The following is a 71,590-nucleotide window of genomic DNA, read 5'->3' as shown; positions in this document are numbered from 1 at the left end:
CAACCGGTGCTAAGCGAAGTCTGCACGACAGTGTTCTTTCTTTGGAGAAGCGGCGTCTCAGAGAGAATGATGTGCCATACCCGGTTTTCGTGGCCAAGGTGCCAGAGGGCAAGGGCTTTGTGGATGGCGACATCGGGGGTACGATCGTCCTGCGGTTTGATGACATCTTTGCTATGTTTAACCTTCATCCGCTGCACTACACCTTCGTTCGGCTGTTTTCGCTGAGTATGGAGATGCGGATCATTAGAGACAAGACCCCGGACATCGTGATCGTCGACCCCTTCTACATGCGTGCCAAGCTCTTGAGCAGCGCTGGGGACCGCAAAGTCGCGAGTTCACACCTCGAAGACGTCATTCTGGCAAACCCAGACAAGGATAACTTCCTTGTGGCTTACTTTCCCGAGTAAGTCATCCCTTAACCGCCCCGTAACATATGATTTCTTAGATTTCGATCGTTCTTTTTTTTATAACATTCCGTGTTCTGTGCAGTGACACACATTGCACACTCATCCTCTTAAGCCCAAAATATTCCATGGCCACGTATTTCGACCTGAACCGTAACTCCAAGATAGACTACGTAAATATTAAGAAAGTTCTTGATGATGTTCTCCCCGGCTACGCCAAATCTGGAGGCACCTTCACCAGGGCAGTTCGTAAGTACGGCAAGCACGTGTTCGCCCACAATACGACGTTCTGCTACGTCAAGCAGCCGCCTGGCGGTCAGAAGGATGCCTACTACGCCCTCCATCACATGCGGGCGATCGTAAGGGACCATCATCACCTTCTGCTACCAAATAATCTCAAAGATTGGGTCGCGAGCTTGTCAGCAATCCAGGACGCGGACATCAGACAAGAATTCTTTCGCATCCAGTCGGAGTTTGCGGACATCATCCATCAAGATGTCCTTCATACCTCGGGGCAGTTCTTCCTCAGATATCAACCGTCCAACATTGAGATAGACAGAATGCTACAAATGCAGGCTGACAACGCCCGCGATTTCATGACCATCACGATAGACGGCGGCTTCATCCACGCTCCTGTCCATGATTCGAGTCGAAAGTAGTGATGTGTAGTTCTGAAACATTGATTGGCTCATGTTGTAATTAAACTTTAATGAATTGTATGTCTCTTTGGTTTGGATAGTCGTTCAACTTAGATGTAATCGATGCTATTTATTAGTAGGACCATGAATCGTGCTATTAATGTCTTGCTTTTCTCTTCCGATCCTTTTGTTGCATACTTATATATTGCTTATGTATGTATTGTCTGTTGTTTGGCTTGTGCATAGAGGTGCCGTCGTATGTCGTGTACAAGGGTAAGGTTCCCGGTGTCTACGACGACTGGGAGGAGTGTCGGAGACAGGTTCATCGTTTCAGCGGTAACAGTTATAAAGGGTACACCACTAGGGCGGAGGCGGAATCTAGATACACCCGCTATCTAGCGGGAGAGAGGAGGGAGCGTTGGAGGAACCGGATGAAGACCAGTTTCATCGCGATGATGCTCATCGTGATGACCGCAGCTCTCTTCTATGTGATGGTAGTTTATATGATCGATATCGACTTGTAATGTGAAGACAAACTCGATACTCGCGGTCTCGAGGCTTGAAATATTTTATCTTTGTTCGGTCTTTTGAATTCGGAGACTAATATGATGAATTGTATTCGGAGACTAATCTTCTATTGTATTCGATGAATCTGCTGTTGCTGTGTGCTACTATCTATATTCTGTCAAATAATATATTTTGTAACCTGTGCAAAAATCAGAAAAGTAAAAAAAACCTAATATTCATACTAATGGCGCATCACTACAGAGTGCGCCATTAGTATGCCAAAGTATACTAATGGCGCATCACCAAACAGTGCGCCATTAGTATGCCAAGTATACTAATGGCGCATTCATCCGCAGTGCGCCATTAGTGTGCCAAAGCACATGATTAAATATGGCCCCTGGGAAGCATACTAGCGGTGCGCCATTAGTAATAAATACTAGTAGCGTGATACTAATGGCACACCAGTGATGCGCCATTATTAGGCAAAACTGGTGCGCCATTAGTAGGCCTTTTCCTAGTAGTGGCTTGCAAATTTTTGTCGAGAAATAGCATCCGATGAGCCCTAAAATGAGAAAAAATGTTAATTTTAATTGGTATGGGCGATTCACTATCTCAAAAACCAATCGACATTGATTCGATATCAAAGATTTGATTATGTTTTCCAGGTGAATACAATATAATGTATTATACTAGTAATGATTATTTGATTGACTAGGACAATGCATATGCGTTGCAACGGGATAAAAATATTCTAGTGATTTACATGACCATATTAATGCAATGGCGTAAAGAAATGTTTATCAAATCATGTCCGTGATTCTTTAAGTACTTTATAGTTAAATACGAAGTTTGGTAAGTAAATTAAAATGAAATTGGTTCAGAAGATAAATAAATTAGGACAACGCTAACGCCCACACGTGTGATGGGAGCGAAACCGGCCCACACACCCTATAGTACATAAACTGTGCCACGTCATCGCATGCATGCATGTGGAAATCTTTTTGGATTTTCTGTTTTTAAAATGTTTTATCTCTTAAATAAAAAAACCGATTGAAGATCCGTTTTCACCATTAAATCTCTTGTGATGAGATCTTCGAAAATAGATCTCATATCAATATATTTCGACGATTTTTTTCGGTTAAAAGTTGCCATGTCTATTGCACATGAATTGCCATGGTGTTTACACTGAAGTTGCCATGATATATTTCAACTATTTTCTTCTACATTTAAAAGTAAATTTTGACATATATAAAACAGAAAATTAAGAAACTAGACTTGCCATGAACCATAAACTAATATTGCCATGATACATGCACTTAAAATTGCCATGGTTTATACAAAGAATATTTTTCATGGTCAAAGTACTGCAGTTGCCATCATCAAATACTAAAATTGACATGCTCTACAAACTGAAATTGCCACATTGCAACTTTAGTTTAAGCATTATGGCAACTACCGTGTAAACATCATGGCAACTTCTGGGAAAAAAATTTATCAAAACATATCAACATGGGGTCTAGTTTTGAAGATCTCATCGAGACAGATTTAATGGTGAAAACGGATTTTTAATTCGATTTTTTAATTAGAAGATAAAACATTTTTAAGCCCAAAACTAAAAAGATTCCTGCTGATGTCATCTTTTCACATGTGGTAAAATGGATGGTAAAGGAGACGTTTGGGCGATGTGCAATATGCCACACGTGTGGGCGTTAGTTTTTTCGATAAATTAAGGTGATTGATTATGATACGGATAAGGTTGGACAAAGAGGTGATGGGAATAAAAGTGAAACATGAAACCTTACATTATTTTTAAAGTAATATAATATATATATAATAGAGATAAAGATATATGGATATAGATATATAGATATAATATAGATATAGAGATATGCTAGAAGTGGAAATAATGTGCTCAAAATGCATGGACCAAATAGCTACTCCGATTATGGATATGGGTTGACGTGGGAGGCACCGAAACGGACCACAACGTACGGCACGTGTGGCATGCATGCTACAGTACAAAAGGAAAGTGACGCATAACATTAACACTCCCGGCTCACCCATAAAACCAAACTTGATATAAACCTCTGCCGCTGCCTGGCCAGTGGTCTGGTCACTCTCTTACGGCGGCGCTTGGGTCAAGCATAGGACGGGAGGCCTGCCAGCGACGAAGCCATGGCCATGTTCGCGATGGAGAGCGTCATGCTGCCGGCGAGCATGGTGCTGGTGCAGCTCTTCTCGATCTTGCTAGTGCTTCTCTCCAAGCTCGCCCTCAACACCGGCATGCGGCCCTTCGTCCTCCTCGCCTACCGGAACCTCATCGGCGCCGCCGTCATCGCGCCCCTCACCTTCGTCTTCGAGAGGTTTGTTCCTGCACATCATCGACATCCCCTCTTTGGTTCTCTAGCTAATTCTTAGAGGTAACAAATGGTTCTGTCACGCACAAAAGCAATAACATAACTTGTTTATTCTCCTCATTATTTTCTGCTTCGGTCGGCTAGTTTTGTTTTGTAGAATAATTATTAGTTTCCTTTCTCAAAAAGAAAAGAAAAATTAATTTCCAATCGTGCAATTAATGGATGAACATTATAAGACATAAGAGAGGCTGGCCATCGGAGAGAGCACCACTAAAAATTTCTGATAATAAGACCTGCTTTTTTTTTGCGGGAATGATAATAAGACCTGCTACAATGCTTGCATAGTTCGCTAGCTGCATGGTCGCCATGACACAACAATGTGTATGTAAGACGGTGTGATCCACTTATCTATCCTTCAACATCGAAAGCCAGACAGTAGCTTTGTGGCCGAGGGATTGTAGCCTATGTCCTGAAAAAGAAAGAGGGAAAGTAAAATAAGAACAAATTACTCCAAGTTACTACTACTTCAGTTCTTTAAAGTTTGACTTTGGACTGCAAAAACGAAAAGAAAAAAAAACACAATCCCACGAGAGAGGATTTGCTACCATCCACGGGACCTCCCGTGCATGCATTCACCGCCTTGTTTATTACTATATGGGACCACTGACATCACCTATAAGATTTTCTCTCTCATCTAGCATACATTCACATGTTATTACTCACCAAGTTTCATCCAAAAAAATAGATGCATACTGTATGTTGAAATAAAAGTTTGATTTACATTCTGTTTGCATAATTGTGTTTTTTCTAACAAGATCTTTCAAGCAAGACCAATATTGAATATATTTTTAGGAAATATTTTTTACAAGTAAACTACCATGCTCCAAACTTGTTTCATACAAATTTATTAATTTGATGCAAAAATTCAACAATGAGTTATTCAAACAAATCTTTGAACTTTGATAGTGTTTGACAAAGTATCTCATAGTTTTGTGTACTTTTAATAGTGTTTCAATGTGTTTAAAATTTGATTATTTTTAGAACATGCTGAAACACATTCAAAAGTGGTATAGTTTTGAAGTTCTCCTCGTCATAAACATAAATATGTAAACGGGTCATAAATTGTACTTTTGGTTTAAAAGATAAAATAGTTTTAAACATGGAAATAAAATAACAAAGCATGGGATGGTGAAGCATAGGCTTGCATGTGGTCAGAGGAAGATCTGACAAACTACAAAGAGCATTAATGCGCAACATCGAATCTCCGAGAAAAATGAACGGCCCTCCCATGCACAGAACCTCCCGTGCATGGGAGAAATGCTTTTCTCCACAATCCCACATGTATATAACTTATTTTTATATGAGAGCCAGCTAAGATGTTCTAGCTAGTTTGCACCAATGCTTCACGCCTTGTCATTTCAATACACCATTTTTCACTCAACGTTCCCGGTGATTACTTGCTGGCACAGTGGCAGTGCTGTTGCTAATTTGTCATTTCCTGACTGACATCACCTTATCTCACAGGAAAAAAGCGAAAATCCCAAACCTCATAGAGTGGGGCTGGATTTCCATGAATGCCACATCCGGGTTAGTACAATCTGCCAACTTACTCACTACGCTACTTTTTTTAGTAAGATCGGTGTGAGCAGATACGTTGAGGATACGAGGCATGCAGATGGCGCCGTTGTACACTCAAATGTGCCACTCGTGCGTACTGTCCACCCAAGATACACTTTGGACTCTATTCCCTTGACCATTTTTCTGCTGACATACACAGGGTTATCCTGGCAATGGGGCTGTACTACTATGGACTGCGCGGCACCAACGCCACCTACTCCGTCGTCTTCCTCAACCTCATCCCCATCGTCACCTCCGTGGTTGCCATCCTACTCCGGTACTCGTCCCGACATGCATGAACAAATCTTCACGTGCGCAACGTAACAGTAATTAGCTACGTTGCATCGTTGACGAGCTCCCCGGGCCTCTCTGGTTCTCCAGGGCAGAGAAGTTGGTATTCAGGAAGTGGCATGGAAAGATGAAGTTCTTGGGCATCGTGACCTGTGTCGGGGGAACAATGGTGGTCAGCCTCTACAAGGGCAAGATGTTGCACCATCCTTGGCCGACCCACCTGCTGAGGTCCCATACTCAGGCGGCCGCAGCTCCGGCAGCTCACCACAACATGGTCATCGGCACATTGTTCCTTTGCGGTAGCTGCCTCGGATATGCCTTCTGGTTCATCATACAGGTGCTACTGACCTTGGAATAATCTGGCAATAGTACATTTTGGCAATTGCTTCACTTCAACATTTGCAATTGCTTCACTTCAACATTTTTGCAATTGCATCTACAGGTTAAGCTTGCCAAGGTATTCCCATCTAGGTACTGGGTGGCGACGCTGACGTGTCTGTCGGGAAGCCTGCAAGCATTCGTCATCGGCATCCTCATCGACCCTCACACGTCCGCATGGAGGCTCAAGTGGGACCTGCAGCTCCTAACCATTGTCTACTCGGTAAGACATTGGCTTCCTGTCTGTCATCTCTCGCACGTCTCACCAGCAAAACATGAAATCATGTCGATGCTTAATTTGCGTTTCACTTCCAAGGGGGTATTCAACACCGGTGTTGCATTGGTCCTCATGTCGTGGGCGGTGAAGCGCCGTGGGCCCATCTACCCCTCCATGTTTAATTCCCTCGCGATGGTAGCGACGGTGATCATGGACTCGACACTGCTTGGCACCAGCATCTTCTTAGGCAGGTGAGCTAGTTTCTCGACCAGGAGGATAAACCTTATCAGTTTAGTCAGTCCAGATATGTATGTCAAATCTCAGTTTCCATGATATCATCAACAGCATGATAGGGACGGTGTTGGTCATTGTGGGGCTATACGCATTTCTGTGGGGGAAAGGGAAGGAGTTGCAGGAAGCTATATCGCTAACGAAGAACGCCGGTGAGAATGAAGACCCTGGAGACGGTGGTGAGCATGGTGAGCCAGTGTTGGAGGTGCGTCATCGCGGCGATGAAATAGCATAGGGTGTGTTCATCATCCTGACCAAAGATGGTGTAAATGTGCGGTCATTTACATTAGAACTATCGAGGCTATGGATTAAGATTTGGACATCTTCAGAATTCAACATCCTGTATTTGTTCAATGAGCATTTAATCCATTATTATGTTTCCATTTTATTTGTTTTTGTTTTTTCGCGGAGAATTTCAGCCCCCGTCAGTCTATATTGTCTAAGTGTGTGATTTTCTTTTACATAGTCCCTCCATTCCACAATGTAGTCCATATTAGGTTTTTAGAAAGTCAAGCATGTCTATGTCTGACCATGTTTATTGAAGAAAATATTGACATCCAAATTTCAAATTTAGTATCACTACACTCATCATGAAGTGTACTTCTATATTTGATTTGTTTAGTATTTTATAGGTCGGTGGTTTATTCTATAATCTTGGTCAAACATAGAAATGTTTGAATTTTGCAAAATCAAATACACACTACATTATGGAATGAAGGGAGTATGTGGTTTGTCGACATTAATATTATACAATCAAATGTAATATGATCATATACGCACTTCAAACATTATGAATTTATGATACATAGAAATATCACTGGAATGAAAACATCTTAAATAATAGACTAGTGACCAGTGGGCCATTACCTAACAACAACCCCCCCCCCCCCACACACACACACACCAATGCTGCACCCCGGGTGACCGCCACCACCGCTGCCACCCAAACACCTCGTCTCTCATGCTTCTTGAATGTCATTGCCGCCGGTTCCTATCACCGTGTAGTGGTGGCAGCCCCCTACCACCAAACGGTGCTGACGGAGGCTCCTCTTGGTGGCATCGTCAGTTTTCTGGGTCGGCTAGAGGCAAGTATGGCGCTCGCTGATAACCCACAAGTATAGGGGATCGTTTGTAGCCTTCTTTGATAAATAAGAGTGTCGAACCCAACGAGGAGCTAAAGGTAGAACAAATATTCTCTCAAGTTCTATCGACCACCTATATAACTCTACGCACAGTTAACGTTTGCTTTACCTAAAACGAGTATGAAACTAGAGGTACTTTGCGAGAATAAAACTACGAATAAATTGCAAGGTAATAAAAGTGGATAGCTTTTGTCAACAAGAAAGTCATTTGTCTCTAGGCAATCGATAACAAGTACCGGTAATCATTCTTGCAATTTATATGAGGGAGAGGCATGAGCTAACATACTTTCTCTACTTGAATCATATCACTACTAGAAAAAGGCGTATCCCCAATATCTCTACTAGTGGCGCACCATGATGGTGGTGCGTCACTGTTATATAGCAGTGGCGCACCTGATACAGGTACGCCATTATTGGCCACATTACTAATGGCGCACCTGGTGTGTGGTGCGTCATTACTAGTTTTGAAAAAAAGATAACAACTTTTTTTATCTTTTTTTCAAAACTAGTAATGGCGCACCACACACCAGGTGCGCCATTAGTAACCCTGGTTACTAATGGCGCATTCTTAGGTGGTGCGCCATTGGTAACCTGGGAGCAGCTAGATATTTTGGACAGCCACCTACCACACTCACTTTTCCCACTTCATTCTCTCCACCTCTACCAAGCTTGGTCTCGACTGCCTCCTCCTCACCTCATTTGCACCATAGATTCACCCAAATTAAATGGTTAAATTTCCTTTTTTGATATGTAAGTAAAGGAAAAGCTTTCTTTATGTTCTAGATCTACTTTTTTCCCTCCAACAACGTACACACTTTTTATGGCCTAGATCTATGTATGTTTGTGGTGTTGCATATGTTTGTGTTTGCAGGTACCGGTATTTGAAATGCGATAGTTGCCAATATTTTGCTGGAATGTTGATTCATTTCCGTTTCGGCAAGAATTTGGCACTATGCATTCTTTTTTGTCCTATTTTTAGGCAAAGTCATGCCAATTTTTTTTTTGGTTCTAAAATACCATTTTGCTCTACCCCGCAGGCGACCATGGTCCGCACGATGCCTTCGGTTTTTGAGCTCCGCGAAGGCCGAGATGCTTCAAAAGAACGAGACGGTGATAAGATGTTTGTGTCGAAGATGCAAGCTGAAGAGCCTTATGGACCTGGATTCCGTACAGGTGCGGGACCACCTGCTCTTGCGTGGTTTCATGGATGGCTATCGGTGGCAAGGTGATGAAGATGATTGTGAAGTCGTCCATGGGGGACGGTCAAGAAATGAGGAAGGGCAGCAAGACAATCGCGGCGAGGGCGGGCGAGAAGACGAAGAATCTCCAGGACATGATCACGAAGTAGATGCAGTACACAGTCATCATGTAGAAGATGCCGAACATGATGATGAGGAAGATCAAGACGAAGGGCATGATCATGAAGATGAAGATGCCGGAGCAGACGATGATGGACCATCGATGGGCTGGGTGCATGACCCTCATATTCAAGAGTTGCTTCTCAAGCAGACGGATAACGCAAGAGCTGCCGCCCGAGAGAAAGCCAAGCTGGATCAACTGGAGATAGACGCGGTTACTCTATTGTATGAAGGATGCAGGCCCGAGGATACCCGCCTGAAAGTAACGCTCATGGCTCTGGAGATGAAGGTAAAACACAAAATGACCGACGCATGCTTCGACGAGAACATGTCATTCTGGCACGAACGTCTTCCCAAGGGGAACAAGTGCCCGACCAGTTTCGAGGAGGCGAAGAAAATCATGTGTCCTCTGGATTTACCGCACGTGAAATACCATGTGTGCATGAACAATTGCATCATTTATCGGGACGAGCACGCGGAGTCTACCATATGTCCGGTGTGCGGCGTCACTCGATACAAGAAGAGGAAAAAAGCTCCTCGAAAAGTGATGTGGTACTTTCCGATCACTCCTCGTCTGCAGCGGTATTTCGCGGACCCTAAGGTAGCAAAGCTCCTGCGTTGGCACGTGGATAGGGAGGAGAAGAAGCGAGAAGATGACGGAAATGATCCAGAGATAAATAAAAAAGACAAGATGCTAAGTCACCCTAAGGATGCGAGCCAGTGGCAAGCGTTGAATTTCGAACACCCAGAATTTGGGGACGATCCAAGGAACATCATGTTGGGCGCGAGCACCGATGAAGTCAATCCATTTGGCAGCCAGAGAAGCACACACAGCACCTGACTTGTGTTTGTGTGGATATACAACCTTCCCCCTGGTTGTGCATGAAGAGGAAGTACATTCACATGAGTATGCTAATTAAAGGGCCGAAACAACCAGGGAACGACATCAATCTGTATCCGGTGCTGCTAAAAGAGGAGCTAAACACGCTGTGGAAAATGCCAGCCAATACGTGGGACGCCACAGAGAAAGAATATTTCCCTATGAGAGCCGCACTGCTCACGACGGTCCACGACTATCTCGGTTACGGATATGTCGCGGGGCAGGTGGTCCACGGATTTTGTGCATGCGTCAGGTGCATGGATGACACAACGTATCGCCAGCTAGATAGAGATCCCGGGTCTTCGAAAACCGTGTTCATGGGACACCGAAGGTGGCTTCGCGACGATGACTCATGGAGAAAACGCAAAGGATCTGTTCGATGGTGAACCCGAATCCCGAAGACGCTGAGCTACGCTGGAGAGAAGGCCCCGATGTTCCGTGTCAGATGGGCCAAGAGCGTCCTAAAATAAGACCGGTATTTCACCATCATGGTTATACCCGAAGCCAAATCCAAGACCACGGGCGCAAACGTCACTGCGAAAAATGAGCCATGGGTACTGGCTTCCCAAGTGGACCAATGCTTTCTTCATTACCGACCCGTCAAAGCCCAGTCGTGTTGTCGTGAGGAGAGGCAAAAGGAAGATCATCGGAATGGATGGAGTCGCCAATGAGCAAGACTTCGACAAGTACGGCGACCCGAAGATGGAACATGACGACGACTATGAAGTATCATACACCACAAGAAGAAGCAGGACCACCCTACCTAAAGGACGTCCGTTCAAGAGAAGAACTCCATTTGCGAAAAACAAGGGCAAGAATATTGTGAAAAGATAGCTAAGATCGAATCACGACGTGTCGACCGCGCGTGTGTGTGTGTGTCAATGGCAAGCTCAATTATTGCATGCAACTAAATTATTACATGTATCACTTGATTTCAACCATGTCATCAATCTAATTCTAAATCTTTGCACAATGATTTAAATTGTAGTCTTCATTTCTCGATTGTATTTTGACATATTGAAATGGCATTTCTTCTGTTCTAGTCCTATATCCAGTAACCTCTTTTGTTCAAAACAGTGGGGATTAATGTTTTCTTCTGGTATTTTAATTGTTTTTATTTATGTTTATTCTGGTAAAATAAAAAAAATAGTAATGGCGCACCAGGAGAAGGTGCGCCATTGATATACAAATTTTTGTTTATGTTTATTCTGGTATTTTATTTTTCAGTGTTCCTTTTCCTGCTTAAATTTGCAAACATTTTTTGAAAATGCAAACATTTTTCTAACTCACAAAAAGTATTGAATTTGTTAATATTCTTTAAACTCATGAATATTTTTAAATTTCATGGGCACTTTTTGAATTCATGAATATTTTTTCAAATTTGATGATATTTTTTCATATTCATAAATGTTTTACCAACTCACAAATGTTTTGCAACGCAAGTATTTGAAAATTAGTAATAACTACTTATATCGTAACATTTTAAAATTTATGGTCATTTTCTAAAAAATTATTACATGCAACTAAAAATCCAAAAAAAGTTAGTAATGACGCACTAGGGGAAGGTGTGCCATTGCTATCACGGTGCTTATGGCGCACCCCTAGAAGGTGCGCCATTGGTATACGTATGTTTATGGCGCACCCCTAAAAGGTGTGCCATTGCTAACCCTCCCCCCACTCCACTTGCTCCCCTCTCCCTCTGGCCTCTCTCCCTTCCTCGCCAGATCCACCTCGCCCCACACCTAACCCGACAACCCTCGCCGCCGTTCGCCCGCGCCCGCTCCACCGCCGCCGCCCTACCTCCTCGGGCCCCCCTCCCCACTTGCCCCCTCGCGCTTCCCCTCGCCCTCTCTGCCCTCTCCTCTCCCCCAGAGCCCAGAAAGCCTCGTCGTCGTCGCCCCGTCCCGGACAACCACCTCTGCACATCGGTTGCTGGCCGCGGGGAGACACCAGCGCTGTATGAGCCGGGCAGCCACACGTGCCCAGCCTCCGCGGCCCCGCCTCCGGCACCGCAGCGCCTCCCTCCCCGTCCCCGGAGCAGCCGCCCCCGCCCAGCAACGCCGCCGCCCGGAGCTACGCCGGCGACCGGTCCATAGGCAGGTAGCCACCACCCTTCCTTCTTCCTCCCTCCCCCCTCCCTCCTTCCTATTGCATCCTCTGGCCGCTCAAAATTCCCCCCTGATTTCTGCACTGGATGAGCTCCTGCCGTAGATGTTTGAGTCCACTACATGTGAAAGGATTTTTGCTTGGTAGGTGTTTGTGATAATGCTTGCAAGGGGCAAATGTTTACGAATTGTATGTAGTTTGAATCTTCTTTGGATGCCTAGATGCTTTTGTTTCAACATGTTAGTCTTTCCAGTTCCTCTTTCTTCTGTAGTTCATGTTGTGGGCACTCAACTAGGGTTAGATATAGCCATCTATTTTGAGTTTTGTTTGTTGATTTTGAGATCTTTTGTAGGGATTTTGATTTTGAGGTGGTGTGAGTGTTAGGGTTTTCTCTGCTTTCTTGGAGGTGCACTCGGTGAGGCTTCAGGTATGTGTTATTAATCACTTATTCTCTTTTGTTTTTTTTATTTATTTCCCCCCTGTTATTTATAGATCTTGGTTAGGTATACCTTATGCCTTGTGTAGTATAGTTAATTTTCTACTTGATTTTAGTTATCAGCATGCTTGTAGTTAGGGATCCCCTCCTGTTATTTTTTTTGATGAATCACTAGGGGGCAAGCCGCCCCACCTGATTTTTTTAATTTTGCCCCACCTGAATTATATTTTCAATTGCAATTAAGCAAACATGTTCAAGCTGGTTATCAGCATGTCTTGTATTTTGATCATGAGAAGCAGTAGCATTGAAACTTACAATGGTTTTTGAACACCCACTATTAAGTAATAATAAGTCTATATTCAGATAAGCCTGAGCAGTACAGTAGCTAAACCCACTAGCAACACTGCAGCGGCTAACTAAGCTATATGCACACAGAGAAGAAAATTACTTTGACAGAACACCCACAAACACAACGGAACAGATACACAACAAGTTTGGTGGAATTATGTTTCAAGAGACTGAAACTCAGTGTTGATTTGCCATGACACAAACAAAATGTTTGCTTGCATCAGAATTTTGACTGAATAGCTAGTTCATGCTGACCCGAGATATGGTTGGTTGCTGTCAACTTTAGAGGAATAACAGGGGTAAAGATTTTTACTCATTTTAACATGAAAATGCATCTGTATTAGTGCAGGCTCATTGTCAGGTCATGAGCCATTCAGGATTATTACTATGCAAAATAATAATGAGAGACTCACTATCTTCCTTTGTTAACATTCTGGTTGTAGTACCGCCTCTTATTCTTTCTACTGCTGTTGTTGTTATTCTGCTGTTGTTGTGTTGTTATCTGCTGCTGCTGGTTAAAGTTCTTTGGAGGGTATGAGAAGAAGCATAGCATTCAGTTTTGGCAATTTCATTTGTTGCTGTGTTGTTATCTGCTTTCAGATGTTGCAGTTCATACGCACCTGCAAGAACTCTCTGGAGTAAAATCTGCTTGTTCATACCCCTTTCTCCTGAAATGTTGATTAATTTCCATTTCAGTTGAGAATGGGGCACTCTTAGGTCAAGAAAATTAGCAAAGGTCATGCCCAATTTTCTTGACCTAGAGGTGCCCGATTCTCAACCAAAACAAAAATTAATCAGCATGTATCTTGACATCAACCAACTTTCTGGACACATCCCTCGACAACTAGGTTATCTTGAGAACTTAGAGGAGTTGTGGCTTTGCTACAACACACTAATAGGTTCCATCCCAAACTGCCTAGGAAATTTGACCAAACTCACAACCTTGGTTCTTGAAAGCAACCAACTTTTGGGACACATCCCTCGAGAACTAGGTTATCTTGAGAACTTAGAGAAGTTGTTTGTTTGCTACAACACACTAACAGGTTCCATCCCAAACAACATAGGCAATTTGACCAAACTCACAGCCTTGTATCTTTGCAGCAACCAACTTTTTGGACACATCCCTCAAGAACTAGGTTACCTTGAGAACGTGGACTTGGACCTTAGCAACAACACACTAACAGGTTCCATCCCAAAACAGCTAGGAAATATCACAAACATCTCTCAATTGTTCCTTGACAATAACCAACTTTTTGGCGACAGTCCTCGAGAATTAGGTTATTTGGTCAACTTAGAGATCTTGTTCCTTGACAATAACCAAATTTTTGACCAAACTTTTTTCCTATTTAGAGCGAACATGGCCAACAACGATGAGGCCGGCGGTCTGGGCAAGCAATTCTGGGAGCTGTCCCAGGAGATGGAGGAAGAACCTCACCGCTATGAGGACGCCGCGGAAGACACCAATCCCGACTACACAACTCCTAGTGGCGTCGGGGATGACACCACTGATAGTGCCGCCGAGGATGCCACCACTGATGATGGCAGCGCACGCACAGATGGCAGCCAACCGAAGAGGCAATGGAAGGACTGACGCCCGAACGTGCTCGGCACCGTCAAGGAGGAACTTACTGAAGTGTCCTCCAATGGGCATCCAACGGTGCCCAAAGAATTAGTCAGTGGGTACGCGGGACAACTCGGGTGCATTCTCTGGAGCACCGTCTCGATCAACACCGAGAACCTAAGGCATCATGGCCGAGGGAATTTGTGCAACCTCCTCTTCACGAAGCTGCACGAATGACACAAGTTTCCCGGTGACTTCACAAACACACGCCTCACAGGGAATAAATTGAACAGTGCCGCCCTCATGAAGATGGGCATGGCCCTGGCTACTTGGAGAGCCGCGGTGAAGAGAAGGATTCTAAGAGGTGATAGTTATGAGAAGATCAAGGAGACAAATCCTTCGATCAGCGAAGCTGACTACCTGGAGTTCAAGATCAAGTGAGAGAGCAACGCATCTGCGGAATAAAGTTAGTGGAGGAAAGATATGCGGGACTTGAACTTAGGGGTCCACAAACTCGGTCCCGGTGGTTACAGAGTGGCGGAACCTATATGGGACAAGGAGAACGTGGAGCGTGCCGAGCAAGGCCTACTGCCCCTCTTCGATAAATACCGTGACAAGAAGACCAGGAAATATGCCAGGGCCCGGTACAAGGTGGACCCGGTAACAAAGGAGCTTACCACGGATCCGAAGACCAAGGCGCTTGAGCTTGTTCTAGTAAGGAATACACCCCCGTGTAATTAGCTCCATATGGTTGCATTCTAATTAATGAAGCCAAATTTCTAAATGGTTCACGTTCCTTCCGCAGGAAACTGAAAGCAGTAGCGCGGGGTCGTCTCAGAGCTCCCCTTGGGACACAATTTTAAGTAGGGCGTTGAACGTAATGAAACACAAGGATAAGTTCAGTAAGCCGTCGTCATCTGGTCATGTGGCCGGCAAAGGCTTGTCCACGAAATGGTTGGAATACTATAACGTTGGGCGAAAGGAGAGAAAGACCAGCTCGGAAAGCCAGGAGCGCAAGGTTCAAGAACTCAAGGCACAAGTGGCGCGGATTCCGGAGATAGTCGAAGTTCAAGTGTGAGACCAACTGGGAGCGACGATCACCGCCATTATGCCTACCTTGCTTGAGAGGCTGCAGACGTGGATTGCGGGCGGCCAACGGGGGCCGCCCCCGATTCCCAGCTTCACGGGCAGCAACTCGCACAACGCGCCGGCGCCATTGGTGTCTCCGGCGGAGGCGGCATTGGTGTCTCCGGTGTCGGCGCCGGCATTGGAGCTTAATGCACCCGGGTGTGGGAAGAATACGCCGGCCGGCACCTCGGCAGCAAGTGGCCCATCCGTCACTTGCACGCCCGCCGTTGGCGGTGCCTCGACATTAGCCGAGCTCGACGCCATCACGGTAACTAAGCCTCTCGGCCGATGACTTCATCTCCATGCCTTTGACTGGGCATCCCTGACGCCCTACATGTTTTTGCAGGGCGCCGCCGATGTTCCATGCACTCTCCTGCACTTCATGGACGGCGAGTTGATCGATGGCGCCAAGGCCAAAATCGTTCAACCGGGCAACCGCGTGTTCCACGGTAATCCGATGCCACCCACCGTGTATAGGGTTGATAACCCACAAGTATAGGGGATCGCAACAGCTTTCGAGGGTAGAGTATTCAACCCAAATTTATTGATTCGACACAAGGGGAGCCAAAGAATATTCTCAAGTATTAGCAGCTGAGTTGTCAATTCAACCACACCTGGAAACTTAGTATCTGCAGCAAAGTGTTCAGTAGCAAAGTAATATGATAGTGGTGGTAGCGGCAACAAAAGTAAAGACAGCAAAAGTAATGTTTTTGGTATTTTTTAGTGATTGTAACAGTAGCAACGGAAAAGTAAATAAGCGTAAACCAGTATATGGAAAACTCGTAGGCACCGGATCAGTGATGGATAATTATGCCGGATGCGGTTCATCATGTAACAGTCATAACATAGGGTGACACAGAACTAGCTCCAGTTCGTCAATGTAATGTAGGCATGTATTCCGTATATAGTCATATGTGCTTATGGAAAAGAACTTGCATGACATCTTTTGTCCTACCCTCCCGTGGCAGCGGGGTCCTATTGGAAACTAAGGGATATTAAGGCCTCCTTTTAATAGAGAACCGGAACAAAGCATTAGCACATAGTGAATACATGAACTCCTCAAACTATGGTCATCACCGGGAGTGGTCCCAATTATTGTCACTTCGGGGTTGCCGGATCATAACACATAGTAGGTGACTATGGACTTGCAAGATAGGATCTAGAACTCTCATATATTGATGAAAACATAATAGGTTCAGATCTGAAATCATGGCACTCGGGCCCTAGTGACAAGCATTAAGCATAGCAAAGTCATAGCAACATCAATCTCAGAACATAATGGATACTAGGGATCAAACCCTAACAGAACTAACTCGATTACATGATAAATCTCATCCAACCTATCACCGTCCAACAAGCCTATGATGCAATTACTCACGCACGGCGGTGAGCATCATGAAATTGGTGATGGAGGATGGTTGATGATGACGACGGCGACGAATCCCCCTCTCCGGAGCCCCGAACGGACTCTAGATCAGCCCTCTCGAGAGGTTTTAGGGCTTGGCGGCGGCTCCATATCGTAAAACGCGATGATTTCTTCTCCCTGATTTTTTTTCTCTCTGAAAGCAAATATATAGAGTTGGAGTTGGCGTCGGAGGGTCAACAGGGGGCCCATGAGGTAGGGGGCGCGCCCCCACCCTCGTGGAAAGGGTGTGGGCCCCCTAGTCTTCATATTTGGCGAGGATTTTTTATTGTTTTTTCTAAGACCTCCCGTGGAGTTTCAGGTCATTCCGAGAATATTTGTTTTCTGCACATAAAACAGCATCATGGTAATTCTGCTGAAAACAGCGTCAGTCCGGGATAGTTCCATTCAAATCATACAAGATAGAGTCCAAAACAAGGGCAAAAGTGTTTGGAAAAGTAGATACGACGGAGACGTATCAAGGGTTCAACTGGTTCGGGTGCTGCTGGGCTGCGACGACTTGTTACCTCCGTATCGACCCCCTGGGGCCGACGAAGATGATGTGATGACCCTCAGCGCCTGCATAAGCTGGTCCATGCTTTGGCCGAAGAGCCAGATTCGTTTGGGGGCGGGGGACACCACCCCATAGACAACACCGCCAGTCGTGCCGGCGCCAAGCCATGGCAAGACCGCCGCAACGCTACCGCCGTCAGCTGATCCGGACATGCATATGGCACAGGATCCGGACGACGACAACGGTACATTTACCAGGGTCGATAAGTACTTCAACGAACATGGGTACGGTGACGAATTCTTGGGGCCTCCTTCTCAAGAACCCAACCCTGCAAAAGACGATCGCGATCTAGCTGGTACCTCAGAGAAACCCAATTGCAACAGGCGTCGTCTGGCGTTCAGTTCTCAGGAGACGCCTCCAGCTGCCGCCTTCACTGAGCCTCAGATAGCCGAGGTGCGAAATATTATCAGCCCCAACACACTCAAGAAGGTGGTCTCTGAGCAGAACTCGATCCCATTACACCAGAAGAAGCAGAAGGGACGAAAAAGAAAAAATAACAAGGGTGCGAGCCAGCTGGCACCGAGTACGATCTGTGCTCAGGACGGGCCACCTTTGCCTAAGGATATCTCGAGGAGGGTGCATGTGGCGGGTAGGCCGATGCTACCGACTAATTTGCCCAATGCTGCAACCGGTGCTATGCGGAGTCTGCATGACAGTGTTCTTTCTTTGGAGAAGCGGCGTCTCTCCGAGACTGATGTGGCATACCCGGTGTCGGTGTCAAAACCGGCGGATCTCGGGTAGGGGGTCCCGAACTGTGCATCTAGGCCGGATGGTAACATGAGGCAAGGGACACGAAGTTTTACCCAGGTTCGGGCCCTCTTGATGGAGGTAAAACCCTACGTCCTGCTTGATTAATATTGATGATATGGGTAGTACAAGAGTAGATCTACCACGAGATCGGAGAGGCTAAACCCTAGAAGCTAGCCTATGGTATGATTGTTGTTCTGTATGTTGTCCTACGGACTAAAACCCTCCGGTTTATATAGACACCGGAGAGGGTTAGGGTTACACAAAGTCAGTTACAATGGTAGGAGATCTACATATCCGTATCGCCAAGCTTGCCTTCCACGCCAAGGAAAGTCCCTTCCGGACACGGGACGAAGTCTTCAATCTTGTATCTTCATAGTCCAGGAGTTTGGCTGAAGGAATAGTTCGGCCATCCGGACACCCCCTAATCTAGGACTCCCTCAGTAGCCCCTGAACCAGGCTTCAATGACGACGAGTCCGGCGCGCAGATTGTCTTCGGCATTGCAAGGCGGGTTCCTCCTCCAAGTACTTCATAGAAGATTTTGAACACAAAGATAGTGTCCGGCTCTGCAAAATAAGTTTCCACATATTGCCATATAGAGAATAATATTTACACAAATCTAATCTGCTGACGTATTCCGTAGTGTGACGCACCACGGCCAAGCCTTTATTCGAATCGTTTTATTATCCCACCTCAGCGCGTCATGCGAGGCGGTTTCCTTGGCACGTATTGTTAAAGCAGAGATCGTGTCCCCTTATTTCGGGATTCTCATCAATACGGGCGTGGGTAACCCAACCGCTTCTAGGACTCCTAGACTATAGGCAAGTCCAAACGGCCACGGAGAGGACGCTTGATATTCACCCTCTTTATAAAGGGACAAGGCTTTTATTTTTTCCCTCCCATGCTCAATCGAATCCTTCCCCCACCTTAAGCTCAAACACCCAAAGTTCAGGTCAGGTGCTCCGAACCTTCAATCATGTCTGGATCTAGCCTTCAAGGCCGATGGGTGCCTTCCTCCGTCACGGAAGAAGACATCAAAAAGTTGAGAGAGGCCAGATATCTGACCGCCGAGGTTTTGCATTGGCTGCCTGCCCGCGGGCAGGCCGTCCCCTCCCCCGAACCCAACGAGAACGTCGTGTTCGTCTCCCACTTCCTTCGAGGTCTAGGCCTTGCTCTGGATCCTTTCGTCAGGGGTTTGATTTTTTATTATGGGCTAGATTTCCATGATCTAGCTCCGGACTCCTTTCTTCATATCACGACATTTATTGTCGTGTGTGAGGCCTTCCTCCGGGTTACCCCTCACTTTGGCATGTGGCTCAAGACCTTTGAAGTAAAGCCGAAGATGATCGAGGGGCAACATGTAGCGTGTGGAGGTGCCTCAATATGCAAGATGACGGGAGCTCCATGGCCCAAAGGTTCCATTCCAGAGGTGCCTGAATTGTGGCAACAGGAGTGGTTCTACATCACGGCTCCTAGAAGTGCCAAGTGGGCGGCCGCCCCTGTTTTCCGCTCGGGCCCTCCACCACAACTGATGTCATGGATCAGCAGAGGTCTGAGCTAGGGTCCAGCCAAGGACGTGCCTATACTACAAAGCCGCATTCGAGATCTCTTCAATGGAGATTTTAGTTTGGTTGCGGTAATACAAGTTATGCTGGTTCGTCAAGTCCAGCCTTGCAAACGCCGGCCCCTTCGCTTGTGGGAGTTCAATCCCGAGGGACCGCGTGTCATTCAAAATTTCCTCAGCCTGACGCACGAGGAGATGTACAAGTCATTCTTCGGACCTCAGGTAGAGTGTCCGGAAATCACCGAGGACGTGGGCCTGAGCAGTAACCGCGCCGCCGAACAGGTAAGGAATCTCCCGGCCGAACATACTATCTCTCATTTGTTACGAAGTTATTTCTGAGAGTTCGCTTTTTGACCAGGACTGGCTAACAAAGGCGAAGTTGATTCGGTGTTCGGCCCCCCTTCCTGAGGGTTTGGACAATCCAGTATTGGAAAAGATGCTCCAGGTCGCACCTTGCCCGGAGCCCTTGAAGGAAGATACTGGGGAGGATAATACGGGCGGACGCGGGCCCCCAACGCTGCCCATTCTAACCGAGGGAGCGAGCGTCTCCATGAAGGAAGACGACCGGAGGAGGAAAAGGACTGCGCCCGGGGATTCGGAAGCCGAACCTTCCAAATGGGAGAAGAAGTTTCCCACAGAGGGTCCTACCTTGGGGGGTGCTTTTGCCACACAAAGTCTGCGGGGGGATCAATTCTCCCGCGAGTCGTAAGTGACCCGAAATACTTTAATAGTACAGGTATGCCATCTTTTTCTTCCGAGAAAATAACCACCGCATATATCTCTGCAGTTCGGGCCTTAGCCCCTCTCAAATGAGCTCGTCTTCGGGGGATCTTCTTCCAGAGATGATGGAGAGCGAAACGCCTCCTCCGGACTACTCCGCTCCGGAAGCGGGCGACCCCGAAGTGTCGTCACGGAGGGCCTCTCCAAGTCCGGTGAGGCCAGAAGATAATCCCATTGACCCCCGAAGCTCCCAGTGTCCGGCTCCCGAAGAGAGCAGACAAAAGAGTCCGACACCGTCTGGTGTGCGATCGGATGTTCTGAGGTTGTTGGTGGGGCGAGCGGCCATCTCAGATGAACACCGTGTGTTGATGAATACGGTGATGGAGAGAATCTCGTCCGCTGAAAGCGGATTGCATGAAGCTTTTATGAGTCTACTGACAGGCTTTGAGGTACGTAAAATAATGTATGATAGTCCTGCACATGCTAGGTGTGCCCTGTGTAGATAGTAGCCCCTGAGACTCTGGTTGTCGTCAGAAACGACGACGAACAGAGGATCATATTCCCAGGTAATAACCATACTGCCTCTATGTGCAGGTGATGGAAGCTCCGGTGGCTAGCCGGACTAACGAGTTTGCCCATTTAAAACGGCAGTTGGATGCGGCAGACGCCGACATCGAGCTTGTTAACAAAAGGCTTGACGAGGCACAGGGTAAGTGTCATTATCTGGTAAACGCCACATAGTAAGAGCAGCATGATGCCAGTATCTTTAATACATTGTGACACCTACACCAATTAGTGAGGAAGCTAATGATAATGATCATGAAACTTCAGAACAAGATACTACTGAACCTCGTAGATCAACCAGAGTGAGATCCGCGCCAGAGTGGTACGGTAATCCAGTTCTGGAAGTCATGCTACTAGATCATGATGAACCTACGAACTATGAAGAAGCGATGGTGAGCCCAGATTCCGCAAAATGGCTTGAAGCCATGAAATCTGAGATGGGATCCATGTATGAGAACAAAGTGTGGAGTTTGGTTGACTTGCCCAATGATCGGCAAGCAATTGAGAATAAATGGATCTTCAAGAAGAAGACTGACGCCGACGGTAATATTACTGTCTACAAAGCTCGACTTGTCGCAAAATGGTTTCGGCAAGTTCAAGGGGTTGACTACGATGAGACCTTCTCACCCGTAGCGATGCTTAAGTCTGTCCGAATCATGTTAGCAATTGCCGCATTTTATGATTATGAAATTTGGCAGATGGATGTCAAAACTACATCCTTGAATGGATTTCTGGAAGAAGAGTTGTATATGATGCAACCGGAAGGTTTTGTCGATCCAAAGGAAGCTAACAAAGTGTGCAAGCTCCAGTGATCCATTTATGGACTGGTGCAAGCCTCTCGGAGTTGGAATAAACGCTTTGATATTGTGATCAAAGCATTTGGTTTTATACAGACTTTTGGAGAAGCCTATATTTACAAGAAAGTGAGTGGGAGCTCTGTAGCATTTCTGATATTATATGTGGATGACATATTACTGATCGGAAATGATATAGAATTTCTGGATAGCATAAAGGGATACTTGAATAAGAGTTTTTCAATGAAAGACCTCGGTGAAGCTGCTTACATATTAGGCATAAAGATCTATAGAGATAGATCAAGACGTTTAATTGGACTTTCACAAAGCACATACCTTGACAAGATTTTGAAGAAGTTCAAAATGGATCAAGCAAAGAAAGGGTTCTTGCCTGTGTTACAAGGTGTGAAGTTGAGTCAGACTCAATGCCCGACCACTGCAGAAGATAGAGATAAAATGAAAGATGTTCCCTATGCTTCAGCCATAGGCTCTATCATGTATGCAATGATGTGTACCAGACCTGATGTGTGCCTTGCTATAAGTCTAGCAGGGAGGTACCAAAGTAATCCAGGAGTGGATCACTGGACAGCGGTCAAGAACATCCTGAAGTACCTGAAAAGGACTAAGGATATGTTTCTCGTATATGGAGGTGACAAAGAGCTCATCGCAAACGGTTACGTTGATGCAAGCTTTGACACTGATCCGGACGATTCTAAATCGCAAACCGGATACGTGTTTACATTAAACGGTGGAGCTGTCAGTTGGTGCAGTTCTAAACAAAGCGTCGTGGCAGGATCTACGTGTGAAGCGGAATACATAGCTGCTTCGGAAGCAGCAAATGAAGGAGTCTGGATGAAGGAGTTCATATCCGATCTAGGTGTCATACCTGGTGCATCGGGTCCAATGAAAATCTTTTGTGACAATACTAGTGCAATTGCCTTGGCGAAGGAATCCAGATTTCACAAGAGAACCAAGCACATCAAGAGACGCTTCAATTCCATCCGGGATCTAGTCCAGGTGGGAGACATAGAGATTTGCAAGATACATACGGATCTGAATGTTGCAGACCCGTTGACTAAGCCTCTTCCATGAGCAAAACATGATCAGCACCAAGGCTCCATGGGTGTTAGAATCATTACTGTGTAATCTAGATTATTGACTCTAGTGCAAGTGGGAGACTGAAGGAAATATGCCCTAGAGGCAATAATAAAGTTATTATTTATTTCCTTATATCATGATAAAAGTTTATTATTCATGCTAGAATTGTATTAACCGGAAACATAATACATGTGTGAATACATAGACAAACAGAGTGTCACTAGTATGCCTCTACTTGACTAGCTCGTTAATCAAAGATGGTTATGTTTCCTAACCATGGGCAAAGAGTTGTTATTTGATTAACGGGATCACATCATTAGTTGAATGATCTGATTGACATGACCCATTCCATTAGCTTAGCACCCGATCGTTTAGTATGTTGCTATTGCTTTCTTCATGACTTATACATGTTCCTATGACTATGAGATTATGCAACTCCCGTTTGCCAGAGGAACACTTTGTGTGCTACCAAACGTCACAACGTAACTGGGTGATTATAAAGGAGCTCTACAGGTGTCTCCAAAGGTACATGTTGGGTTGGCGTATTTCGAGATTAGGATTTGTCACTCCGATTGTCGGAGAGGTATCTCTGGGCCCTCTCGGTAATGCACATCACTTAAGCCTTGCAAGCATTGCAACTAATGAGTTAGTTGAGGGATGATGTATTACAGAACGAGTAAAGAGACTTGCCGGTAACGAGATTGAACTAGGTATTGAGATACCGACGATCGAATCTCGGGCAAGTAACATACCGATGACAAAGGGAACGACGTATGTTGTTATGCGGTCTGACCGATAAAGATCTTCGTAGAATATGTAGGAGCCAATATGAGCATCCAGGTTCCGCTATTGGTTATTGACTGGAGACGTGTCTCGGTCATGTCTACATTGTTCTCGAACCCGTAGGGTCCGCACGCTTAAGGTTTCGATGACAGTTATATTATGAGTTTATGAGTTTTGATGTACCGAAGTTAGTTCGGAGTCCCGGATGTGATCACGGACATGACGAGGAGTCTCAAAATGGTCGAGACATAAAGGTTGATATATTGGACGGCTACATTCGGACACCGGAAGTGTTCCGGGTGATTTCGGAGAAAACCGGAGAGCCGGAGGGTTACCGGAACCCCCCCGGGAGAAGTAATGGGCCATATGGGCCTTAGTGGAGAGAGAGAGGGGCAGCCAAAGGTGGGTCACGCGCCTGCTCCCCCCCCCCTTGGTCCGAATTGGACTAGGAGAGGGGGCGGCGCCCCCCTTTCCCTCTCCCTCCCCACTTCCTTCCCCCTCCTAGTAGGAGTCCTACTCCTACTAGGAGGAGGACTCCTCCTTGGCGCGCCTATAGGGCCGGCCGGCCTCCTCCCCTTGCTCCTTTATATACGGGGTCAGGGGGCACCCCTAGACACACAAGTTGATCCATGTGATCATATTCTTAGCCGTGTGCGGTGCCCCCTTCCACCATAGTCCTCGATAATATTGTAGCGGTGCTTAGGCGAAGCCCTACGATGGTAGTACATCAAGATCGTCACCACGCTGTCGTGCTGATGGAACTCTTCCCCGACACTTTGCTGGATCGGAGTCCGGGGATCGTCATCGAGCTGAACGTGTGCTAGAACTCGGAGGTGCCGTAGTTTCCGTGCTTGATCGGTCGGGCCATGAAGACGTACGACTACATCAACCAAGTTAACGCTTCCGTTGTCGATCTACAAGGGTACGTAGATCACACTCTCCCCCTCTCGTTGCTATGCATCACCATGATCTTGCGTGTGCGTAGGAAAATTTTTGAAATTACTACGTTACCCAACAGTGGCATCCGAGCCTAGGTTTTATATGTTGATGTTATATGCACGAGTAGAACACAAGTGAGTTGTGGGCGATATAAGTCATACTGCTTACCAGCATGTCATACTTTGGTTCGGCGGTATTGTTGGACGAAGCGGCCCGGACCGACATTACGCGTACGCTTACGCGAGACCGGTTCTCCCGACGTGCTTTGCACATAGGTGGCTTGCGGGTGACAGTTTCTCCAACTTTAGTTGAACCGAGTGTGGCTACGCCCGGTCCTTGCGAAGGTTAAAACAGTACCAACTTGACAAACTATCGTTGTGGTTTTGATGCGTAGGTAAGATTGGTTCTTGCTTAAGCCCGTAGTAGCCACGTAAAACTTGCAACAACAAAGTAGAGGACGTCTAACTTGTTTTTGCAGGGCATGTTGTGATGTGATATGGTCAAGACATGATGCTAAATTTTATTGTATGAGATGATCATGTTTTGTAACCGAGTTATCGGAAACTGGCAGGAGCCATATGGTTGTCGCTTTATTGTATGCAATGCAATCGCGCTGTAATGCTTTACTTTATCACTAAGCGGTAGCGATAGTCGTGGAAGCATAAGATTGGCGAGACGACAACGATGCTACGATGGAGATCAAGGTGTCGCGCCGGTGACGATGGTGATCACGACGGTGCTTCGGAGATGGAGATCACAAGCACAAGATGATGATGGCCATATCATATCACTTATATTGATTGCATGTGATGTTTATCTTTTATGCATCTTATCTTGCTTTGATTGACGGTAGCATTATAAGATGATCTCTCACTAAATTATCAAGAAGTTTTCTCCCTGAGTATGCACCGTTGCGAAAGTTCTTTGTGCTGAGACACCACGTGATGATCGGGTGTGATAGGCTCTACATTCAAATACAACGGGTGCAAAACAGTTGCACACGCGGAATACTCAGGTTATACTTGACGAGCCAAGCATATACAGATATGGCCTCGGAACACGGAGACCGAAAGGTCGAGCGTGAATCATATAGTAGATATGATCAACATAGTGATGTTCACCAATGAAACTACTCCATCTCACGTGATGATCGGACATGGTTTAGTTGATTTGGCGTAATCACTTAGAGGATTAGAGGGATGTCTATCTAAGTGGGAGTTCTTTAAGTAATATGATTAATTGAACCTAAATTCATCATGAACTTAGTACCTGATAGTATCTTGCTTGTTTATGTATGATTGTAGATAAATGGCCCGTGTTGTTGTTCCGTTGAATTTTAATGCGTTCCTTGAGAAAGCAAAGTTGAAAGATGATGGTAGCAATTACACGGATTGGGTCCGTAACTTGAGGATTATCCTCATTGCTGCACAGAAGAATTACGTCCTGGAAGCACCGCTAGGTGCCAGGCCTGCTGCTGGAGCAACACCAGATGTTGTGAACGTCTGGCAGAGCAAAGCTGATGACTACTCGATAGTTCAGTGTGCCATGCTTTACGGCTTAGAACCGGGACTTCAACGACGTTTTGAACGTCATGGAGCATATGAGATGTTCCAGGAGTTGAAGTTAATATTTCAAGCAAATGCCCGGATTGAGAGATATGAAGTCTCCAATAAGTTCTATAGCTACAAGATGGAGGAGAACAGTTCTGTCAGTGAGCATATACTCAAAATGTCTGGGTATAATAATCACTTGATTCAAATGGGAGTTAATCTTCCAGATGATTGCGTCATTGACAGAATTCTCCAATCACTGCCACCAAGCTACAAGAGCTTCGTGATGAACTATAATATGCAGCGGATGAATAAGACTATTCCCGAGCTCTTCGCAATGCTGAAAGCTGCGGAGGTAGAAATCAAAAAGGAGCATCAAGTGTTGATGGTCAACAAGACCACTAGTTTCAAGAAAAAGGGCAAAGGGAAGAAGAAGGGGAACTTCAAAAAGAACGGCAAGCAAGTTGCTACTCAAGAGAAGAAACCCAAACCTGGACCTAAGCCTGAAACTGAGTGCTTCTATTGCAAGCAGACTGGTCACTGGAAGCGGAACTGCCCCAAGTATTTGGCGGATAAGAAGGATGGCAAGGTGAACAAAGGTATATGTGATATACATGTTATTGATGTGTACCTTACTAATGCTCGCAGTAGCACCTGGGTATTTGATACTGGTTCTGTTGCTAATATTTGCAACTCGAAACAGGGACTACGAATTAAGCGAAGATTGGCTAAGGACGAGGTGACGATGCGCGTGGGAAACGGTTCCAAAGTCGATGTGATCGCGGTCAGCACGCTACCTCTACATCTACCTTCGGGATTAATATTAGACCTAAATAATTGTTATTTGGTGCCAGCGTTAAGCATGAACATTATATCTGGATCTTGTTTGATGCGAGACGGTTATTCATTTAAATCAGAGAATAATGGTTGTTCTATTTATATGAATAATATCTTTTATGGTCATGCACCCTTGAAGAGTGGTCTATTCTTATTGAATCTCGATAGTAGTAACACACATATTCATAATGTTGAAGCCAAAAGATGCAGAGTTGATAATGATAGTGCAACTTATTTGTGGCACTGCCATTTAGGTCATATCAGTGTAAAGCGCATGAAGAAACTCCATACTGATGGACTTTTGGAACCACTTGATTATGAATCACTTGGTACTTGCGAACCGTGTCATGGGCAAAATGACTAAAACACCGTTCTCCGGTACTATGGAGAGAGCAACAGATTTGTTGGAAGTCATACATACAGATGTATGTGGTCCGATAAATATTGAGGCTCGTGGCGGATATCGTTATTTTCTCACCTTCACAGATGACTTAAGCAGATATGGGTATATCTACTTACTGAGACATAAGTCTGAAACGTTTGAAAAGTTCAAAGAATTTCAGAGTGAAGTTGAAAATCATCGTAACAAGAAAATAAAGTTTCTACGATCTGATCGTGGAGGAGAATATTTGAGTTACGAGTTTGGTGTACATTTGAAACAATGCGGAATAGTTTCGCAACTCACGCCACCCGGAATACCACAGCGTAATGGTGTGTCCGAACATCGTAATCGTACTTTAATAGATATGGTGCGATCTATGATGTCTCTTACTGATTTACCGCTATCGTTTTGGGGTTATGCTTTGGAGATGGCCGCATTCACGTTAAAATAGGGCACCATCAAAATCCATTGAGACGATGCCTTATGAACTATGGTTTGGCAAGAAACCAAAGTTGTCGTTTCTGAAAGTTTGGGCTGCGATGCTTATGTGAAAAAGCTTCAACCTGATAAGCTCGAACCCAAATCGGAGAAATGTGTCTTCATAGGATATCCAAAGGAGACTATTGGATACACCTTCTATCACAGATCCGAAGGCAAGACTTTTGTTGCTAAGTTCGAAAACTTTCTAGAGAAGGAGTTTCTCTCGAAAGAAGTGAGTGGGAGGAAAGTAGAACTTGACGAGGTAACTGTACCTGCTCCCTTATTGGAAAGTAGTGCATCACAGAAAACTGTTTCTGTGACACCTGCACCAATTAGTGAGGAAGCTAATGATAATGATCATGAAACTTCAGAACAAGATACTACTGAACCTCGTAGATCAACCAGAGTGAGATCCGCGCCAGAGTGGTACGGTAATCCAGTTCTGGAAGTCATGCTACTAGATCATGATGAACCTACGAACTATGAAGAAGCGATGGTGAGACTAGATTCCGCAAAATGGCTTGAAGCCATGAAATCTGAGATGGGATCCATGTATGAGAACAAAGTGTGGACTTTGGTTGACTTGCCCAATGATCGGCAAGCAATTGAGAATAAATGGATCTTCAAGAAGAAGACTGACACCGACGGTAATATAACTGTCTACAAAGCTCGACTTGTCGCAAAAGGGTTTCGGCAAGTTCAAGGGGTTGACTACGATGAGACCTTCTCACCCGTAGCGATGCTTAAGTCTGTCCGAATCATGTTAGCAATTGCCGCATTTTATGATTATGAAATTTGGCAGATGGATGTCAAAACTGCATCCCTGAATGGATTTCTGGAAGAAGAGTTGTATATGATGCAACCAGAAGGTTTTGTCGATCCAAAGGAAGCTAACAAAGTGTGCAAACTCCAGCGATCCATTTATGGACTGGTGCAAGCCTCTCGGAGTTGGAATAAACGCTTTGATATTGTGATCAAAGCATTTGGTTTTATACAGACTTTTGGAGAAGCCTGTATTTACAAGAAAGTGAGTGGGAGCTCTGTAGCATTTCTGATATTATATGTGGATGACATATTACTGATCGGAAATGATATAGAATTTCTGGATAGCATAAAGGGATACTTGAATAAGAGTTTTTCAATGAAAGACCTCGGTGAAGCTGCTTACATATTAGGCATAAAGATCTATAGAGATAGATCAAGACGTTTAATTGGACTTTCACAAAGCACATACCTTGACAAGATTTTGAAGAAGTTCAAAATGGATCAAGCAAAGAAAGGGTTCTTGCCTGTGTTACAAGGTGTGAAGTTGAGTCAGACTCAATGCCTGACCACTGCAGAAGATAGAGAGAAAATGAAAGATGTTCCCTATGCTTCAGCCATAGGCTCTATCATGTATGCAATGATGTGTACCAGACCTGATGTATGCAATGATGTTTCTCGTATATGGAGGTGACAAAGAGCTCATCGTAAACGGTTATGTTGATGCAAGCTTTGACACTGATCCGGACGATTCTAAATCACAAACCGGATACGTGTTTACATTAAACGGTGGAGCTGTCAGTTGGTGCAGTTCTAAACAAAGCGTCGTGGCAGGATCTACGTGTGAAGTGGAATACATAGCTGCTTCGGAAGCAGCAAATGAACGAGTCTAGATGAAGGAGTTCATATCCGATCTAGGTGTCATACCTGGTGCATCGGGTCCAATGAAAATCTTTTGTGACAATACTGGTGCAATTGCCTTGGCAAAGGAATCCAGATTTCACAAGAGAACCAAGCACATCAAGAGATGCTTCAATTCCATCCGGGATCTAGTCCAGGTGGGAGACATAGAGATTTGCAAGATACATACGGATCTGAATGTTGCAGACCCGTTGACTAAGCCTCTTCCATGAGCAAAACATGATCAGCACCAAGGCTCCATGGGTGTTAGAATCATTACTGTGTAATCTAGATTATTGACTCTAGTGCAAGTGGGAGACTGAAGGAAATATGCCCTAGAGGCAATAATAAAGTTATTATTTATTTCCTTATATCATGATAAAAGTTTATTATTCATGCTAGAATTGTATTAATCCGGAAACATAATTACTTGTGTGAATACATAGACAAACTAAATGTCACTAGTATGCCTCTACTTGACTAGCTCGTTAATCAAAGATGGTTATGTTTCCTAACCATAGACATGTGTTGTCATTTGATTAACGGGATCACATTATTAGGAGAATGATGTGATTGACATGACCCATTTCATTAGCTTAGCACCCGATCGTTTAGTATGTTGCTATTGCTTTCTTCATGACTTATACATGTTCCTATGACTATGAGATTATGCAACTCCCGTTTGCCGGAGGAACACTTTGTGTGCTACCAAACGTCACAACGTAACTGGGTGATTATAAAGGAGCTCTACAGGTGTCTCCAAAGGTACATGTTGGGTTGGCGTATTTCGAGATTAGGATTTGTCACTCCGATTGTCGGAGAGGTATCTCTGGGCCCTCTCGGTAATGCACATCACTAAGCCTTGCAAGCATTGCAACTAATGAGTTAGTTGCGAGGGATGATGTATTACGAACGAGTAAAGAGACTTGCCGGTAACGAGATTGAACTAGGTATTGAGATACCGACGATCGAATCTCGGGCAAGTAACATACCGATGACAAAGGGAACAACGTATGTTGTTATGCGGTCTGACCGATAAAGATCTTCGTAGAATATGTAGGAGCCAATATGAGCATCCAGGTTCCGCTATTGGTTATTGACTGGAGACGTGTCTCGGTCATGTCTACATTGTTCTCGAACCCGTAGGGTCCGCACGCTTAAGGTTTCGATGACAGTTATATTATGAGTTTATGAGTTTTGATGTACCGAAGTTAGTTCGGAGTCCCGGATGTGATCACGGACATGACGAGGAGTCTTGAAATGTCGAGACATAAAGATTTGATATATTGGACGCTATATTCGGGACACCGGAAGTGTTCCGGGTGATTTCGAGAAACCGGAAGCCGAGGGTTACCGGAACCCCCCTGGGAGAAGTAATGGGCCATATGGGCCTTAGTGGAGAGAGAGAGGGGCAGCCAAAGGTGGGCCGCGCGCCTCCTCCCCCCCTTGGTCCGAATTGGACTAGGAGAGGGGGGGCGGCGCCCCCCTTTCCCTCTCCCTCCCCACTTCCTTCCCCCTCCTAGTAGGAGTCCTACTCCTACTAGGAGGAGGACTCCTCCTTGGCGCGCCTATAGGGCCGGCCGGCCTCCTCACCTTGCTCCTTTATATACGGGGGCAGGGGGCACCCCTAGACACACAAGTTGATCCACGTGATCATATTCTTAGCCGTGTGCGGTGCCCCCTTCCACCATAGTCCTCGATAATATTGTAGCGGTGCTTAGGCGAAGCCCTGCGACGGTAGTACATCAAGATCGTCACCACGCCGTCGTGCTGACGGAACTCTTCCCCGACACTTTGCTGGATCGGAGTCCAGGGATCGTCATCGAGCTGAACGTGTGCTAGAACTCGGAGGTGCCGTAGTTTCGGTGCTTGATCGGTCGGGCTGTGAAGACGTACGACTACATCAACCAAGTTAACGCTTCCGTTGTCGATCTACAAGGGTACGTAGATCACACTCTCCCTCTCTCGTTGCTATGCATCACCATGATCTTGCGTGTGCGTAGGAATTTTTTTGAAATTACTACGTTACCCAACAGAGACGACCAATGGCAGGACTTCGCGGTGACAGGCACTTGGGTATATTTTCCTGGGAGTGTCGCGTTGTTTTTTCCCTTGATCACGTGTAACACGTTTACTGTTTTGACTTCTGGTGGAAATTTCTTTTGTTCCCCAGTGTCTTGCTTGGGAGGCTCGTCCTCGTCTTCACTTGGTGTATCCTCCCCCTTGTGTACGGCGTTGAGCTTGCCGGACTGCTTGAAGACCCAACATTCTCTATGGGTATGATTAGCCGGTTTACCAGGGGTACTATGGATCTGACATACTTGGTCCAGAATTTTGTTGAGGCTGGACAGTTCATCCCTGGTGCCTTTAGAGGGCGGCTTTTGCTGACCTGGCTGAGAGCTTTTGAATCCGGCGTTTACTGTCGTGCCCTTCGTGCTGTCTTCTTTATTCCGGCATTTGTTATTGCTGTTGCGCCGTGATTTCCCGTTTCCATCTCTAACTTCAGATGTACTGGGGTCGCTGGTGCTGCATCTGGCTAGCCAGCTGTCCTCACCCGCGCAAAAGCGGGTCATGAGGCTTGTTAATGCGGCCATCGTTCTCGGATTATTTTGGCCGAGGTGTCTGGCGATCCATTCGTCACGGACACTATGCTTAAAAGCTGCCAAGGCTTCGGCGTCCGGACAGTCGACAATCTGGTTCTTTTTAGTAAGAAACTTGTTCCAAAGCTTTCGGGCTGACTCTCCGGGCTGTTGATTTATATGACTCAAATCGTCCGCATCCGGAGGTCGGACATAAGTCCCTTGAAAATTTGCCCGAAAGGCGTCTTCGAGCTCTTCCCAACTTCCAATGGAGCTTTCGGGAGGCCTTTAAGCCAGTGACGAGCTGGCCCTTTGAGCTTGAGGGGTAAGTACTTGATGGCGTGGAGATCATCTCCTCGAGCCATATGGATATGAAGGATGTAGTCCTCAATCCAGACCCCAGGATCTGTTGTTCCGTCGTATGTCTCTATGTTTACGGGTTTGAATCCCTCTGGAAATTCATGGTCCAGCACCTCATCGGTGAAACATAGGGGGTGTGCGGCACCCCTGTAGCTGGGTGTACCGCGTTGTTCGGATGTTTGTTGTGTTGCATTGTATGCTGGGGCGCGCTTGCGTGGTCCATAGATGGATCTTGTTGCGCTGTCCTTTGGGTGCGAGCCCTCGCAAGGGTCGCGTGTTGTATTGTGAGTGGCGTTGTATGCCGCTCTGTGTTGGTAGAGGGGTCGTCTATCCGGCCAGGTGGCTGCTTTGATATTTGGTTGTGGGGGGTCTGAGGCCTCCTCATCGAATTCAGGTAGCAGCTTCCGCTTTGGGTAGCTCTTGGAGGGGCGATTGTCGTCGTGCCTCGCTGCTGTGTTGAGTATTTTACTCCATCTGATTTGGAGTGTGTCTTGCGCAGCCTTGAGCCTTTGCTTCTGCTTTTTAAGACTCCTCGCGGTGGCAACAAGCCTTTTACGGGCATTCTGCTGCTCCGGGTGCCTGTCCGGTGTTATGTCGTCCGGACCATTATCCTTGATAGAATTTGTTTGTTCAGTTTGATTATCCGGATTGCCGTTGTCTGGCAGCAGTTCGCCCTGCTCCAGCACTGGGTCTGTGTGATCGTTATTTCTGTCGAGGCGGGATTTGGGGCGGCGCTTGCATCGCCGCTTTGACTGCTTCTCGAGGGAACAAGCCTTCGGTGCGTCCTTCCGCTCCTCGTCGTCATCTTTTGGTGAGTCCACTATGTATGCGTCATATGACGAGGTGGCTTTCCAGGGCCCAATAGGCGCTGGTTCTTCATCGTCTCCTGCATCGGCGTCCATACCGTCGATGTCTTCGGAGTCGAAGTCGAGCATGTCGGTTAAATCGTCGATAGTGGCTACAAAGTGGGTGGTGGGTGGGCTTTGAATTTCTTCATCGTCCGTATCCCAACCTTGCTGACCGTAGTCCGGCCAAGGCTCTCCTGATAAAGAGAGAGACTTTAGTGTCTTCAGAATATCGCCGAAAGGCGAGTGCTGAAAGATGTCCGCGGCAATAAACTCCGTGATCGGCGCCCAATCGGATTCGATCGGCAGGGGCGCGGAGGGTTCGGAATCCGGAGAGGAGTCCGGCTCCTTGGAGTCACGAGTCTCACAGAGTGCGGGCCTGGTGTTCGCCTCGATCGCCGTTCGGATCGCAACCGCCGAGGCGGCGTCCAACCACCCATCCTCGATCGGCGCAGTTGGCTCCGAATTAAGGGTCGAAGCCGATGCGGGTGCGGCCTCCAGGGCACTGTTCGGCGGCAGAGCTAGATCATGCTCGTCATGACAGTGCGGCGCGCTAGGCAGTGGCTCGAATCCGTCGAAGATCAAGTCCCCGCGGATGTCAGCCGTGTAGTTTAAACTTCCAAATCTGACCTGGCGGCCAGGGGCATAGCTTTCGATCTGCTCCAGATGGCCAAGTGAATTGGCCCGCAGTGCGAAGCTGCCGAAGACGAAGATCTGTCCGGGGAGGAAGGTCTCACCCTGGACTGCATCGCTATTGATGATCGTAGGAGCCATCAAGCCTAACGGCGACGACACAGAGGAACTCTCAATGAAAGCACCAATGTCGGTGTCAAAACCAGCGGATCTCGGGTAGGGGGTCCCGAACTGTGCGTCTAGGCCGGATGATAACAGGAGGCAAGGGACACCAAGTTTTACCCAGGTTCGGGCCCTCTTGATGGAGGTAAAACCCTACGTCCTGCTTGATTAATATTGATGATATGGGTAGTACAAGAGTAGATCTACCACGAGATCGGAGAGGCTAAACCCTAGAAGCTAGCCTATGGTATGATTGTTGTTCTGTATGTTGTCCTACGGACTAAAACCCTCCGGTTTATATAGACACCGGAGAGGGTTAGGGTTACACAAAGTCGGTTACAATGGTAGGAGATCTACATATCCGTATCGCCAAGCTTGCCTTCCACGCCAAGGAAAGTCCCTTCCGGACACGGGACGAAGTCTTCAATCTTGTATCTTCATAGTCCAGGAGTCCGGCTGAAGGTATAGTCCGGCCATCCGGACACCCCCTAATCCAGGACTCCCTCACCCAGTTTTCGTGGCCAAGGTGCTAGAGGGCATGGGCTTTGTCGATAGCACCATCGGGGGTATGATCGTCCTGCGGTTTGATGACATCTTCGCTATGTTTAACCTTCATCCGCTGCACTACACCTTCATTCGGCCATTTTCACTCAGTATGGAGATGTGGATCATTAGAGACAAGACCCCGGACATCGTGATAGTCGACCCCTTCTACATGCGTTCCAAGATCTTGGCCAGTGCTGGGGACCGGCAAGTCGCGAGTTCATACCTCGAAGGCGTCATTCTGGCGAACCCAGATAAGGATAACTTCCTTGTGCCTTACTTTCCCGAGTAAGTCATCCCCTCACGGCCCCGTAACATATGATTTCTTAGATTTTGATCGTTCTTTTTTTTCTAACATTCCGTGTTTTGTGCAGTGACACACATTGCACACTCATCCTCTTAAGCCCGAAATATTCCATGGCCACGTATTTCGACTCGGACCGTCAGTCGAAGAAAGACTACACAAATATCAAGAAAGTTCTTGATGATGCTCTCCCCGGCTACGCCAAATCTGGAGGCACCTTTAGGAGGCCAATTTGTAGGTACGGCAAGCACGTGTTCACCCATGTAACGACGTTCCCCTGCGTCAAGCAGCCGCCTGGCGGTCAGAACGATGCCTACTACACCCTCCATCACATGCGAGCGATCGTACGAGACCATAATCACCTTCTGCTACCAACTAATCTCAAAGATTGGGCCGCAAGCTTGTCAGCAATCCAGGACACGGACATCAGACAAGAATTCTTTCACATCCAGTCGGAGTTTGCGGAAATCATCCATCAAGATGTCCTTCCTACCTCGGGGCAGTTCTACCTCAAATATCAACCGTCCAACAGTGAAATAGAAACAACACTACAAATGCAGGCTGACAACGATCGTGATTTCAGGACCATCACGAATGACGGCGGCTTCATCCACGCTCCGGTCCCTGAGTCGAGTCGAAAGTAATGATGCTATGTAGTTCTGAAATATCGATTAGCTCATGTTGTAATTAAACTTTGATGAACTTGTATGTCTCTTTAGTTTGGACAGTCGTTCAACTTATATGTAATCGATGCTATTTATTAGTAGGACCATGAATCATGTTATTAATGTGTTGCTTTTCTCTTCCGATCCTTTTGTTGCATACTTATATATTGCTTATATATTGTCTGTGAATTGCTACTAACATTTTATTTGTCTAGTGCATAGAGATGCCGTCGTATGTCGTGTACAAGGGTAAGGTTCCCGGAGTCTACGACGACTAGGACGAGTGTCGGAGACAGGTTCACCGTTTCAGCGGTAACAGTTACAAAGGGTACACCACTAGGGCGGAGGCGCAAGCTAGATACGCACGCTATCTAGCAGGAGAGAGGAGGGAGCGGAGGAGGAACTGAATGAAGACCAGTTTCATCGTGATGATGCTCATCATGACCGCAACTCTCTTCTATGTGATGGTAGTTTAGATGATCGATATCGACTTTGTAATGTGACGACAAACTCGGCTAATATATATGATGAACTTTGCTAATGTCTCCAGACCTAAACTTGGCTAATGTTTAAACTTTGTTCGCTATTTCGAACTTGGAGACTAATATGATGAATTCTATTGTGTGATGTTTATATTCTGTGATGTGTAACGTGTATTTTGTAACCTGTGCAAATACCAGATATTTTGTAACCTGTGCAAATACCAGAAAAGCAAAAAATAATAGTTCCTAATATTCATAGTAGTGGCGCACCATATTGAGCATTAGTGGCGCACCAGGGCTAAATACCAGTGGCGCATTATGGAGCATGGTAATGGCGCACTTGGGGGCATACGTGAAGGTAAATATGGCCCCCTAGGAGGCATAGTAATGGCGCACTATTGGACATAGTAATGGCGCACTACCAGGTGCGCCACTATTATATGGGATACTAATGGCGCACCAGAGGTGCGCCATTACTATTTGTTACTAGTGGCATGTTAATAGTGGCGCACCTATGGTGCGCCATTAATAGCAAAAACAGGTGCGCCACTAACAGCCTGTTTTCTAGTAGTGTATGCACTTATGTTTGGAACTCTAGCAAGCATCCGCAACTACTAAAGATCATTAAGATCGTGAAACCCAACCATAGCATTAAGTATCAAGTCCTCTTTATTCACATACGCCATAACCCACTTATCCGCGTTTAGGCTGTTGTCACCCCCGCAACACTGACAATAAGCAAACCATGAACATATTGCGACACCCTACAGCGGGGCCCCTCACGTTTGCCGAGACGGAGGGCACCATAGGACAGCACCATAAATAAAATATACAATCATACCAACCAAGATCACGATTAACCCACAGGACAGAACGGATCTACTCAAACATCGTAGGATAGCCAAATATCATTGAGAAATAATATATGGAGTTGAACACCATGTTTAAGTAGAGATTACAGCGGGGAGAAGGGTGTTACACCGCTGCATAGAGGGGGGGAGTTGGTGATGACAGTAGCAAGATTGTTGATGTAAATCGTTGTCATGATCCTTGCCCCGGCGGCACTCCGGTGCCACCGGGAGAGAGGGGGAGAGACCCCCCCCCCCCTCCTCTCCTTCTTCTTCCTTGGCCTCCCCCTAGATGGGAGAAGAGTTCCCCCTCTGGTCCATGGCCTCCATGGCAGTGGAGGGGCGGGAGCCCCTCCGAGATTGGATCTCCCTCTTTATTCTCTTCTGTTACGCGCTCCCTAGATCTGGCCGAAAACCGTTTCTTATATTCCCAGAGATCCGTAACCCCAATTGTGCTGAGATTTTAACACGATTGTTTCCGGATATAAGCTTACTTACGCCCGAAGTAGAGCTCCAACTAACGTACGAGGTGAGCACAACCCACCACCACGCGCCTAGAGCCTGGGGCGCGCCCTGGTGTCTCCTGGGCACCGTGGGTCTCTGTCTGCATTGATTCCAACTCCCAAAAATCACATATATTCCAAAATAATTCTCCATAAATTTTTATCACGTTTGGACTTTGTTTGATATGGATTTTCTGTGAAACAAAAAACATGCAAAAAATAGGAACTGGCACTGGGCACTGGATCAATAGGTTAGTCCAATAAATCATATAAAAAGTTGCCAAAAATATGTGAAAGTTGTATAATGTTGGCATGGAACAACCAAAAATTATAGATACAACGGAGACGTATCACTCGCCGGTGCAGGAAAGCTGGAGGGTGGCGTCAGGGGCGCAGTGGCGGGTTTGATGCAGCGCACCGGCAGTTTCCCTGGCAATGTTGCATAGAGGGCGCGGGTCTAGGGTCCTTTTAGCACGGCCTGACTTGTATGCCTGGGGGGCGAGGACGTTGGAGGCAGTGGACAGAAAGGGTGATGATGGCGACGTGGAAGGGCGCCAGGACGATGGCGACGGCGGTGACGAGAGAGCGAGGGGGAGAAAGATTTTTTTGTGGATAAGGTATGAGCAGTTGCGGGTGGATAAGGCGATGCCATGCAATGGTGGGCAGCACACAATGCCCACCACCGCTAACTTCAAGCGGGGGCAGTACTAAGCACCCGCTATAGCTAAGTTGAAGTGGTGGCCTGCACTAAGCGCCCACCACAACTAAGTATTTGAACCACAACATAGGATTAATACACACCATCCAAAGTGATACGTCCATTTTGCATCATGTTTACCTACTGTTATTTATAATGTTTTTATTCATAATAATGCTTTTTGGAGTAATTCTAATGCCTTTTCTCTCATAATATGCAAGGTTCACACAAAGAGGGAGAATTCCGGCAGCTGGAAATCTGGACCTGCAAAAGCTACATCAGGCTACCTATTCTGCACAACTCCAAACGAGCTGAAACTTCATGAGGATTTTTTATGGAATATATGAAAAATACTAGACCAAATAACTACCAGAGGGGGGCCACCTGGTGAGCATAAGACACCAGGGCGCGCCCTGGTGGGTTGTGCTCAGCCCAACCCACCTATGATGCCCATCTTCTGGTATATAAGTCATTTTGACCTATAAAAAATAAGGAGAGGACTTTCGGGACGAAGCGCTACCGTCTCGAGGTGGAACTTGGGCAGGAGCACTTTTGCCCTCTGGCGGAGCGATTCCGTCGTGGAACTTCCCTCCCGAGGGGGAAATCATCGTCATCATCATCACCAACAACTCTCCCATCTTGGGGAGGGAAATCTCCATCAACATCTTCAACAGCACCATCTCCTCTCAAACCCTAGTTCATCTCTTGTGTTCAATTTTTGTACCGGGACTATAGATTGGTACTTGGGTGACTAGTAGTGTTGATTACATCTTGTAGTTGATTACTATATGGTTTATTGGGTGGAAGATTATATGTTCAGGTCCAATATGCTGTTTAATACCCCTCTGATCATGAGCATGATTATCATTTGTGAGTAGTTACTTTTGTTCTTGAGGTCACGAAAGAAATCTTGTTGCAAGCATGTGAATTTTATATGTGTTCGATATTTTGATGGTATGTATGTTGTGATTCCTTTAGTGGTGTCATGTGAACGTTGACTACATGACACTTCACCATAGTTGGGCCTAAGGGAATGCATTGTGGAGTAGTTATTAGATGATGGGTTGTGAGAGTGACAGAAGCTTAAACCCTAGTTTATGCGCTATTCCGTAAGGGACCGATTGGATCCAAAAGTTTATATTATGGTTAGAATTTATTCTTAATACTTTTCTCGTAGTTGCGGATGCTTGCGAGGGGGTTAATCATAAGCAGGAGGTTTGTTCAAGTAAGAACAACACCTAAGCACCGGTCCACCCACATATCAAATTATCAAAGTAGTGAACACAAATCAAACCAACATGATGAAAGTGACTAGATGAAAATCCCGTGTACCCTCAAGAACACTTTGCTTATCATAACAGACTGTTTTGGCCTGTTCTTTGCCTCAAAAGGATTGGGCTACCTTGATACACTTTTGTTACTATTATTGTTACTTGCTCATTACAAATTATCTTTCTATCAAACTACTCGTTACTTATAATTTCAGTGCTTGCAAACATTACCTTGCTGAAAACCACTTGTCATTTCCTTCTCCTCCTCGTTGGGTTCGACACTCTTATCGAAAGGACTACGATTGATCCCCTATACTTGTGGGTCATCAAGGCTCTTTTCTGGCGCCGTTGCCGGGGAGTGAAGCGCTATTGGTAACTGGAAATTGGTAAGGAAAAATTATTACTACGTGTTGAACTTTACTGTCACTTGTTAGTATGGAAAACAATCTTTTGAGGGGTTTGTTCGGGGTATCTTCACCTTGACCGGAACCACAATTAGTCACCCCTCAACCTACTGCACCTACTGAAAATATTGAATATGAAATTCCTTCGGGTATGATAGAACAACTGCTAGCTAATCCTTATGGAGGAGATGGAACCGAACATCCTGATATGCACTTGATATATGTGGAAGAAATTTGTGGATTATTTAGGCTTGCAGGTTTACCTGGAGATGAATCTAAGAAGAAGGTTTTCCCTTTATCTTTGAAGGGAAAATGAGATCTGATAGAGATGGATAAAGTAATATTTTTGGTATTTTTGGTTTATGGAACGAAAAGTAAAAGATTGCAAAGTAAGGGAATGGTGACAGAAATTGGCAAGCTGACGGGAAACTAATATGATGTAAAATAGACCCGGGGGCCATAGGTTTCACTAGAGGCTTCTATCAAGATAGAAGTTATTACAGTGGGTGAACAAATTACTGCCGAGCAATTGATAGAAAAGCGCAAACTTTTGACGGTATCTAAGGCAATGATCATGAATATAGGCATCACGTCTGTATCAAGTAGATCGAAACAATTCTGCATCTACTACTATTACTCCACACATCAACCGATATCCAGCATGCATCTAGAGTATTAAGTTCATAAAGAAAGGAGTAATGCATTGAGCAAGATGACATGATGTAGAGGAATTAACTCAAACAATATGATGAAAACCCCATCTTTTTATCCTCGATGGCAAAAATACAATACGTGTCGGTTCCCCTTATGTCACTAGGATCGAGCACCGCAAGATTGAACCCAGAGCTAAGCACTTCTCCCATTGCAAGAAAAACCAATCTAGTTGGCCAAACCAAATCTATAGTTCGAAGAGACTTGCAAAGATATCAAATCATGCATATAAGAATTCAGATGAGATTCAAATAATATTCATAGATAAGCTGATCACAAATCCACAATTCATCATATCTCGGCAAACACACTGCAAAAGAGTATTACATAGAATAGATCTCCAAGAACATCGAGGAGAACATGGTATTGAGAATCAAAGAGAGAGAATAAGCCATCTAGCTACTAGCTATGGACCCGTAGGTCTGAAGTAAACTACTCACGCTTCATCGGAGAGGCAATGGTGCTGATGTAGAAGCCCTCCGTGATCTCGATTGCCCCTCTGGCAGGATGCCGCAAAAGGCCCCAAGATGGGATCCCATGGGTACAGAAGGTTGCGGTGGTGGAAAAGTGGTTATGTGGCTCCCCTAGATGTTTTTGGGGTATAAGAGTATATATAGGAGGAAGAATTAGGTCAGGAGAGCTACGAGGGGCCCACAAGGTCGGGGGGCGCCCCACCCCCCTGGGCGCGCCCTCCACCCTTGTGGCCACCTCAAGGCTCCTCTGACTTGCACTCCAAGTCTCCTGGGTGTCTTCTCGTCCAAGAAAAATCATCACGAAAGTTTTATTCTGTTTGGACTCCGTTTGGTATTTCTTTTCTGCGAACTTCTAAAACAAGGAAAAAACAGAAACTGGCACTAGGCTCTAGGTTAATAGGTTAGTCCCAAAAATCATATAAAATAGCATACTAATGCATATAAAACATCCAAAACAGATAATATAATAGCATGGAACAATCAAAAATTATAGATACGTTGGAGACGTATCAAGCATCCCCAAGCTTAATTCCTTCTCGTCCTCGAGTAGGTAAATGATAAAAACAGAATTTTTGATGTGGAATGCTACCTAACATATTTATCCATGTAATTCTCTTTATTGTCACATGAATGTTCAGATCCGTAAGATTCAAAATAAAAGTTTAATATTGACATAAAAACAATAATACTTCAAGCATACTTACAAAATAATTATGTCTTCTCAAAATAACATGGCCAAAGAAAGCTTATCCCTACAAAATCATATAGTCTGGCTATGCTCCATCTTCATTACACAAAATATTTAAATCATGCACAACCCCGATGACAAGCCAAGCAATTGTTTCATAATTTTGATGTTCTCAAACCTTTTCAACTTCCACACAATACATGAGCGTGAGCCATGGACATAGCACTATAGGTGGAATAGATGGTGGTTGTGGAGAAGACAAAAAGAAGGAGATAGTCTCACATCAACTAGGCGTATCAACGGGCTATGGAGATGCCCATTAATAGATATCAATGTGAGTGAGTAGGGATTGCCATGCAACGGATGCACTAGAGCTATAAGTTTATGAAAACTCAAAAAGAAACTAAGTGGGTGTACATCCAACTTGCTTGCTCACGAAGACCTAGGGCAATTTGAGGAAGCCCATCATTGGAATATACAAGCCAAGTTCTATAATGAAAAATTCCCACTAGTATATGAAAGTGATATCATAGGAGACTCTCTATCATGAAGATCATGGTGCTACTTTGAAGCACAAGTGTGGCAAAAAGGATAGTAACATTGTCCCTTCTCTCTTTTTCTCTCTCTTTTTTATTTGGGCCTTCTCTCATTTTTTGGCCTCTTTTTTTTCGTCCGGAGTCTCATCCCGACTTGTGGGGGAATCATAGTCTCCATCATCCTTTCCTCACATGGGACAATGCTCTAATAATGAAGATCATCACACTTTCATTTACTTACAAGTTACAACTCGATACTTAGAACAAAATATGACTCTATGTCAATGCCTCCGGCGGTGTACCGGATGTGCAATGAATCAAGAGCGACATGTATGAAAGAATTATGAACGGTGGCTTTGCCACAAATACGATGTCAACTACATGATCATGCAGAGCAATATGACAATGATGGAGCGTGTCATAATAAACAGAACGGTGGAAAGTTGCATGGCAATATATCTCAGAATGGCTATGGAAATGCCATAATAGGTAGGTGTGGTGGCTGTTTTGAGGAAGGACATGTGGTGGGTTTATGGTACCGGCGAAAGTTGCGCGGTACTAGAGAGGCTAGCAATGGCGGAAAGGTGAGAGTGCTTATAATCCATGGACTCAACATTAGTCACAAAGAACTCACATACTTATTGCAAAAATCTATTAGTCATCGAAACAAAGTACTACGCGCATGCTCCTAGGGGGATAGATTGGTAGGAAAAGACCATCACTCGTCCCCGACCGCCACTCATAAGGAAGACAATCAAAAAATAAATCATGCTCCGACTTCATAACATAACGGTTCCCCATGCGTGCATGCTACGAGACTCACAAACTTTAACACAAGTATTTCTCAAATTTACAACTGCTTACTAGCATGACTCTAATATCACCATCTTCATATCTCAAAACAATCATAAGGAATCAAACTTCTCATAGTATTCAATGCACTTTATATGAAAGTTTTATTATATCCCTCTTGGATGCCTATCATATTAGGACTAATTTTATAACCAAAGCAAATTACCATGCTGTTTAGAGACTCTCAAAATAATATAAGTCAAGTATGAGAGTTCATCGATTTCTATAAAATAAAACCACCACCATGCTCTAAAAAGATATAAGTGAAGCACTAGAGCAAATTTTGCCTAGCTCAAAAGATATAAGTGAAGCACATAGAGCATTCTAATAAATCACGATTCATGTGTGTCTCTCTCAAAAGGTGTGTACAGCAAGGATGATTGTGGAAAACTAAAAAGCAAAGACTCAAATCATACAAGACGCTCCAAGCAAAACACATATCATGTAGTGAATAAACATATAGCCTCAACTAAAGTTACCGATAGACGAAGACGAAAGAGGGGATGCCTTCCCGGGGCATCCCCAAGCTTAGGCTTTTTGACATCCTTGAATATTACCTTGTGGTGCCTTGGGCATCCCCAAGATTAGGCTCTTGCCACTCCTTATTCCATAGTCCATCAAATCCATACCCAAAACTTGAAAACTTCACAACACAAAACTCCAACAAAAAATCTCGTAAGCTCCGTTAGTATAAGAAAATAAATCACCTCTTTTGGTACTGTTGTGAACTCATTCTTTATTTATATTGGTGTAATATCTACTATATTCCAACTTTTCCATGGTTCATACCCCCCCCCCCCGATACTAGCCATAGATGCATCAAAATAAGCAAACAACACGCGAAAAGTAGAATCTGTCAAAAACAGAATAGTCTGTAGAAATCTGGATATTTAGAATAATTTTGTAACTCCACAAATCCTGAGAAATTAGGAAGTCCTAGATAATTTGTTTATTAATCCTCTACAAAATGAATCAGTATTTTATCGCGCTTCTGTTAAAAACTAAAACTAATCTCCTAGGCACAAAAGTTTCTGTTTTTCAGCAGGATCAAATCAACTATTACCATAAGCTATCCCAAACGTCTTACTTGGCACAAACACTAATTAAAACACAAAAAAGCATCTAACAAGAGTCTAGATGATTTATTCAAAGCAAAACAGGACCTAAAAAGCAAGAACAAAAATAAAATTGGGTTGCCTCCCAACAAGCACTGTTGTTTAACGCCCCTAGCTAGGCATAAAAACACGAATAGATCTAAGTATTATCATCTTTCGCATGCAATCCATAAGTGGCTCTCATAATAGATTCATAAGGCAATTTAATTTTCTTTCTTGGAAAGCGTTCCCTGCCTTCCCTTAACGGGAATTGAAATCTAATGTTTCCTTCTTTCATATCGATAATTGCACCAATCGTTCTAAGGAAAGGTCTACCAAGAATAATAAGACATGTGGAATTGCAATCTATATCAAGAACAATGAAATCTACGGGCACTTAATTCCTATTTGCGACAATAAGAACATCATTAATTCTTCACATGGACTTCTTAATAGTGGAATCCGCAAGATGCAAATTTAAGGAACAATCATCAAATTTACGGAAACCTGACACATCACATAAAGTTTTCGGAATCGTGGAAATACTAGCACCCAAATCACACAAAGCATAGCATTCATAATCATTAATCTTAATAGTAGGCTCCCACTCATCATAAAGTTTCTAGGAATAGAAACTTTCAAATTAAGCTTTTCTTCATAAGATTGCATCATAGCATCAACGACGTGTTTAATAAAAGCTTTGTTTTGATTATAAGCATGAGGAGAATTCAAAATGGATTACAACAAGGAAATATAATATATCAAAGAGCAATTATCATAATTAAAGTCCTTGAAATCCAAAATAGTGGGTTCATTGCTATCTAAAGTTTCGACCTCTTCAATCCCACTTTTATCAATTTTTGCATCAAGATCTAAAAACTCTGAATCATTGGGACGCCTTCTAACTAAAGTTGACTCATCTCCAGTGCCATATTTATCAATATTTACATTGGAAAACAAAGATTCATAGGAGTCACATCAATCACTTTTAGATCTTCATCATTATTTTCATGGAAACTGGAAGAACACGCTTTTATAAACCAATCTTTCTTAGCACGTATCTTAGCGGTTCTTTGCATTCATCAATGGAAATTATCATGGCTTTGAGAGACTCATTGATATCATGCTTATGTGGAATAGATCTAAGTTTCAAAGAATCAACATCAAGAGAAATTATATCCACGTTCCTAGCCAAATCATCAATCTTAAGCAATTTTTCTTCAATCAAAGCATTGAAATTCTTTTGCAAAGTAATAAATTCTTTAACACTATTCTCAAATTCAGAGGGCATCTTGTTATAATTTCCATAAGAATTTTTGTAGGAATTACCATAATTATTAGAGGAATTACTAGGAAACGGCCTAGGATTAAAGTTACCTCTATACGCGTTATTACCAAAATTGTTCCTACCAACAAAATTCACGTCAATAGATTCATTATTGTTTTCAATCAAAGTAGACAAAGGCATATCATTAGAATCAATAGGAGCACTCTTACTAGCAAACAATTCCCACTCAAAATATTTATTTCTTCAATTGCATGCACTTTTTTACTAGTTGAAGATCTTTCGGTATTCCATGGAGAATAGTTAACCATAATATTATCTAGGAGTTTAGTAGCTTCTCCTAAAGTAATTTCCATAAAAGTACCTCCTGCGGCCGAATCTAAAAGATTTCTAGAAGCAAAATTCAATCCGTCATGAAAATTTTGTATAATCATCCATAAATTCAAACCATGAGTAGGGCAATTTCTAATCATCAATTTCATCCTCTCCCAAGATTGTGCAGCATGTTCATGATCAAGTTGCTTAAAATTCATAATATCGTTCCTAAGGGAGATGATCTTAGCGGGAGGAAAATACTTGGAAATAAAAGCATCTCTACACTTATTCCATGAATCAATACTATCTTTCGGCAAAGATGAAAACCAAGTTTTAGCGCGATCCCTAAGCGAGAACAGAAATAACTTCAACTTAACAATATCATTATCCACATCTTTTTTCTTTTGCGTATCGCACAAATCAATGAAATTATTAAGATAGGATGCGGCATCTTCATCGGGAAGGCCGGAAAATAGATCTTTCATAACAAGACTCAGCAAAGCAGTATTAATCTCACAAGATTCTGCATTAGCATCGGGAGCAATCGGAGTACTAATAAAATCATTGTTGTTGGTATTGGAAAAGTCACACAATTTGGTATTATCTTGAGCCATAATGACAACGCAAGCAATCCAACACACAAGCACACAAAAAGCAAGCGAAGAAGAGGAACGGAAGAGAGGTGAAGAAAAGGCGAATCTTTGTAATCGTGTGCGAGATATATAATAAAGTTTAGTTTGAGTTTTGTTTTCTTTACATTCATGTTCAATAAAAAGGAAAGAAAATAAATGAAAAAGATCATATGCTAATCTTATGGTAAGTAATGATACCACATAAGGAAAAGTATAAGTAGAAAATTTTATTGGAGATTGACAAAATATAGCATTGGTCAATGATGCAATTCATGAAAGAATTAATAAGGGAAGAGAAGATTCACATGCAAATACACCATCTTGGAAATCTTTTGTGACTGTGAGCCCCCATCAAAATATTATATGCCAAAACTGTTGATGTTGGACAAGGAAGACAACGTAATGATTTATGTTTATTCATATTCACATAGAAGTTATATTGTCATAGATCCTCAACATGTGTGCTTACCCCTCATCTTTGCTAGCCAAAAATTCCGCACCAAGTAGAGATAATACTTGTGCATTAAAAAACCCTTAAACCCGAATCGTATTTTCAGGAGTCCACCATACCTACCTAAGGATTGGGTAAGATCCTTCAAGTAAGTTGTTATCGGTGCAATAAGGCAATAAAAATTGCTTCTAAAAGTGTTAAATAGTTTAGTGTAAGGGAAAACTGAGCGTTGTACGGACTTGTGATGGCAAAGAATAAAAGCGACAGATTGCATAATAAATGTTGCTATCACAAGGGGCAATATAATGTGATGTTCTTTTGCAGTAAGGGATTGAGCATACAAATAAAAAGCGCATGGCAACCTATGCTTCCCTCTGCGAAGGGCCTATCTTTTACTTTTATGTATTTACTTTCATGCAAGAGTCAAAGTTTTTCTCTCTATTCCTTTTTATTTTTCTCTTTTGGCAAGCATCATGTGGCGAGGATAAATCTAGGCACATATATCCAGTTGGATATGGGTAGCATGAGTTATTATTGTTGACATCACCCTTGAGGTGAATACGTTGAGAGGCGAAATTATAAGCCCCTATCTTTATATGTGTCCGGTTGAAACGTTTTGCTCATGTGTATGCGGTGAGTGTTAGCAATCATAGAAGACTATATGATGGTTGAGTATGTGGACTTTCCTAAAGGCTCCAATACGTGACCCTTCCTAAAAAAATAATGAATTGTAGTTGCAAAGTTGACTGAGAACATACTATGTTGGTTTCCAGTAGAGTTTATGCTTTATACTTCGATGTTGTGATGAATTATTACTTATTCATGAGAAGTCTATGATAAAAGTTTTATGTTAAAGTTTGTTGTTGTTATAATAATATACATGATGCTTCTATGTCTGTATTTTGTTTTTTGACACCTCTCTCTCTAAGCATGTGGACATGTTTTTCGATTTTGGTTTTTGCTTGAGGACAAGCGAGGTCTAAGCTTGGGGGAATTGATACGTTCATTTTGCATCATGTTTACCTACTGTTATTTATTATGTTTTTATGCATAATAATGTTTTTTGGAGTAATTCTAATACCTTTTCTTTCATAATATGCAAGGTTCACACAAAGAGAGAGAATTCCGGCAACTGAAAATCTGGACCTGAAAAAGCTACGTCAGGCTACCTATTCTACACAACTCCAAATAAGCTGAAACTTCACGAGGAATTTTTATGGAATATATAAAAAATACTGGAGCAAATAACTACCGGAGTGGGCCGCCTGATGAGCAGGAGACACCAGGGCGCGCCAGGCCCCCCAGGTGCGCCCTGATGATGTCGGGGAAGGACCGGGGGGGGGGGGGGGGGGGGGGGGGGGGGGGGGGGGGGGGGGGTTGACCTTGCAGGTGGGCGTCAATGATGTAGAGGTTGCCGGTGTCTTCGCCGTCCAAGGAGGTGCAAGTCCGTCGGAGGGATAGAGATGGCCAGCTACGAGTGTTTGTACCCGTGGAGGCTAGGCATTGTATCAATCTAGCTGCAACCGTCGATGGTGTCGAAGCGTAACATGCGGTTCGCGTGATCAGCCGAGATGACCTTGCTCTCCGAGGCCGTGGGCAAGAAATGAAGACAACAAGGAGACCTTATGGAGTAGGAGACTTCCAGTGGCCTCACGAACAGCTCACTTTTTGGCGGATTGATCTTGGGTGCCGCCGCCTCTGCCGTCGCCAAGTCGGTCTTGCATATCCTTCTCCTGTTGGGCGCACATGCCTTGGCGGGCGTCAGTGTTGGCACCACCTTGCCATGTGTGGCCGCCTCTTGTGCGGTCCGGTGAAAAAAGTCCATCTTGGAGAGGTCCAAGCGGCGCAGCGAGTACGCGCGATTGCGCTCGTCAAACAGCCCCAGGTTTAGGAACTGGCGCCGGATGCCGCCGCTCATGTCCGATGATCCTTCTCTCCTCGGAGGGTAATAAGGACAAAAATTAGATCGATTGAACTTCCAAGGTTGGTTAGTATGAAGTGAGGTTCCTGAAACCCGCATACGTCGGTGAATCACGTGAGGTTCTTAAAACATTTGCATGACCAGGTTAGTATGAAGCTTCAGAAAATAAGTGCATCACGTGAACTTCCCTAAGTGAGTACTTTACCTCTATATATTTGACTAACAACATGACAGGTTGTGTGTGCTGTTATGAACAAAATACAATGAACAAATTGATGGATCAATATGGTTGCTTCACTTTACTTCCTAATAAGTGGATTTCTTTTCCTGAACAAATTGACTGCTGATTTCAGGCAATAGGATAGATGTTAAGCAAGCACATCGAAGACAAGATCATGCATGTATTGTAACGGGGAAGATGTGAATTACTTAACAACGTATCCAAACGAAGCAGATCGAAGACACACGTACGTACATATACAAATCCAATGAGCAACACCAAAATCACTTAAGTACGCATCCAAATTAACCTTGATGGGGAGGGAAGAAAATTGAGATGAAGAAAGCACCTTACCTTGGCGGTGGCTGGAACGGTCACGACGGTGGTGGCTAGCTAGGTATTCGCGGGCGCTCGCTCTGGAAACGGGCGGAGCCCAGGAGGCGCCTCGCCTTGACGTGCGTGGCGGGTTCCCCACGGCGCGGAACACTTCTCCTGCCCGGCGGCGGGGTCGTCGGCCAAGCGGCGACGGACGGAGTCCACGAGGCCCTCGCCTCGGCGCGGGTGGTAGGTTCATGGAGGCAAAGGGATGGAGCGCTGTACGCTTCGTCGCCGGCGACAAGCTTGGAGGGAAGAGAGGGATGGAGCGGCGGCGGCGGCGGGATGGATCTGCGGTGGCGAAGGATGGTGGGCGGCGGCGAAGGGATCTGGTGTGCGAGTCGTGCGTGCGACTGGTCGCTCGAAGGCAGGAGGCCTCGCTCGTGCGATTCGTTCTCGGGTTTTTTTTCATAGGTTTTTTTCGGCCGTTTTCTTTGGCGTGAGGGAGGTTTGCGCGTGGAATGGGTGGGGCCTCGCTAGGTTTTTTTTTCTACGCGGCTCAGCGTTAGGTGGAAGCAGGTACCAAAAAAACCATGATAGATGAGACAAAAATAAACCTAAAACAGAGACTACCAACTGAGACATTAGAAGTAGAGATATAAATGAAAAGAACTCCTTTAAAGCCCAGATCAACAAGTTCACAATCATCAAAAGTATCTGGGAAGGCCACCATTTGCCCTTCAGCTCGAGCGGTGAAGGAAAAGTGCTCAAATTGCCATAACGCTTCGTTGAAATCATCCATGACGGTCCATGACAAATCTGACTTGGATTTCAGCTGCCTCAATGTGTCCTACATGAGATGTCTATTTTCTACCTTTAGCTCTTCATACACACAAGTTAATCTCCACGAACAGTGTGTGAACAGTAAACTTTTTTACAGACCCCGATTTTTTCTTTTTTGCAGAGAGCTGCTCACATGTCCAAATGAGTTAAAATTTGCAGCGAACCTCACACATCAAATTCTCTACCACCCAATTTTTTTTGGAATTTTTCTAGTATTTGTTTTGATTTTTTTCGTCAACGCGGGTGCAGTTGAACCCTGGAGCAGAAACGCCGCACTCATCTTCTTATTCTTTCATTTAATTATAGAAATTAATGGGATTTCATAGGTGTAATTTGCATTCGGTGCGTGCGCTGAACTGCGGGGCGCGTCGCGGCCCGATGCGGCGTGTTGGATGAGACTATGAGATCTTGGCGGTTTTCCTTTACCCTGTGTTTTTTTTCGCTGTTTTTTTTGGTTGAGGCATGCGAGGGGACTGGAGGCATCGCTCCCCCTGGTTTTGGTTGGTTTTTTGTCTACGGGTCATTACATGCGAGGGAATTCAGAGGTGGGAGGAGAGACGAAAATAAACCAGGCGAAGGATGGGAGGTGGGACGAAAAAATCGTGAAACGGAGACTACTAACTGCTTCATTAGAAATAGATATTTCATTCAGCTTGTTCGAAAGCTTCATCACTTCCTTACTGCCAGCTCCACGTAGCAGCAAGCTATTCAATTCAGAACGGACCGATTCAAGCTCACGAAGTATGTTACCAAATTTGGGACTGCTCCAAGCTTGCAACGATTCCATCGCGCTCCCTAGGCAATCCTGGATAGCGCCCAGGTCACTTTTATCACCAGTTGCAGCCCAAGCCTGACCAATAATTTCCGGCAAATCAAACGCCCTTTCTCAAAAGAGTTCATACTGCCGGCATCGTCTCTTATTTTGTGGCAATTTCTTAGTTTGAAGACGGGCCAGCAGTGCACAATGGTTAGAGCATGAGGAAATAATGTGTTTGACAGCGGCATTAGAAAAAGTATCTCCCCAACCTGCGTCAGCCACGACACGATCAAGCCTCACCTTGACATTCTTCCTACCTCTCCTTTTATTATCATAAGTGAAGGGAACTCCTTTAAAGCCCAGATCAACAAGTTCACAATCATCAAAGGCATTTGGGAAGGCCATCATTTGCCCTTCAGCTCGAGCGGTGAAGGAAAAGTGCTCAAATTGCCATAGCGCTTCGCTGAAATCGCCCCATGACGGTCCATGGCGAATCTTACTTGGATTTCAGCTGTCTCAATGTGTCCCACATGAAATGTCTATTTTCTATCTTTGGCTCTCCATACACACAAGTTAATCTCTATGTCACATTAGCTGGACACGATCCCACACATGCATCAATATACCGTTCAATGAGATCTTTTATTTCCACATGCACGTGCTCATCCTCAGTGCAGGCGCATTTATGCAAAATCTCCACAAATTGCCTCATATTCATTAAATACAGATCCGATGGTTGTAAATCAAGAATGAAAGACACGCTATTACCATCAACTCAGATTTTTATATGAGTAGAGAAACAGTGGATTTTATTTGCTCAAAATGAGGCATCAAAAGGATACAAAACACAATAAGCACACACCCAAACTCCGCATAGTCAGGATGCACACAACCAACACTAACACACGCGCACACACACAACAAAAGGACACCAAGACAAATAACAAAGTCGTATAAAACCAAAGCTATGCAATGCATGACAAGGAAAAAAGAAAAAAAAACCAAAGCAATTCGATCTTCGGTCAGCAAACTACAAAGTAATCATATCGGCACCAACCATCTAATGACATCACATAAATAACGAGATTTCTTCAACAACAACGTCTTCAAGACAGGAGCGACCCTCACGCGCCGTCGTCGCCGGATCCGACCAACCACGGTGCCCTGGATGGACCGAACACGAGCCGGTTACCGGACGTGTGTACACATCTGGATACAGGGCCTGGGTCGTAAATGCAAAGTACTAGTACAGTATTTAATTAGCTGCGGTGATTGGTAGTAAAGTATTGTACTACGTACTAGTATACGTGTATAGATGCTGGGGCCCCACCTGTCTCCGCCTGCTGGTCACGCGGCCTTCGCTTCCTTTTAAATTCCTTTATTTACTCCTGCTGTACGCCCGGTCCAGTGGATCAGATCCGAGCCGGCCTGCCTGCAGCCGGAAAAGAAAAAAGAAAAAAGAAAAGAAAAGCGGAAGGAAGGAAGCCCCAAAAGAGGCGGCCTTCCCGCCCTCGCGCCTCTCAAATTTATTGCCGCATCGCATCGATCCGTGGCACCGCCCGCTCCCCCTCCCCGTATACTACTCCATCCAACGCAAGGGCCCCAGGCAGAGAGGGACAGAGGGGGAGAGACGACGACGCGCGAGGGCCGGGGAGGAGAGCGAGGCTGAGGCTGCCGGAAGAGGAAGGAGGAGCGGGTGGCGGGGCGGAGGCTGATGGACACGCCCGACCGCGCGGCGGCCCCGGCGGCGGCCAGGGCGGAGGTGACGCCGCCCCCTCCCTTCCCCAATTCCGTTTACTCTGTTCCGGGGGATCTTGTTTTGTTTATATGAGTCGCTGCCGCCTCCGCCGTGCCGGTGCCGTCGCGTTCCCTCTGCTCCGCGGGGAGGAGCGGGATCCGGCAACCGCGAGCGCGGAGCGTCGCCGGACCGGTTTTTCTTCAATTTTTTGCTTGCTTTTTCGGCGGGGGGAGCGCTTCGACGGTTGGCTGGCTGGTTTCTCGCCCCCTCCTGCTTCGATTCCGGCGGTTTAGACGCCGGATTCCCCTCCGCCCGGCCGTGGGAAGACCTTTCCTCCGGCCAATTGGCCGGCCGGTTCCGCCGGCGGGCCAAATCGTCGGGGTTTGTGTCTGTCGCGGAGGTTGATTTCTTGCACTTCGTCTTCTTGGTGCTGCCGGGAGTCGTTACAGCCATTTTCGCCGCGGAGGTTGGGTTGGGGAAATCCATACAGCGGTTATCTCGGAACCCAGCGGTTCTGCTCCAACTAACGAACCTTGGACTGGGAGGCCGCGGGATCCAGTTCGTACAGGAAGCCTGGAGAGAGAGGAACAAGAAGATAGGAGATTGGCAGAGAACTTTCAGATAGGTTCAGAGTTCAGTACACAGCAGGACATACCTTTTAACCTTGGCCAAGGCCGCACGCGGCACGGCAGCGCAGGCGTGACATTTGCGCAGTCAGAATGCGCGTGCGGTTCGCTCTAGATCTACTCATTCATCTTGTCCTGGAGACAAGTGCTCCGTCCTGTTCTTGCAGTGTGGTCTCTGCTGTTAAAATTCATGCATACCCTCCGGCAGCCGGCAGGGTCAGATCCATTTCGCTTCAAGGTTTGACTTGTGGTTCCTGCGGGTGGCTTTTTTTTTTGGTGCAAATGATTGCACTCATGGTGTTGTCGTGTACCCACAAGTTGGATGGAGGATTTACCTCTTTGTTGTCAGAAATACGACTTTCATTCATAGTCTAGTTGCCAGTAGGCAAGATGAACCACCTATCATTTTGCTTGCAAAAAAAGTGTAACTCAAGAGGAATTATATGCACAAATTGCACAGCATGTGTTGTTCATTGGTACTGCATTAAGTGCAACTTTGGTCTACTTTTGCGGGTGCACTTGTTTTGCTGTTGTTGAATGGTTGTTAATTGTCACTGTTCCAATATATTGTGTCCTGATCTACTGCTCTGCACCCCCTGACCTTCTTGCTTTTCTGAATGCAGGACTCGCCGCTTTTCAGCTTCATCGACAGCTTGTCTCCGATCGAGCCTCTCAAGTCTGCCTACTCCGGGAATGGCCTCCAAGCATACCATCAGTCGCTCAACGTCACCTCCGTTTCCTCAATCTTCACATCCCCGCATCACAATGCACACAAGGAATCGAAACTCTCCAAGTAGGCTCGCTTGTGCCATCTTTTCTTTCTTTCACACACTTGTGGATACTTACTGAGTGAAAATATTTTACTTTTGGAGCTAATCCTGATGCTCATGCTGGTACCTATTCTTCTCAGGGGCTCTTTCGCTGACTACACTGAAAATGAGCTTTGCATGGAGGAAGGCACCGATAAAAACAAGTCACCCACTTCTTCAACGGCCGTTAGATTGTTTGCCTGCACTAGCACTATAACTCGAGAGAGCCACACAATGACTACCTGCTCAGTAAATGAAGGCATTGTTGATCCTCCCAAAGGGCCTAATGATTTGCCTCAACCTGGTCGATTCGATTCTGGCAGTCCGGATCACAACACAGCGCCTTGCCACGGGGTTAGTGTTAGATCAGATCTTAAACAGGACAAATGTCCAAAATTAGAAGCAGTCCAAACCACTAATAATACTGTGGAGAAAAGGAAATGTTTGTTTTCCACTGACATGCAGCTCCAGGATGGTTGCCAGCCTGCAAAAGAAAATAATGAAGTTATGGGATGTGAATGGGACGACTTAGTTTCTGTCACTTCGGGTGAACTTTTGGCCTTTGACTCATCAATGGACCAACATCACACAGGAGTTCAGCTGGCAGTTAATAATGCAGAATCTTGTGGATATTTGCTATCAAAACTTGCAGGAGGTGCTGACATCTCTGATAGAACACACCCCACTACATCCAGTCAAGCATACTATCATGAGATGGTGGTGGGAGAAGATAAGACAGAAAATGGCCAGCTCTTTCCTGAAGATAAAAAAACAATCTTAAGTGAAGAAATACAGGATAATATTAATGAAGAGAATGCATGTATTCCATTAGGCTGCAAGGTACTGACACTATGCAATCTTCCTCATGCTTCACGTAGTTCTAACTTCATTTGTAAGCAGTAAGTTTTTTTTTTTGCGGGAAATTTGTAAGCAGTAGGTTACTGTTGTTAGAGACATATTTGGTATTCCTACACTGCACTGGATTAGATAGGAATTGCATCCATCTTATCTCTAAGAGTCTTCTTGCCTTGAGGGCGAGTGTTGAAATATTATTGCCCGCCTCTCTCCATAAGTTCAGACTTTTAGAGCAACTGTCTGGAGTATGAATTCAATATGGTATTATGGCTAAATATTCCATCATAATATTCTCTAATTATTTTTTCTTCCTGCTGGCATGTTTAGGTTGAGACCCAACAACGAGGAGTTCGAAGACGCTGCCTTGTTTTTGAGGCAGCTGGGTATTCACATAGGACTGTGCAGAAAGAATCTGCTGGGGATTTGTCCTTCTCAACATGCAAAGGCAAAAGTTCTGCCCAAAATCACAGAAATCCAGGAAAAACTCCATCACCACACGTATTCCGTGGTATTGGTCTTCATTTGAATGCTCTTGCCTTAACATCAAAAGACAAAATGGCTTGTCAGGACCCTTTGGCTACTGCCTTGGTTCCATCACTGAAAACTGAACAGGACGTGCATGGGAATTTGCTGTCTGCTGGAGGAAATTTTTTCCATTCAGGCAGTGGTTCGTTAGACCTTCAGATGGATAATGATGATTGCTCAGTTGGAGGTTTTCTTGGAAATGATCATAATTCAAGTCAAAGCAGCAGCCCCCCAAAGAAGAGGTTTGTTTCTACTTCTGATTACTTTGGGAGTGATAGCCTCTTTGATTTGTGTGTTTCATTATAATCCAGTTACCTGACATCTTTACGTTGAAGAGCAGGCGTAAATCAGATAATGGCGATGATGATTCATGCAAGCGTTGCAGCTGTAAAAAGTCAAAGTGCTTGAAACTGTGAGTCAGTTTTCCATAGTTGAGATCTTTTCAACCTAATCACAGGAACCCTCTTTTTAAAATTCTTGGCCATGGAAATTTGTGCCACCACCCCATTTACTTATACTGCACATTTTAGTATGTGTACAGTCAATTGAATCTATGTTGTACGCCTTTGATAATCTGTGTGCAATGTTGCCATGTGCAGTTATTGTGAGTGCTTTGCTGCTGGCGTGTACTGTTCTGAACCTTGTTCATGTCAAGGATGTCTTAACAAGCCTATACATGAGGAAATTGTTCTCTCCACGCGAAAGCAGATAGAATTCCGGAATCCGCTGGCATTTGCTCCAAAAGTGATCCGCATGTCTGAGGCTGGTCAGGAGACTCAGGTGGGTAATTTTATTAATAAATTCATATCTACTTCTGTTGCTCATTATACCCTATTATATGATGCTGAGACAATGTAATGAATCACAGGAAGATCCTAAAAACACTCCTGCTTCTGCTCGTCATAAGAGAGGATGCAATTGCAAGAAGTCAAGCTGTCTCAAGAAGTACTGTGAATGCTATCAGGTATTATAATTGCTTTGGAAACTGATATTGGTGACTTCATTTGGAATTATACTTCTGGTTTGTTACTTATGCTTGAACTGTTTGATTTAACAAAAGGGAGGTGTTGGTTGCTCCAACAACTGCAGATGCGAAACGTGCAAAAACACTTTTGGCACTAGAGATGGTGAGCGTTCTGCTTTTGTAATCTGTCCAGCCATGCTACTTTACAGACATGCAAATCATTTTTCTAGAAACAAGCACAATATGTTGCATTTTTTTATGTATTGATAACTTGTGTCGTAGCGCCTTACATTCACAACTTTAGGTTTTTAATGACACACATCGTCTTCTAATACAGTTTCACTCTGAATGATCAACATTTTGTATGCATGACAGTGCTACATGTCTGTTTTCATTCAGACTTTAGAGGTATCTAGGATATAGATTATGGAGCGCCTAATGTGCCCAACTTAGTGTCTGAAATGATTAAGTGAACACAGCTACCCTGGTTTTTGCCGTTTCTACTTCAATCTGATATTTATATTCTCTTGTCAGTTGCCGTATCAGCTGAGAATGAAGAAATGAAGCAAGAAGGCGAACAGACTGAAAGTTGTGAAAAAGAGAAGGAAAATGACCAACAAAAGGCTAATGTACACAGTGAAGATCACAAACTGGTTGAGCTTGTCGTCCCAATAACACCACCTTTGGATGTTTCCAGGTTTGTTGGTACATTTTAGTCTAATATGTGGAATATTCAAACAAGTTCAAAAAATAGCTGCATTTAACATGTTTTATTAATAGCTGTACGATGTTTTCCAGTTCTTTGCTCAAACAGCCAAACTTCTCAAATGCAAAGCCACCTAGACCATGTAAAGCCCGCAGTGGGAGTTCCTCTCGGTCTTCAAAAGCCTCTGTAACAGTTCAGTCTCGCAAAATCTCGAAGGTTGGTGATAGCGTGTTCATTGAGGAAATGCCTGATATTCTAAGGGAGCCTTCTTCTCCTGGTATCGTGAAGACTTGTTCCCCTAATGGAAAAAGAGTTTCACCGCCACATAATGCACTCAGCATTTCACCAAACCGAAAAGGAGGGCGGAAGCTGATACTGAAATCGATCCCCTCCTTTCCATCACTGGTTGGGGACACGAACGGTGGATCTGCAATATGCAGCTCCGACAGCACAACAGCTCTTGCTTTAGGTCAGGCTTATTCATTATGCAGACATCATATGAGTTTTTGTGTTTTTTATCAGTTGTTGCAGAAGCTTATCTGTACGTTTGTCCTTGGAACCAGGTCCATCGTAAAAGCTGGGCTGGGCAGCCGATTATCCGCGACCGGAGTACGACTTGTAGTCCGATAATGGTACCTCGCATATGAACTCTGCGGCAAGGCTCAAGGTACCGTGAGAGAATGTCATGTCATGTCATGTTAGAACTGAGGTAGTCTGTATTTGTAACATATGTAGTGAGTGAATATTCTGTATGTAAGATGTTATGAAGTCGTCGTCGTCGTCGTCATGAAATTCTATTAATACTACATAAATCACCTCTGATTAGTCAGGGGGTTTAGTTCATGCAATTCAATTCCAAGTTTTTCTTCAGAAACCATGCGAGGTCACAAATTTGCCTGAAAAGAATGAGCACTTGATCAGACATGACATTAAGATGATTTGTGTAGTGTGTGGAACTTATCTCAGGTTGGCCATGCATCTCTTTCATGATCCGAGTTCATGTAGAAAGGTAAAGGACCTGCTGTCAGCTAATGTATGAGAATAGTGCCAATTATAGTGGGTGTTGTGAACTTGCCATGTCAGTCTCGTCCTCTTCCTGCCCTTACAACTGACAGAAAATAACTGCGCAGGTGGGCAAGAAAGATGTCAGGCTAATGAGCACGGGTGTTACACGCCTTTCTAAGGCTAATTTGCTATCAACTAATGTCAGGCAGACAAGAAAATGCAGTAGTAATTCTGTTACAAAGATATCTTACAAGAGTATGTACTTCCCGTTTAAAGGGCGCCGGGTGGCAAAATTGTCAAATTTGACCTCAGAGCGAAAGTATTTCACAAACTAAACTGTTTTTAAAAATATTTCACACCGCTGACCCTTTTGTGCAGTGCCCGACAGCAAGGCACTGCACACAGGTGTGGCGCCTGAGTGTTAGGCGCTGCACAGTAGAGTGCAACATCTTGCTGTCAGGCACTGCATATTAGGGGTCAGTTGAGTGGAATACTTTCAAAAACCAGTTTAGTTTGTAAAATAGTTTCGCCCCGAGGTCAAATTTGTGTCTTTTGCCGCGCCGGGCGACCGTTGCATCTTGTGCGGCCGATGCGTCAACTCCCAGCCGTCGGATCAGACTTGCGCTTCGTCCCCAACCCCCAGCGCCTGCATCTCTTTTGTTTTTGCCCCAAGTCACACCAGCGCGGGAAGAGAATTTTGAGATGGGCCATTTAAACTGGAAGGGAGGGAGAACATGCCACTGTCCAGATTAGGTAGTGGTACAGCAGCAGCAGTAGTAGTGATGGATAAGCAGACGGCAAGGACATCGGGCGCTGGGGTAATCAAGACGGGGGACAGACAGTGCAGTCTCGAAAGGAGTTGGCTTTTGCGCTTTGCCGTTCCCGCTTTGGGGTGCTTGGGGAGGACTAAACTAGCGAGAAAGCAGCAAGTTAAAAAGAAAACTAGAGAGAAAGCAGCGGTTAATTTATGCTTAGCAAGTTAGCATGGTGAAGTGATCATTGCCCTGTAACTTTGTTCTCATCTTTGTCGACGATTGATCTGCTGTAGTACTAGTGCACAATGCCTCCGGTATCATCATCATCATCATCATTGCTGCTGATGCTGCTGCTGCTGCTTTTTGTGCAAACATTTGGGGTGTAGATTATGTTGTTTCATACGGATGTTGTGGCCGTTGCTTAGGAATAACAGACAGTGCCTGTACACTTTGCTGTTCTGGAAATAAAATGCTGGAAATAATAACCTAACCACTATGATCTTTTTCGTAATGATAAATATTATGTGTGGTGTCACCACTATCTAGGCACAGGATGGTCTCTACGCAAATGGGTCTTCCCAGTTTGCAACACGGTACTTGGGTTTTTGTCGCATTAAAGTTTATAAACATCACCTTAGTGCGTGCTAGAATTCACCATGTTAGTCGTGCGATAACATGATTGTCTATTTACATTTGTTCCTTCTTTTTTACGTCCTGGGCCTAATTTTTCCAAGTCTGTTTTATTAGCCATTACACAAAATGCTGGTTCAAAAGAACATTAATCCCAGTCCTTAAAGTTTGGCTCAGTAGGCCCCTTCTAGTTTGTTCACGAATTGAGAATATATTCACACATTCTAAAAAATGTTGGCGAGTTTGTATTTTTTTCTTAAATTTTAAAAAATGTTCATGATTTTAAAAATTAGTGCAATTTTCAAAAAAGTTCGTACATTAAAAAGTTGTTCGCGATTTTACATACAGTTTGCAAAAAAAATTTGTGAATTTGAAAAAAAAGGAAAAGCAGAAAAGAGAAAGCTAAAACAGAAAAGACGAAAACGAATAAAGAAAAAAAAGACCGACAAAAGAAAACGCAGAGACAGAGTAACGGGCCGGCCCATTTCTGCGGGCGGGATTGCGCGTTTGGTCGCTGTCCCTCGACCCGCTCAGGAAATAGGATTTGTGGTTGTCGTAGAATGACTCTGTTTTTTTTTTTGAGAAACACTCTTTTTGGGGGACTTCATATCTATTTATCTTCAATAATGATAGTACAACGAACACTAAAAATAATTATTTTTAAAAAAACTAGAAATAATAAAAATTATATTCAGATCCATAGACCACCTAGCGACAACTACAAGCACTGAAGCGAGTCGAAGGCGTGCCCCTGTCATCGCCACTCTCTCGCCGGAGCTAGACAAACCTTGTTGTAGTAGACAGTCGGAAAGTCGTCGTGCTAAGACACCATAGAACCAACACACTAGAACAACACCAGCCGTTGATGAAGAGTGAAGATCAAAAAAATCCAATCTAAAGACACGAGAACATAGACGAAAGACGAACAAATCCATCAAAGACAGATCCTTCGGAGACACACCTCTATACGTCCATCGACGATGCTAGATGCATCAACGGAACGGGGACTAGATGTGGAGACATTTATTCCATCTTTAGGGAGCTGCCACTGGCTCATCTTTCCGAGCAGGACACAAACTCTAACAAAACTTGAAAAAGATCTAGAAACACTCTAGTTGTTATGGCTGCTGTTATTTTTGGTGGTCTTTTTGTTTTCTCAGATGGGCTTACTCATGTTACTAATTTTTTTTGTGTGCCTAAAAAAACCTAACTTTTATGTGTTTTACCTTTTTGTGTGTGTTTTTGTATCACTATGAAATAAAAAAACTTGGCTTGTATCTTTTACTTTGTAAATAACATGAAAAGAAGAATTACATATAAAGAAACTAAAAATAAAATAAGTTAGGCATGATGTCATTTCCCTAAAGAAGAAAAACCGAGGCTAAGGTCGGACAACGCATCGTACAATGTAAGGTGCTTAAGGCGGATGTTTGGAGAAATAAATCAGGCTTTCCTTAAGCACCGATATTTATTTGTACAGGGCAGACACTTAATCAGGCATCTTTTCTGTAGAAATAGACACCGATACTTCAGAAAAACACAGTTTATTTTTCTTCCTAAACATCTAGCATTGTATAAGGCCTTAGAGTCTCTTGTTCCATATTCTTAGTTGCTTCTGTTTAAGCATTTGAACCCATGATTTGGATATTTGTGCGTGGTGGGAGGGCTTTTTTTTTTGCCTTTTGAGTTTTGTTAGAATTTGTGTCATCCTCAGAGAGGCAAGGCGGCAACGACTCATGAAATAAGGTTCTCCCATTTAGTCCCATCTTGATGATGTTTCTAGCATCACCGGAGGGCATGTGAAAGTTTGTCTTCGGTGAATCTCGCGGGATTCGATAGGCGTTTGTCTTCGGTGAATCCATGTGGATATGGTCTTTGTTCGTGTGTCTATACTTTGGATCATTCTGATCTACGTTTCTGTTCGTTGGCAGCGGTTGTTGTTCTGGTGTGCTGGTCTTATGAGGCCTTATCACGATAACTTTCTGACCTTATACTACAATAAGGTTTGTCCGGTTCCAATGAGTGAGGAGCGATGTTGGTGGCGTGCCTTCGACGCGCTACAGTGTTTGTAGTCATCGTTAAGAGGTCTATAAACCTAATGTATTTTTTTATTTTTGATGTTATTTGTACTACCTTGACACTGGGCGAATAGATCATTTTCTTTTAAATAACCCATTTCCGCACCTTTGTTCGAAAACAGATACGTACATACTTCCTCCGTAAATTGATATAAAATCATTTAAATCACTATTTTAGTTATGTAAACGTTTTTATATTAGTTTGCATAGGGAGTATTATTTTTTGTCAATAGAGAAAAAAATGACACGTTGAGCGCAAAGTAGATAAGGCGGGCTTTGAACCCCCGAAGCGAAGTTGGCGGAGCGAGCGATACCACGCCACCGTCGGCCGCCGGGATGCTACTGGCGCGCGCCCCGCCGCCATCGCCGTCGGCGTTCAACTCCCCGGCGCTCTCGGTGCGCGCCTTCCGCCGTCGCCGCCTCGCTGCTCCCGGTGCCGCCGCGACGGCCGCGTCCAACCCGCCTTCTCTCCGGGTCGGGCAAAGGCGCAAGCAGGTGGCGAGCGTGGCGAACCCCCTGGTGAAGCACTGCGTGAAGCTCCGGGACTCGGCCGCCTACCGACGGTCCTGCCGCCGGCTCGTCCTCGTCGGCCTCGCCCCCATCCTGTACCCTTCTCTCCCGCCCCGTCGCTCTGATCCTTTTCAGCGACCTTTCATTTCTAATTCTTTGCTCCTCCTCCGTGCTGTCCGCTGCAGGGAGATCTGCAGGCTTGGGTTCGCCGCAATCGATTGCTTGCTTCTCCTGGACGGCGCAGAGGTCCCGGGTGAACTGCATGAGCTCTCTGGTGGCAATGTTGTGTATGTCAGCGCCACTGTGATGAAGAAGATCTCCGGGATGCAGTCGGTTGATTCAACCGAGGCGATTGCTGTCATGCACATGCCTAAGCATTTCTGTGACCTCGGTGATGATGAGGGTGGAGCTGGTCTTGACGCGTCGTTCCAGTCTCCAAAGAGGATTCTAGTCCTTGATGGGATTCAGGTGAAGACGATGAGCGACATCCCGCCATTGTTCAGTAGCAGACTTTTTGTGTAGAAAATGAGGCATATCTCTGGGGGCTGTTGCTTATTTGAGCTCTGAAGTGGTTTATTAGTAGTACATCTCATAAGCACGGATTCGAATTTTGTACAGCGCATCTGATGCCGGTTGTGATTCTGATACTTGGCAGGATCCGGGTAACCTTGGAACGTTGATAAGGTCAGCTTGCGCGTTCAAATGGGTATGCCATTTTCTCCTTCAGCTATTGTACATGCTTTCTGGAGCTTGCGCGATTCACATGACACATTCTTCTGTTATTGTATATATGAAGTTAACTATGACAACTTTTGTTTTATATTCAGTAATCTATTTAAAACTTATGTGATCAGCAAGGTAAGATGACGTGCAATAGAACTGAAAGCATGCAATTGTTTGGTTTCCAGACATTTAAGAGGGTGATAGTATAATCCTTAGTGGCATTAAGGATATTTCTAAGTCGATGCTTCATTAGGCAAAAGTAGGTTGAGTTGGTTGTGATGGGTTAAATTAAACATGTAGTTTTTACACTGATTATGTATCTTTGATTCAGGGATTGTGTGTCTGCTAAATGCATTTAGTTCTTTTCAGTTTTCACTTGTGAACGTTGATTCTTACTAACATGTAAGACAAACAACCAACAGGATGGGGTATTTCTTCTTCCGGCTTGCTGTGATCCTTTCAATGAAAAGGCTCTTCGTGCAGCTCGTGGAGCCTCTTTGCAGCTTCCAATTATCTCTGGCAACTGGTGTGATCTGCATGATTTGGTAACTAGATATGGCATGAAGATGTTGGCAGGCCATCCAGAAAGTAGCAGTGATGGATCTGAAAAAACCCATGTGCTGTCCAAAGAGCTTGCAGACTCACTGATGAGTGAGTCACTATGCTTAGTGTTAGGAAGTGAGGGCAATGGCCTCTCTGAAGAGACCGTCCAAGCTTGTGATCTTGTAAGCATTCCTATGGAAGGTATTTTTGAATCTCTGAATGTTTCTGTTGCTGGGGGTATCTTTTTATTCATGTTACAACCCAAACAGCAAACATATAGCAGAATTTCAACTCCGTAAGTTACCTGCTTGTCCAGTTCATATATATTTTTGTGGGTGTTTGTTTCTGACATCTAATTTAAAGTCAAGAAACATACCATTTAGTGTGATGCAAGATGTTGGTTAGAAATTAAAGAAAATGCAAGATATAACTTTATTTCACTAGAACAGGTTGTTTGATGTATTTTCCAATGAACAAGAAACATTCCCTACTGCAAATTAGATGGTTGTCTCATGGATCTTGCTACTGTCATGCATTTCTGTAGTTTTACTGATCCTCCAATACGTCTTAGTTGCAAGGCTTAATCAATGGTCTGCCACAAGGATGAGCCCATATGAAACTGCAAAGACTGACAAAATGGTTCAAACTATTTCACTTATACTCCAGAGCCACTTATGCTCTCCCTCTCATCTCCAGAGCCACAGTCGGCCTACCGTTGCTCCTTGGAATCGTATCCACAATCGGCGGGCAACATACGATGCTTGGACTCATGACAATGCCAATGTATTTAAATAACTTCGGCATGATAAATAAATCTCAACCATAAACTATTGCGGTATCTTTGACCCAAAATAACCAGCTTTAAGTATAACAGCTATTAGCTTTAATCAAGGTTTGTTTAACACTGTGGGCAGAGAACGTTCTCTTTAAAGTTGGCTATAAGCTTTTCAAATTACCAGACGAGCTGGGCTGCCCGCCTTCCGATTAACCGGCATAAATGATGCCTTACACTTGCCACAAGAATCTTTCTACCCGGTGCCCCGTTTCAGCCAGATCAGAAGGCCAGGCCCAGTAGCCGGCATAACTGAGGCATTGCACTTGACATGTCTACCTGTCTGGCCCAAGTGTTTGTCTGTGGAACTGAAGTAGTAGAATTTGCTTATCAGCTAACTGTTGAATCGTTTTGCCAATTGTGATGTCAGATGCTTGGAATATTTGATATGAACATTTACCAACTGACCTAGGCTTGCCTTCACTATTGATGTATGGTACGTGATAGAGAGAAAAGTTCAATAATTTGTTAACTAGGGCCCAGTAACTGTTGCTGACTGTTCTAGCCAAGCCATATAGGGCATAAGAAATAGATGTGCGGGTATATAATGCTTGGAAGTCCTGTGCCACTCAGTGGAGGAGCGACATAGATATGTGCTAGTGTTGAGTAATTGAAATAGAACATCATTATTGATAAACGATATCAGCAAATCTCCTGGCAATATGTCTACACAACAATGACATCTTCCATGGTTTTTATTAATAACTCTTGCATGTGATCCACCATGACTGAACAGACATGGTGTTGTTTTCAAATAAGACACGTTATGAAGTTGCTTTGGCGACACTTCAACCCGTTTTGGACCTTAATAGTCAGTGTTTAAAGAAAGGATGGCTTTCACTTTCAGGCGAATACTTGCTTTATTAACTTACAAGAGCATGCTGACTCATCTGCAAACTTCGGTGTTCCATTATTGTAGTAGATGTATGCACGTCTGTCATTCACCAAGATGGTAGTGCACTTCGATTCATTTGGATGCGGTCTTTGACAGAACAACACTATTTTTCAAGGCTCTTGTTTTGCCACTTCATAGAGAATTTTATGAGCACATACAACATTTTACCTTTGTGATAATTGATATGACTGCGACAATGTTTGCCACCTTATACAGTATCTTGTGATCCATTGCTTTTGTATTGTGGAGTAAAACAGTTTTCTAGGACTGTTTTATCCGATAATACATTTTCGTATTTTCCTTGGATTAACACCATCATTTTGTCGTTTTTGGAAATTATAATCCTATTTAACTACTTTCTTGCGCTCCTTCATTGTTTGTCGTCTATAACTGATAAGTGGGTTTCTATTTCTCTTATGATACTATTTGTTTATGCTGGTGTAAAACTGCTCATCTTACACTGAATGTGTATTTTCTGAAACAAAAATAGCACAAGAAAGTTGTCAAAAAATTCTTAAAAGGATAGACCCAGTGCTAGAAGCTTCCACACCTTGTCTAAAAACTTTGATTAAGTAATATATTTCTCTTGCAAGGCAGAACACTCCGAGTATATAAACCTCTTACTGCCTGAATGAGATGGGATTTCCGCTGAACCACCCATTCATTCAAGCAAAATGGTTAGTGCATTGTTTTGCCTGATCATTGCAACTGGAAACAAATGCAATGTGTACTGCAAGTAAAGATGCATGACTTAATGTGTGGACTGTGTGCTGACTTGGTGAGCAATCACCCACTTGGTTTAAATAGGGGCCAGTACTTCGACAATGCAGCGTCAGCTACATCGTAGTATCATAACTTTTTTGCTACCGAAGTACTAGTGACTGATGACAAATTTAAGATAGAATGAAATGCTCTGGGACCTTGACAACCTGTACTGACTGATCCACGAAAAGAAAGCCAAACTCAAGAAATAAAGCTGAAGTTGGTTCATATGTGCTGTCTGGCACTTCGGAACATTAAGAAGTCAAGAAGTTGGAGAAAGCAATGAAACGTTAACGTGTATTTAGTATTTAGGTAAGCAGTGCTGGAAATGTCTTACCCTATTATGTTGGCTTGTTTTGGTTCTATTAATAGATAGCTAGTCCAGCTTGTGTCTTGCCCTTTTGGATGCTTCGTATTAATTGTGAAGTGTTAATAGCTTTTGAGAGTAACTCATAATTAAAATATCAGGCAGCAGATTCTACTTTGTTTGTAAGGTGGTGAAACGACGATCGTGAACTCCTATTCCTGCTATCCTTTGTTAAGTGGTCTTGTTGTCATTGTGCATGATGTCCCCATCCGTGCTTTTGCTTTTCTGAAAGTGATAGGTTTCTTCACTTTCAAGCTACAAGCTATGTTGTTTCGAGATCAGTTACAGTAATCAAGTGTTCATTTTCAGAAATGAATATGGATGGTTCCCGAGTCCATTAGTTTTCTGCTGGCCAGCTCCCTGCTAAGCACTGTAAGTATTGCGGCCTAGCCTCTTACTCTGTCTGACAGCCTGGGCATGTCCCTGTCCATGAGCCACTACATCATTTTGCATGCTATCTCCTGCTCTAGACCATGCCCATCCACTGGCTGCAATTTTCATGCTATCTGTTGAAGTATTTCTGTTCCAAACATTATTGAAGTAGCCATGTGCTTTTACTTGGACCTCCCATGTGGAGAAGTACAAACGCAAACTAGCTGTGAACCAATCATGCGCACACACGCATATGAAATGTTTATTCGATGTTGATCAGAAGGTTACACGGAACCTAGATGCTTCCATATCATAGAGTCGCATGGTTCATATCTTTTAGTTATCGGGAGATAATCTACATTATCAGTATGGCCATATTAGGCAAATTTTTGTCTAGTGGCCAGCACATCGCCATGCAATTTCTCAAATTGTCCATGTTAAAGTTCAGAGTCCAATAGATATGCCTTTGCTAGTAGCATTAATCATGTAGAGTTGGTGCTGTTCCAGAACGGTGTGCCATTTAGCATCTTGATGTACCTTACAATCTTCGGCTCGGCTTGTCTGTTTTCTCTTGATAGATCTATGAGAACTAATAGAAAATTAGCATTGGGAGATCACTGGTTGGTGCATCATTTGCCCAATCAAGCGCCGCCAGGTTGGCCCTTAGCCTATCTGGGAAAGAGATCATGTGAGTTAACCTTTTCTGGTTGCAGCTTAGGTTGGAGTTTGATGCGTGCATGCATCTGAGTTGTACTCCCTTTGCTTTGCTGCATCTCCCTTTCTTTCTTTTCCACACATTATTATTGGCGACATTTTCCTCCTTTTTAAAAAATTTGAGCAACATTTTCCTCCTTCATTGTTTGCTGGGAAGAGCTGCCCATGCCCCCATGTGGCCATTGTGCCTCCCATGTGTCAGTCTCCCCAGAAGCGGTAATTGCGACTTTTTTGCGAGATGGTGGAAAATATCTTGTTGCAATTATTTAAACTTCAAAGGATACATTATTCAGTCAGGGATCCAATTTGGGTGGACTCGAGGCCCATGTGTTGAAAAACTCTCGGAATCACTGCTTGGCATGTTGAAAGATTACTTCTGAGAAGGTCTCAAATGACATTTCCATTGGGATGGAACATATTTCTGGGGATATTCAGCCATAGCCCTCAGTTCCTCACCAGCTGGTCTGCTCCCTCATTATGCCGCTTTGTATTTTGAACTGATTGAGTGTGATGTCAAGGGCATAATCCTATACCAAACAAACAGAGCTGGAGCCCACGACTGTGAATTATGGTTGCTTGAACCATAAGCTTAGTTTGTAGCAGTAACTCGTAATGATAGTCCTCTTTTTAGATCTGCTTATTTATGAGTGAGCTCTTGACTATTACCTTAACTGATGATGGCTTTACTTACACACATAACAAGAGAAGACATCCTAATTTATGACAGAACATACATGCGTAGATCCATCATGGAAATGCGTCAAATAATACTTGGAATCACATGGACAAGAACATGAATAGGACGGGTTAAACCGGACAAAAACATCCAAGAATATGGAAGATCCTTGATGCTGATGCCAACAATGCTGATGCGACAGGACATGGGAACCAAAGGTGAGCAGCCCAAAAATCCTTGGTGGTACAAGACAATTTTCCGACTCACCGCTCACCAACGCCAAAGCCAAAGCCACAGGGCGTGGCTGGCTGTTCTTGCTCTTGTTTGTGTACACCATCGCAGCCATCCAAGGTGTGTTCATGGGGACCCCTCTTATCTCTCTCTCGTCGACATCGAGCTCTGGTACGGTTTTTGTTTTTGTTTTGGTGGGCACCATTTTCAGATTTTGTTCTGGTATGTCTCCTATTTCCTCCTTGATGGCCAAGTGGGTTGAGTGACTTGGCAAAAAGCAGTGGCTTTTAAACTTGTGAATGGTTGTGTACATCGGTCGATGCAGATGCCGAGAGCATGTTCTTGTTTTCGAAAGAAAAGAATGTTCACGCTAGTAGAAAAAGGGCCTTCAGTCCTGGTTCTGAAACCGGGACTAAAGGGCGTTCTGAAACCGGGACTAAAGGGCGCGGCCACGTGGAGCTCCACCTTTAGTCCCGGTTGGTAACATCAACCGGGACTAAAGGAAATTTTATGATTTTTTTTTTGATTTTTTTTGATTTTTTTTTATTTTCAAATTTCTGAATGGTTTTAACCTCTAGTCTATAATCACCACCTCTCATCACTTCTTAATTTATCCTCTAATCACCCCTCATCATTCCAAATCATCTAACTTCCCGAACGGTCACCCATCCTACCACTCCCCCAGCCTGAGCACGCTTAACTTCCGGGTTCTATTCTCCCTCGCTCCAAGTCTGTACTTGTTGTTTTCCTGACAATAGTAAGATGTCAATCCTATTAAGCTTCAGGAATTTTGCTTGAGCATGAAGTGACACATTTCACTGTTTTGGTTTGAAACTATTGTTTTAAAAAACAATAATTATTTAGTAACACTAATATTTCTTGAATAATTAGTTTGACCATTGTTTGACCACAGTTTGACCAGATTTGACCAAAATTGAAATAACTGAAATAATTATTTAGTAACACTAATATTATAGAATAATTAGTTTGACCACAGTTTGCGCACTGTTTGAATTTTTTTCGATTTTTTCCACTCCAGATCTTAAAAGCCCCGTAACTTTTTTTCTGTTAGGTTTTTGAGGATTTTGAAAATGTTTAACGAGGTTTTCCCAATTAAATTCAAATGTAACTTTTCGAGTAGATGATTTTTCATATAAAAAACTTTTTCATCCGAGTTAGTATGCAAAAGTTATGCCCATTTTTACAAATTTAGAGATTTTGCAAATAAAGTCAAAATTCACATTTGCAAATTTTCCCAACAACTAGACCACATATCACATGGGAAACTTATTTTCTTTTATTTTTTTGACATTTCCATCATTTTCTTTTATTTTTTAAAAAACTGAAAAGGCGATCCACCGGGGGGGGGTAGAGTTTGAAAATGGGACCTTTAGTACCGGTTCGTGGCATGAACCGGGACTAAAGGTCTAACCTTTAGTCCCGGTTCGTGCCACCAACCGGGACTAATGGGCCTCGCACCCTTTAGTCCCGGTTCGTGGCACGAACCGAGACTAAAGGGCCCAGATGAACCGGGACTAATGCCTTAGCCGTACGAACCGGGATAAATGCTCACATTAGTTCCGGTTCGTGATTGAACCGGGACTAATGTGAAAACTGCCCCGTGACCATAGGCCTGTTTTCTACTAGTGTCAACACCCAAGCCGTACTGTTTCCATGCACATGGAGCCGTAAATATGGAACTGAAATATACTTTTTTTTCCCTGAATGAGAACTGGAAAGAAAATACCGGTGCCTTGCTAACAAGTGGAATGTTTTGTTAAGGACCCTTGACCTTGAACCTGGACTTTTGAACCATATACATTGTGTCAGATCACAAAATTTCCTGAGATGACAATGCATATTCAGGCGTCACCTGTTTGCAAAACAGGGAAATGTTGCTAGATCCAAAACTAATGACGTGCTAAGAAGTCTACCTTTTCCTAATTAACTGTTGTACCTGGCCTGGTGCTTGAACTTGACCCAAAAATACCCATATCCTGACAAAGAAGTCCGATGAATGGGCGTGTGTTCCACATACACAGAATTGAATTATTCCACTTGACAAAGACTTGGAAATTTGGCTCCGTTTCAAACCCTGACAAACCGACTAAAGGGTGGTCACTCAACGTAAAATGTCGGTCAAAAAACTCAGAAGCATTTTACAAAGATGGTGTGGTCTCCGGTGGAACCGACCCAAATGCTTAATTTCAGCAAACATGGGGCTTGACCTCCGTGGTACAGCAAGTACTAGTTTGCAAGGTCCAAAGCATTTAGTTTCTTCTATAACAAGCACACTTTGTTGACAGGCTTTCAAAAAACTACAGACCCCTTTGAAGACTACTTAGAGTGAGAATAGAAAAACTGAACACGGGTTGTCGGATCAAGGATGGGTGTCTCACATTTGGTAAAGCTTGTGCGTTCCTTTTCTCTAGATGCCATTTAGATTAGACGAATGAGGATGTATATGCAATGACTCAATTCATGGAAATTTTGAAAGAATTCAAACACGAGCTCAAGCCTCGTGGAAATAAATCACATGGGTCTTACACTATTTTTTTTCCTTCGGGGGTCTCAAGACTAGCCATGTCATCTTACTTCTCCTTTTTCAATTCTTGTGTTTCTAGAGTTTTTCGTTTTCAGAATACAGTAAACATACTTTTTGTAGATCATGGTTTCAAGGAAAAGAAAGTCAATTTTATATTCTGAACTATAGTGCCAGGTTCACCTTTTGTAATCCTAAACTATGAAACTGACCATATAAAACGTAAACTTTTATAAGTCTGTTTAACATCAAACATAGCCCGTGTTGGATAGAGACTTTGCATTTTTTAAGTGTTTTCAGAAAAGGTGAAAAAATCATAAATATAAGGAATATTGTTGTACAAAATTTCGCCCACATCCTTATAATAAACTCATATGTACGCAAAATATGAAACCATATATTTATATTTTGTTAACCAAGCATGACAGTTCGGAGTATAATATGGATTTCTTTCTCATTAAAAAACGCACCTTTTAGGACTTCTTTTTAATGTGGCTTTTCAGACATGAATGAAAGTGAGGAATGTGCACACACATCCTCGTCACAAGAGCGAGTTAACGGTCCGTTAGGAGGTTGCAATATGAGTG

At 44.2% G+C, this 71,590-nt stretch overlaps 4 protein-coding genes across 4 annotated transcripts; 3 read left to right on the top strand and 1 right to left on the bottom strand.

The window, feature by feature from the left end:
* Positions 1-3,724: 3,724 nt before the first annotated feature.
* Positions 3,725-7,052, top strand: LOC125554524 (WAT1-related protein At5g64700-like). The gene is made up of 7 exons (XM_048718053.1): positions 3,725-3,912; positions 5,431-5,493; positions 5,684-5,800; positions 5,905-6,151; positions 6,257-6,415; positions 6,509-6,660; positions 6,755-7,052. Exons 1-7 carry the CDS (start codon positions 3,725-3,727, stop codon positions 6,933-6,935), a joined length of 1,107 nt encoding a protein of 368 aa, XP_048574010.1. The 3' UTR covers positions 6,936-7,052.
* Positions 7,053-48,085: 41,033 nt separating this feature from the next.
* Positions 48,086-49,997, bottom strand: LOC125553418. The gene is made up of 2 exons (XM_048717204.1): positions 49,585-49,997; positions 48,086-49,018 (listed from the first exon to the last, which is right to left on the bottom strand). The coding sequence occupies exons 1-2, from the start codon at positions 49,802-49,804 to the stop codon at positions 48,603-48,605; spliced, it is 636 nt and encodes a 211-aa protein (XP_048573161.1). The 5' UTR covers positions 49,805-49,997; the 3' UTR covers positions 48,086-48,602.
* A 2,677-nt stretch (positions 49,998-52,674) lies between these two features.
* Positions 52,675-58,306, top strand: LOC125550282 (protein tesmin/TSO1-like CXC 3). Its single transcript, XM_048713245.1, has 11 exons — positions 52,675-52,907; positions 54,133-54,302; positions 54,420-55,158; positions 55,501-55,940; positions 56,039-56,110; positions 56,298-56,478; positions 56,567-56,662; positions 56,759-56,825; positions 57,197-57,359; positions 57,461-57,837; positions 57,932-58,306. Exons 1-11 carry the CDS (start codon positions 52,860-52,862, stop codon positions 57,940-57,942), a joined length of 2,364 nt encoding a protein of 787 aa, XP_048569202.1. The 5' UTR covers positions 52,675-52,859; the 3' UTR covers positions 57,943-58,306.
* Positions 58,307-62,082: 3,776 nt separating this feature from the next.
* On the top strand, positions 62,083-63,935 carry LOC125550281 (uncharacterized tRNA/rRNA methyltransferase YsgA-like). Its single transcript, XM_048713244.1, has 4 exons — positions 62,083-62,441; positions 62,532-62,814; positions 63,002-63,052; positions 63,492-63,935. Exons 1-4 carry the CDS (start codon positions 62,173-62,175, stop codon positions 63,909-63,911), a joined length of 1,023 nt encoding a protein of 340 aa, XP_048569201.1. The 5' UTR covers positions 62,083-62,172; the 3' UTR covers positions 63,912-63,935.
* The last annotated feature ends 7,655 nt before the right edge of the window (positions 63,936-71,590 follow it).

Source organism: Triticum urartu, chromosome 4 (assembly GCF_003073215.2).
Source record: "Triticum urartu cultivar G1812 chromosome 4, Tu2.1, whole genome shotgun sequence".
In the NCBI taxonomy this organism is placed as follows: Eukaryota; Viridiplantae; Streptophyta; class Magnoliopsida; order Poales; family Poaceae; genus Triticum; species Triticum urartu.
This window is presented reverse-complemented; position numbering and strand designations above follow the sequence as displayed.

What these genes read in the sequence shown, in the direction of transcription:
- LOC125550282 (XM_048713245.1), top strand. Translation starts at nt 52,860, where the DNA reads ATGGACACGCCCGACCGCGCGGCGGCCCCGGCGGCGGCCAGGGCGGAG. An exon ending in AGTACTGTGAATGCTATCAG is followed by an intron (nt 56,663 to 56,758) that starts GTATTATAATTG and finishes ATTTAACAAAAG; the next exon opens with GGAGGTGTTGGTTGCTCCAA. An exon ending in CCACCTTTGGATGTTTCCAG is followed by an intron (nt 57,360 to 57,460) that starts GTTTGTTGGTAC and finishes GATGTTTTCCAG; the next exon opens with TTCTTTGCTCAAACAGCCAA.
- LOC125554524 (XM_048718053.1), top strand. Translation starts at nt 3,725, where the DNA reads ATGGCCATGTTCGCGATGGAGAGCGTCATGCTGCCGGCGAGCATGGTG. An exon ending in CTCACCTTCGTCTTCGAGAG is followed by an intron (nt 3,913 to 5,430) that starts GTTTGTTCCTGC and finishes CTTATCTCACAG; the next exon opens with GAAAAAAGCGAAAATCCCAA. An exon ending in GTGGTTGCCATCCTACTCCG is followed by an intron (nt 5,801 to 5,904) that starts GTACTCGTCCCG and finishes CTGGTTCTCCAG; the next exon opens with GGCAGAGAAGTTGGTATTCA.
- LOC125550281 (XM_048713244.1), top strand. Translation starts at nt 62,173, where the DNA reads ATGCTACTGGCGCGCGCCCCGCCGCCATCGCCGTCGGCGTTCAACTCC. An exon ending in TAGTCCTTGATGGGATTCAG is followed by an intron (nt 62,815 to 63,001) that starts GTGAAGACGATG and finishes GATACTTGGCAG; the next exon opens with GATCCGGGTAACCTTGGAAC. An exon ending in CAGCTTGCGCGTTCAAATGG is followed by an intron (nt 63,053 to 63,491) that starts GTATGCCATTTT and finishes AACAACCAACAG; the next exon opens with GATGGGGTATTTCTTCTTCC.
- LOC125553418 (XM_048717204.1), bottom strand. Translation starts at nt 49,804, where the DNA reads ATGAACCTACCACCCGCGCCGAGGCGAGGGCCTCGTGGACTCCGTCCG. An exon ending in CCGTTCCAGCCACCGCCAAG is followed by an intron (nt 49,019 to 49,584) that starts GTAAGGTGCTTT and finishes CGAGGAGAGAAG; the next exon opens with GATCATCGGACATGAGCGGC.